Source organism: Phaseolus vulgaris, chromosome 11, assembly GCF_000499845.2.
Source record: "Phaseolus vulgaris cultivar G19833 chromosome 11, P. vulgaris v2.0, whole genome shotgun sequence".
NCBI lineage: Eukaryota > Viridiplantae > Streptophyta > Magnoliopsida > Fabales > Fabaceae > Phaseolus > Phaseolus vulgaris.
Window position 1 is genome coordinate 40,912,314 of NC_023749.2, and position 72,089 is coordinate 40,984,402.

At 41.4% G+C, this 72,089-nt stretch overlaps 3 protein-coding genes, 1 long non-coding RNA gene and 1 other non-coding gene across 5 annotated transcripts; 2 read left to right on the forward strand and 3 right to left on the reverse strand.

Moving 5' to 3' along the window:
• Positions 1 to 2,499: 2,499 nt before the first annotated feature.
• Positions 2,500 to 8,399, forward strand: LOC137828953 (DEAD-box ATP-dependent RNA helicase 39-like). Its single transcript, XM_068635734.1, has 5 exons — positions 2,500 to 3,146; positions 7,226 to 7,315; positions 7,423 to 7,599; positions 7,719 to 7,859; positions 7,972 to 8,399. Exons 1-5 carry the CDS (start codon positions 2,607 to 2,609, stop codon positions 8,143 to 8,145), a joined length of 1,122 nt encoding a protein of 373 aa, XP_068491835.1. The 5' UTR covers positions 2,500 to 2,606; the 3' UTR covers positions 8,146 to 8,399.
• Positions 8,400 to 27,802: 19,403 nt separating this feature from the next.
• Positions 27,803 to 28,423, reverse strand: LOC137807599 (cilia- and flagella-associated protein 58-like). Its single transcript, XM_068608320.1, has one exon. The coding sequence runs from the start codon at positions 28,421 to 28,423 to the stop codon at positions 27,803 to 27,805; it is 621 nt and encodes a 206-aa protein (XP_068464421.1).
• Positions 28,424 to 31,733: 3,310 nt separating this feature from the next.
• Positions 31,734 to 32,587, reverse strand: LOC137823870 (uncharacterized). Its single transcript, XR_011083174.1, has 2 exons — positions 32,412 to 32,587; positions 31,734 to 31,982 (listed from the first exon to the last, which is right to left on the reverse strand). It is a non-coding gene; the product is annotated as an uncharacterized lncRNA (long non-coding RNA).
• A 16,836-nt stretch (positions 32,588 to 49,423) lies between these two features.
• On the reverse strand, positions 49,424 to 49,497 carry TRNAI-AAU (transfer RNA isoleucine (anticodon AAU)). Its single transcript has one exon. It is a non-coding gene; the product is annotated as a tRNA-Ile (tRNA).
• Positions 49,498 to 50,805: 1,308 nt separating this feature from the next.
• On the forward strand, positions 50,806 to 52,857 carry LOC137832986 (pentatricopeptide repeat-containing protein At5g59600-like). The gene has a single exon (XM_068641392.1). The coding sequence runs from the start codon at positions 50,943 to 50,945 to the stop codon at positions 52,608 to 52,610; it is 1,668 nt and encodes a 555-aa protein (XP_068497493.1). The 5' UTR covers positions 50,806 to 50,942; the 3' UTR covers positions 52,611 to 52,857.
• The last annotated feature ends 19,232 nt before the right edge of the window (positions 52,858 to 72,089 follow it).

The following is a 72,089-nucleotide window of genomic DNA, read 5'->3' on the forward strand; positions in this document are numbered from 1 at the left end:
AAGCCTAAAGAAAGGAAAAAGTGTGACATTGGGCGAAAACCAAAAGAGAAAGATTGTAGGTATTGGGAAGATAGGTCTAAAATTTACTTTAATGTACATAACTAATTATGTGATAATTAATATACTTTTTAATTTAATAAAGACGTGTGTAGTCAAAGATGATCAACCTACTAGTTTTATCTCAAGATACAAGGTAATTTGTACAAAATAGATCTTTGTGAGCTATCAAATTATAATCTTAGTATCATTCTAGGAAAAACCTTTTACAGAAAAAGAATTGAGGTATGATGTAGGACATGTGGTCATGCATGCTTGAGGTTAATCTCAAAGCATCCTTGAGACAACCTCATTATCACATGTTGATGTACAATCGACCAAGATTGTACTTACAATCTAGACCATCCAAATGGTTGCGAAAGACTTTTAATTGAAAATGTATACCAATTGCTTCCTCACAACAAATCATTTGAATTTTATTAATCATAAATATTTTATCAATACAATGACAATAACACAACCAAACCCTTCCAAAACCCTAACAACAAAATTGAAGCAATCATTCACTTTGAAACATACGTGCAACAAGCTTCAATCTTCAATATACAAAAAATTTTGACATCACCTTCAACTCTTTAATGCAACAAATTTTGTCTTGAACCAAAATTTACATTATATGATACTTGACATAATGTGGCATGCACACCAAGTTACTAAAACAACAAAGAGTAACAAAATTAGAATATAAGTGACCCATTAATCTTGTTCATGGTTGACTTACGCATACGTTTGTTGAAATAAAAGCACTCTTTGATGTTTAAAAGATGATCCACTATTTGGTTTAAGGAAAAATAACTTTGACATGTTCTTTTTGATAAAATATAAAGGATATTTGTGAACTTGCGGCCAACCAATATAAGAAAATTAAAATTTCATAATAAAAATATTAATGCATTTGTGGATGAGAACCAAAAGTTGGAGGGAACAATGTTGAATTTTTTATTAGGATGATTCTTCCTGCATTCCATCAATTTTTTTCATGCACCTCATTAGTTTTAGAATTTAATTTGCATAACATAAAAGTTAATTATAGAAATAAAAATTTATAAGATAAAAAAAATTAAATAACATTTCTAGAACAATTATTTTATCTTTTAAAATCTAAAACAATTATTTTAAATTTTGAAATTCGATTTATGAAATTGATGAGTTGCAGAATAAAATCCGAGATCTTACAGAAAAAAGTACTCTTATTATTATGCGAGCTAGCAGAATCACTTGTCTGGTGACTATACCTAGTCCTTGCGAATTAGAGAACAAATCTAAACCAAAATAGTGAGGCTAACCTATGAGGCTTTGACACTTCTCTTAAATGGCGTATCTGTGTCGGACACACGTATCAGTGTCAACACTCGTAGGACACTTATCGATGAAGTGTTCAATTCAAAAAATATTTGTTGGTTTTTTAAAAATTCTAGTACAGTTCTAACACAATTTTAAAAGGTATAAATACAATAATTTTCTAAAAACTCAAATTTATTGTATAAATTTTTATTATGTTTATAAAAATACGGAACAAATTCTTTTGAACCAATCATGAAAAATATCTTCTTGCTCCCAAAAGAATCGGAAACATACTTTTACACATAAATATTTAATTTTAATTTATATAATTCAAAATTATATAATATATAGATCTATGTCTCTGTATCCTACATTTTAAAGATTATACGTATTTCTGTAACCGTATTCGTATCCGTGTCGTGTCAGTATCCATATCCGTATAGGTATTTATGTTTACCAATTTCTTCGTAACAAACTACGGGCCTTCCCATACTATATGCTACGCAGCCAGCCAAATCTCTTATTTCTTAATAAATGGTAATTGTCTTTTGTAAATAATGTTTATTTTTTAATATTGATCTAACTAACAAACTTCATTATATTAGATTTTTTTTAATAAACATTTCAAATATAATTAATTTTTTTAGATCCAAATACCCTCAATTAACCTTTAAAATTACAGTTATTTTGAATAAAATTCTTAATAATTTTGTTCAATAACTAATTGTATATATATATCATTTCAGATATTATATAATTAAGCTAATAAATTAATTTAATTATATATTCACTTCAAATATAATTTAATTTTACTACACAAAAATTTCACAATGATATAATAATTAAAATTATATTTTTAATATAAATTTAGATTTAATATTTATATTTAATCCTTTATTATTTTAATGATTATAAAATAATTTTTAAACATGTCATTAGATCAAATTAAAATTATTACAATAAATTTTCAATTTTTCTTATCAATGTAATTCATCATATTTCAATACCTAAATAAATTATTTATAATTAAAAAAGACATATCCTAAATAAATTTATTAAATGCAAGTTACAATTATTATCAAAATTTATATTTAACACTTATTTTTAGAAGAAGAAAATTTGGCCATAATTAAATTATTGAAAATTCAAATTCCCACTAATTCACTCAAAGGTTCCAGCATTGTATTGTACCCTAGGCAGCATAAAAATTCCCAAACTCCTTTCTATTATTTGAAGAAGAAAGAAGAAGGGAAAAGAGAGAAACCATGAGAAGAAGAGCCAGAGTGCTTCTTAGTCTCTCTACTTCTCTGCTCTCACCGGTAAAGCACAACCCTTTAGCGAAATCAACACCACCCACTTCTTTATTTCGAAGTAGCATCACATTCTCAACTTCCTCCTCCATAAACCCTCCTATTGAAGAAGCAAAGACTTCATCGTCCACGTCCCGAAGGGATTCATTGATTTTAGAACAGTTCAAGCAGAGAAAACTCAAAGGGTCCCCTAAAGACTCAAAGGGTACCCCTCAAGTGGGTTCAACTTCAGTTCCATTAAGTTCAGATGCTTATACTGAGAAGGTGGTCCAAAAGGGTGTGCAGAATGAGGATGAACCCACCATTGTGGTTAGAAGTTTCAAGGAGTTGGGTGTTAATGAGGAGCTTGTCGAGGTAATGGAGGAGATTGGGGAGTTTATTCCCAGTGAGATACAGTGTGTGGTTATTCCTGCTATCTTGGAAGGGAAGAGTGTGTTGCTGAGTTCACCATCTGAACCTGACAGAACTTTGGCCTTCTTGTTGCCCCTTATTCAGGTTAGTTTAATTCTGTTTATTTTCTTTCCTAGGTTTTGACTTTTGAGCCTTAGCAACAACTTTCTTCGGTTGGGTGGATACAAGATACTGGAATTTGGGAATGCATTCACGTTGCAAGCTGGCTTGAACTTTTGTAGTTTGTTTATTTTTTATTTATCTGGTATTTCACCTATTGGATACGGCTATTGTTGTTGCCTTATTTATTTAGTACTGGTACGGGTTTCAGTTAGAAAATACCGTAATTTTGTTAATTGGAAGGGGAGGTGGTTCCCACCTAACCATATTCTTTTCTATGAACCGACAACTTCTCCTTACTTGCCTATTAGTTCATGTTCCTTCCAAGATATTCTTCTTCGCTATGTGTTCATGGTCTTCTTCGGTACTGAGTAGGGGTGTATACTTGTAAAAGGTGTCGGACCACTTGAATAGTTGAGTGAGAAATGCTATTAAAAAAATTAGTTGTCGACCTATTTATAAGTTATGTTGGGCCTCCTCTCCAATGGACTTGGATTAGTAAGAATGGATGATTAACCTTTAGTCTCACATCATGTATGTTTTAATTAGAGATTAATCTCGTTCTTAATCAATTATTGTATCGGTTCACGAGATATGTTTGGCAGCATTTCTGAGATCGTTATGAAATCTTTTCGGTTGTCAAGATGATCTTGGTCGTGGATCTAGTCCCCCAGGCTCAAAAAGCCTTTTTTAAGTCCTTTTTACAAGAAAAATTCTCTACATGTTCCATGGTGTGTGTTAAGATGGTCTCAACTAGGTCTCGTATATCTCCTGAGCTCCCCAAGCTTGAGGGGTATTCCTCTTAGAGTTTGAAAGGTTTGGGTGTGGACATGAAGCGACATCCCTTGTGATCCGTGTTCAAAACGGTTGTATCCGTTGGATGTGGATAGATTTGATGGTTGGGAAATGATGTGTCTTTTGGGTTACCTTGCTTTCCATATTCTAAAAATAAGGGTGGATTTGTGTTGGGACCACCCATGCTTTACCATTCATTCGAGTAGTGACTTTGTGCAAAGAGTTTGTTTTTTCCCAGGTTAGTGATGTATTCTTCTTCGAATGCGTCGACCTCTTCGAGTGGGTACTCGTCAGAGGATTTTGATGAGCTTTCTGTTTCTATAGTGAGTGTCAGTTTTGCTTATGGATCTGAGATATGTCAGGTTGATGTTCCTGGTGGAGCAACAAATCTGGTTGTGGAGCATGCGAGAGTGATCTTCTACTTCCTTTGGGTTATGACTGGGTAGATATACTTGTGATCGATAACTTTTCTAAGTATTGATGGTCGTCTATGATAAGGTCTTTTGCAAATGCTTAAGAAGGATGTTGAGGTGGGCATAATTTTGTTGGAGCGGTACAGTGTAGTTGACAATGCATGTCATTGTCGAAAAGAGATTGTGTACGAGTTCTTTTATATGTACACATGTCTCTTCACAGATCTTCACGTTCGTTTTCCTTTTGATGAGTTCACAATGGCCTCCTCTGGGTCTTAAATGTTACCTAGTTACATTCGAATTCATGGGCTTCACTACAAGTTTTTCGCTTGTTGTGTGAGTTATTTAAACTAAAGCCTTTATCCCAGGTTTGTCTTCATTATTATAGTGTCTGGCCAACTGATTCCGGTCGATTAGTTCTCACTTGTTGGCCAACCAGGAAACGTGTCTTCTAGCATCCTATACGTCCTCGTATAAAATATTCAAGGGGAGATTTTTTATAGACCTAGTGGAGTCTCTAGGTAGTCACTTTTTTATGATGGGACAAAATTGATGTTCCCATTTTATTAGATCCAGAATCCCATCTGGTATCATAGTTGGCTGAGGTCGATGATGGCCTCCGTAGACATTGAGGTTTTCAAGGTTTGAAACCTATTGTCGAGGAGGTTACCCACCTGACAAATCCTCGCCATTTATCTTTCTCCCAACAATGGTTGGATTTTACTAGTATGTATAGTCTTTACTTGATTTATTTGGTTACAGTTGGTGTTAACTTTGCCAAATGTTTGTGTTTCCTAGGTATTATGGCTCACATCGCTCCTGATTTCAAGCAAGTCCTAAAACAACTTCGACAACAATGTGGAAAAGTCGGTGACAAGGCTTCAAAGGAGGAGGGTCTTGCCTCCTTGGTTGCGGTTGTCATTCCTTCAACGGGTCTGGTTGTCGACCTGTTGCCCCCTTCTGCCAACAAGAAGAAACATTAGAGGAGGGACAAGCCCTCTAAATCGTCGTAGAAGCGATCTCGACCATCGTCCTCTGATGTTGGGACAAGTGTTGCCCCCTTGCTTCTTAAGGGAAACGTTTAATTTTTTAAGGGTGTTAATATTACCTGACCATTGGCGAGAAGGAAGTCACCTTGGTTGTCGGTTTAGACCTCGTTGAAACATCCTTGGCCGAAATGCTTATGGTAATTGAAATAATTTTATTAAGTGTCTTGTTAAAACTTTCTCGGCAAAAAACTTTCCTTAGGGAAAAAAGGTTGAGTGAGGAAAGAGTGCATGTAGAACATCATTTAGAAGCTAAGTTTAACTAAGTTAACTGAAATAAAACTTCAAGTGTGTTGCGTTCCAAGTTCTTGGGACAGGGTCGCCCTAGAGGTACTTGAGTCGATAGGCTTTGTTTTTTTGCTTTGCCCTGGATTTAGAATGGTCCTTACTAGTTTGCTAATAACTTACCTTTGGTCTTCCTTGTTTTATTCCTCATTCTCCAAATGAGATCTACTTGGTAAAACTTTCTTGGTTTTACTTTGGAGTTGTATCTTTTGGAGGCTCCAATCTTGTAGACCTCGTCTCTTATATGAGATTTGTCTTTGAATTTGTTAGCCAATCCAAGTTCATGGTGAGACTTTCATTGTTCATGTTTAAGTCGAATAGTTGTTTTCTTAGTGAGGGCTCACCGATTTCAATTGGAATCATTGCATCAATGCCATAAATGAGGTTGTATGGAGTCTTGAGCCTTGTCGACAAGGGTGTGCATTTGTATGCCCATAAGACCTCTAGCAGTTCTTTGGTCCACTTTTCCTTGGCCACTCCTAAATGTGTTTATGAGTTCATTTATAATGACTTTGTTAACAATTTTGGCCAGCTCATTTGTCTGAGGATGTTCAATTGAGCTAGCTACATGTTTTATGTTGAGTCCCCATAAAAACTGATGAGTCCTCGGCATGTGAACTGTCGTCCATAATCAGTGATGATCGTGTTGGGGATACCATATTGGCATATGATGCTTTTCCATATGAAATTCTTGACATATTTGGCCGACATGGTAGCTAAGGGCTCAAATTCAATCCATTTTTTAAGTAGAAAATAACCAACAGAAATTTGCCCTGTCCTTTTTCAGGCAAGAAAGGTCCTATGTGGGGCATGCCAAATGGCTAGGATGAGGAAATGTGATGTAACTCCTCAGACTTGGAATATAGTATATTCCCTTGTTCTTGGCATTTGGTGGAGTTCTTTACATAAGCTGTATAATCACTTTGCTTTGTATTGTCGGTCAATAATACTCGATTCGACGAGGACTCGTGTTGCTGGATTGTTAACTTGAGAATTCCACTAAGAGAAAACAAATTTCCTAAATCAACTTATTATGATCGAATTAGTGATTATCTTAGAATTATTGTATTGAATTAAATTATTAAACATCTCGATTTCGATTGTTTTCTTATGTCAACTTTACGAATGGGTGGCACTTTTGGAAGCCTAAAAAACATGAATATGATATTAGCATGATTGTTTGTTTTATTTACTTGTATGTCATTGGTAAACAAATGGAGCACAAGTTTGAGAGCAAAGAAGATTAGCAGTAAAACATCACATTGTGTAGGAAGGTAAGGACTAAGAAGATTGTGGAAGGAGTTCAAATCTAAAAGACACCCTGATTGCCTTAATATCGTTTTCTATAAAACAAAGTTATTTGAGAATAAAATAAAATTGAAAAATAGAAAATAGGCTTAATTTAATTCATTTTCATCACATCAACACAAACGATGATAACTGTTATCTACTTTTACTGTTCTGTTCCTCCCATGTTTATTATTTCCTTTAGAAAAAAGTGGATTAAATATGTCAACTTGTACAGTTGCTAAGACGGGATAGAGAGTTGCTTGGTTCAAATTCAAAACATCCGCAAGCCATTGTGCTTTGTGCTACGGAGGAGAAAGCTGAAAAGGTGACCCAATTTCTACCATGTACTATCACCATCTCTTCTATTTAGTTCTGCAGAGTACCTACCTTCCTGACCGATCATGTTCCTTTCAAACTTTATTGGCATTCCAGTGCTTCAATGCTGCTAAATATATCATCCATAACACAAAATTGAAGTCTGCAAAGGATTGTGCTTCACCAGATGATGGGCAGTCGCAAGCCTCAATTGGCCTAGTGATAGGAACTCCTTGTGAGATTCTTCAATATATTGAAGAGCAGAGCATTGTTCCTTCTGAAATAAGATACTTGGTTAGTAATTAGTATCACTTAAAATATCTGTGTAAGAATATATATAGAGGCTCTCAAGTTACAGTTATTGGGAGCTCCTATCATTGATCACACTACTATTTTTCATGCTTATTGAGTAGGTGTTGGAAGAGGCAGATTGCATGCTTGGTAGTGGCCTTGGTCCTGAAATCCATAAAATTCTCATACCATTACAAGATCATGAATCAAAATCTGCTGTCAAAAGATTACAAACTATTTTGGCCATTTCAACCATGGCTGAGGTATGATGATCAATTATGTTGTTTTAGTATTTGAACTCTTGCTGAAGATAATATGCTTAAACCTCCATCATAATACTGGTTATTTTTATGATTTATCTTTTTCATATTGCAGGTTTTGGGTGAACAATCCCCTGTTGTAAAGTATCTCGAGTGCCATCATGCAGGGAATATTTCTGCAATGTCTTTAGAAATGGAACAAAGTGAAGTCTTTCATTTCACAGAGTCTCTTCATGCTCTTAAGAAAAAAATAGCAGAGGCCATGGATTCCCTTTTGCAACAAGAATAACACATCTTGATCTACACTTTTTGACACAGAACAAAAGAAAAGTCAATATGGGTTATATGATCTTTCTTATATCAACTAACTGTTAAGTTGGTTTTGCCCTATGTTTTTATCATGTTCTTCTAACAATGAAACACAAAATAGCAGGCTTTACGAGGGAATTAACTGGAGTGGTGTTTCAAAAGGCAAAGAATTTCACATTCTTAAGTTTAATTTCTTTTATGTTTATATACCAACTTGTTTTAAATGTTTCTGAAGTGATAAGTAAGATGTGAGTTTTGTGTACGAGTTTTTTAAAGTTAATTTATCATTTTCTTTCAAGACAATCACATTAATTTACTAAGATCATCTAACCAAGACATCATTCTGTTTCTACCTATATTAAACTAGAACTATGGTCCAAGGTATACTTTGAGTTATTAAAACTAGAATTTATTAAGAATGTTACTTTATAAAAAAAATTAAACTTAACATGAAAAACATATTTCTCTACTTCAAATTTTCGAGAAACTACAAATTTTCATTCAATCAAATTTCTATAATATGTTTATCGTTTTAGTCTTACCTTTAAAAGATCTCCCACATGACAAATTTATTTTATTTTAGTATTTGAGTTTAACTACTTACTATCATTGTAATTATCGAATTTCCAAAATTTTAATTAAGTCTCACTAAAATAGTGACATGTGACCATGTTTATATATATTAAAATGATAGTAAATAGTTAAATTTGAAAACTAAATATGACAAGAAGTCTAAACCTATAACCCGAATGATACATGTATCCTTTGAGATGCCATATTTTATTAACATTTTTTAATATCAATAAAGTAGAAAATAAATCATATTAAAATCTCCTAATTTACACAAACATGTTCCCAATGGCGTCAAATTCCCTATGATTGTTTCAAACGCCAGAAAATTTCTGTAATGTTGTTTTGGTTTTATTCATCTATTTTAGTGCTATCCTCTAGGATTCCATTTTGTGTGCTACCTTTTCTTGTGAACTTAATTTTTTGCTTGTTAATTTCTTGACCACTCTTTCAAGTCATGTCAATTACCAATTCCATTTGAAGTAGTCCTTAATTTTAAATTTGAGTTTTGTTGCTTTGAAATTGTTTGACCTCTTTTGGTGGAAGTGACCCATTGTGCTTTGGTGAGTTGTGTTGCTGAAATTTTTTTGTGTAAGCTACATCACTAAAGATGTAAAAACCAAATATCTAAGGTTGAATATCCTAAGGAGGCAAAGCAAGGGACAACAACAAACTCACACAAAAATATACACAAATACCAAAAGGAGCTACAAGTGAAGGAGTGCATAGAATAAAGCTTTAATTTTTTAGCATAAAAATTGTTGACCTAATTTTTCTTTGTATTTCTTTGAGTTGTAATTTTCAAGAGTTTGATTAATTAGTGTATTAAATTCATCTTAGTCGGTGAGTGTGTCTTCAAGGTTCAAAGCGCCAAGAAGTCTCACCTTAGGAAACACCTAGTTTAAAAGCTTTCTAGTTAGCAATTTCTTTCAAGTGTTTTATTGCGTTGCATTTTTCTTGCATAAAATTTTGTTTTCATCTTTGATTGTGCTCTAAGTAAATTACTTAGAGAAAGGTTTGTAAAAGTGTTGTGGGATAGTATCTGACAAGGAAAGGCTTGGTACTTAAGAGATCCTGGTGATCCACTGATGTGAGTTGATTTTAAGATTGCACATTTTATGGGTTTCACTTTTGTTTAGGCTTTTTTTTTAGATTACAATTATGGTGAGAACCCTAAGAATATTCTCATTGGACACAAACTTAACCAAGTGGTTAAGTAAGTGTGAAGGTTCACTTCAGAAGGGCAAAGAGAAAAAGACAATTATATGGTTAGGGGATGCTCTATCTCTTAGGTCTTCATCATCCACCTCATTTCCTAGGAAATTACCTACTTCACTCCACCTATCTTTCTTTTTGGAAATTACTTTTATCACATAACTCTAAACATGTCTACTCATTCTTCAAGTCATAGTGAAAGTGATAGAAAATCCACAAAATCTCTTTTGAAACAATTGGCTAGAGATTTTCAATTACTATCACTTAGACAATTGCAACATGAGGCTCAAATTTTGGAAGATAAAAAAGAAATAGATGTCCATCTTGCAATATTGGAAGAAGAGTTTAAAATTGTTAGAGAAAAAGATAAATACATAAGAAAATTAAAAAAATCTTTGCATGCATCTAGTTCTAGGTCAAGTGACTCACATGCTGAGGGGAGTCTTAGAGTTAATGAATATTATCAACCTCCACCTAGAAGAACTAGAAGAGAAAGCCAAAAAGAGACTAGGGTAGACTTACCTCATTTTGATGGAAAAAAAATGTTGAGGCTTACTTAGATTGAGAAATGAAAGTAGAACAACTTTTTTGCTTGCCATCATGTTAGTGAGGAGAGGAAGGTACCCTTAGCCACTTTAAGCTTTCGAGCAAATGTTATGTATTGATGGACAACCCTTATTTTGGGCTTGTATTTGGGCCACGTTTTGGGCCAATTTTTATAGGTCATGTTGGGCCAATTAGAATAGAGTGTAAATAGAAAAAGAAATAGTCTAGCAAGAGTTACAATTGGAACTCCTTGGACCCAATGCAACTTTAGACCATCTAGGATGCACAGATAAATTACTAGAGTGCAAATAGAAAGCATGGATTAGCAAGGAAGATATTGTACCGTCCCGGGGTGATCAACCAAAAGTCAAAGTCAAAAGTCAACACATAAAGAGACATCGCCTAAGCAAGACGTCGCCCAAGTAAGACATCGCCCGAAGAGTCAACCCGCGTGACAGAAGCATTTCGCAGAGAAGAGGGCCCACACGATGGAATAACCCTAAGTTAGGTGGCGGCGCTGTAGGACCCTCCGCACAGAATAAACAGTCAAGTCAAAGGGGCACGTGACAATGCCCACGTGCTCATTAAAGATATCCAAGGAAGGCTGCATGCATGATGCATGACTAATTAGGGCACCCACGGAGAATGATGGCGCGAGAGATACAGCGCTCAAGTTAGAGCCCAAGTGGCCACAAGGTTATTGATTGCACTCCAGATAAGGGAAGCCCATGTGCCAGATACGCTCAGATCCTAGGAATAGCGGCGCAAGGACCTTCCCCAAGGAACCCTAGATAATAGCAAGCAACGCAAAGGTAAACCTTAGCTTTCACCTATATAAAGGGCACGAAGAACCCTAGTAAGGTACTGATGGAAACCAAGTAGAGGATTCTCAAGCCCATGAAGCCCAAGCCCAACGAGGGGCCCAAACCCAACGAATCACTAGGAGCATGGCAAGAGCTTTGGGACAAGAGTATCAAAAGATGGCTCTTCTTATTTCTTTTGTAGAGTAGGGGTGCGGATGTAATAAATAGGTGTGTAAGTAGTAAGGGATGCTAGGGGGAGTGTAGATAGGAGTTAGGAGGTGCCAAACTAGGAAGGAAAGTCACACTTCCTCCATGCACTAGTTGGCGCCGAATTTGAGTCTCATTTGAGGCACATTTGGCTTTGCATTTCAGCACCTTATAGGCTATAAATAAAGGTGCTGCCCTTGTACAAATGGGATTTTGGAATTTAGAGTAGAGAGACTATACTCAAATTTAGAGAGAAATTGTGAGTCTTGTGTCTTCTTCTTCCTTTGCCTTATCTTGTGTGCCAATGGTGAGCTTCAAGTGGCGGCATTCCTTCACTTATCTTGGAACAAGGCTCCAAGTGGCGTGACTGCATCTTCCAAGTCTCAAATCCAGTAAGCTTCACTCCATAAGTGTTCTTTCTTCATTCCTTGTCATTTTCATTCGGTAGATGCTTAATGCTTGGTGTTTCCTTTCATTTTCACCGATTAAAGTTGTGTTTTCTAGCGTAGTTTCCATTTCTGTTCGGTGCAGTATCATTCCTTTTCATTTATGTTCGGTTGTTTTAATTTTGTTCTTCATTCTTTGTTGTTGATTCCATTTGACAATATATGGACTTCCATATGAGCTTTGGTTTGGTGCAAAGTCTTGGTGAGTTCTTGAATTAGAACATGGATCCAATTCTAAGTAAAGTGCCATTTCATGACCAACTCAAGTTGCTCCTAAGAATGTCAAAGAATCATGTATTCTTGTTATTGCATTCATATCGTGTGGTATCATGAGTCTTAGGTTTGTTCTTGTTTAATTTTGAGTTGTGTTGCACTTTTAATTCAAGAGCTCTATCTTCTTGTTGTTTCTTTTCTGTTTTTAGGATTATAATTGAGTATTCTTGCTGTTTTCTTAATTGTGCATACCAAGTGTTTGTGATTTTTCCTTTTTGAATCCATACAAGTTTTGTCATAGTCATGTTTTTTCAAGAATGTCATCACTTCTTGTAGTACTTTTATTACATTTTTTGTTTCTTGCTTTGGTGTAATACAGTTTTCTGCATTTGTATCTTGATCCTTTGTGCATTTTCTGTTTTAGAATTGAGTTCATACTTGTATTTTAGACCTATACAAGTTCCTATACATCATTTTCCATTATGTCTTTGCTAGTTCTTAATTCTGTTTTTCATTCATGTTAGGATTCCTCTGTTTTCTGAAAACGTGCTTACTGTTTTTTCCTTATTGCAATTGATTTACTCACTGGAAAATTATGAAATTCTGGATTTGTGTTCTTCAAAGTGTTATAAAAGCATAGAAAAAAGAAGTACTCAAAAGTGTACAATTCTGCCGAAAAAAATCATATCTCATTTTATTTGTCTAACAAGTTTCTTTCACTGTTTGTTTCTGTTTTTTGTATTTTTTTATCATGGCTCATTTTTCTAGTGGAGAATCCTCCAAACCTTGCTCCCCACAAAAGGCAGCCCTTTTTGAAGACTTAAAAAATGCCAAGCAATCCAATGCTCATTATCTTGATGTGATTCGACAAATGGAGGCAAGGCTCCAAAGTTTGGAGTTAAGCCGTGAAGAAATCCATCAAAATAGGGAGAGAAGACCTCATCCTTCTCTTCGGCATTCTTCAAGACATTCTCATTCTTTTCATGGTTTTTATGAAGACAATGCACGACCAAGGCATCATCACCATGAAGAGAGGCGCCAACATGTGGTTGACCCTTGTTCTCCTAATGTAGAACTTCCTAGTTTTAGTGGTGAAAGTGATCCCAATGTATACTTAGGATGGGAGGCTAAGGTTGACCAAATCTTTGATGTAAATGGGGTTAGAGATGAGCATAGGGTTAGATTAGCTTCTTTAGAATTTTTGGACTATGCCATGCAATGGTGGCATCAATATCTCATGGACATTGACCTACACAAGAGGCCGCCCGTGGTCTCTTGGAACGATTTGAAAGCATGTTTACGCGCTAGATTCGTACCCCCACACTTTAGGAAAGACCTAATGTTGAAACTCCAAAGGTTTCATCAAGGCACGCTAAGTGTGGATGATTACTTTAAACAACTAGACACGCTTTTAATTCGAATTAATATGGATGAGAGTGAGGAAGCTAAGATAGCTAGGTTTGTGAGTGGCCTTCGAAGGGACATTCAAGACGTGGTAGAGTTACAAGAATATTCTTCTTTGGAAAATGTGGTGCACCTTGCTAGTAAAATTGAAAATCAACTTGCAAGGAAAAATGCTTTAAAAAATTCTTCTAAGGATAACTACTACCACTCTTCTTGGAAAAATAAAAATAACTCTTTTTCAAATATTCCTTCTAAGGACTCTACTTTCAAACCTAGAGAGTCTAAGCCTTCCACTTCTAGGCCTAAATCACCACCTAAATCGTCTAGTAAGAAGTGTTTTAAATGCTTAAGCTATGGACATATTGCTTCTAATTGCCCTACTAAACGAACTATGTATATGCATGATGGGGTAGGTGGTAGTGAGCATGAGTCCGAATCTTCTAGACATTCCTCACCTTCTAGATCCCCAAGTGAGAGTGAGAGTGAAAGCCCACATGAGGGTGACCTATTAGTAATAAGACGCATGCTTGGCCAAGTTTTAAAACCTTTTGATGAAACTCAAAGAGAAAATATTTTTCATTCAAGGTGTCTTATTAATGATAGGGTATGCTCTTTAATTGTGGATGGGGGGAGTTGTGCTAATGTGGCAAGCACAAGAGTGGTAGACAAACTTGGATTGCCTACCATCTCTCATGCCAAGCCCTACAAGTTACAATGGTTGAGTGAGGTGGGTGAGTTAGTGGTGAACAAGCAAGTCCTCATTACATTTTCCATTGGCAAATATAAAGATGAGGTCTTGTGTGATGTTGTTCCAATGGAAGCTACTCATATACTTTTAGGTAGGCCATGGCAATTTGATAGAAAAAAATTTCATGATGGCTTTACCAACAAAATTTCTTTTAACTTCCATGGGCACAAAGTCATTCTTAAGTCTCTCTCTCCAAAGGAAGTGCATGAGGACCAAGTCAAAATGAGAGAAAAGAGAGAGAAAGAAAATGATAAACAAAGTTCCAAGAGAAGCCTTCTCATATCTACCCAACAAGTCAAAAAGGTAATAGTTACTCACAAGCCTATTTTTTTAGCTATTCCTAGACCTATTGACTGTGAGTCGGCTAAGGATAGTCCTACATGTTTGGACCATTTGGTAAAGGAATATGAAGATGTGTTTCAAGATCCTCCTAAAGGTTTACCACCTCTAAGAGGGATTGAACACCAAATAGACTTCATGCCCGGGGTTTCTTTACCAAATCGCCCTGCATATAGGACCAATCCCCAAGAGACCAAAGAAATTCAAACACAAGTTGAGGATTTATTAGCTAAGGGGTGGTTACAAGATAGCATGAGCCCATGTGCTATGCCTGTCATACTTGTTCCAAAAAAAGATGGGACATGGAGGATGTGTACGGATTGTCGCGCTATAAATAACATTACCATCAAATATAGGCATCCCATTCCTAGGTTAGATGACTTGTTGGATGAATTACATGGGTCTAAAATATTTTCCAAAATTGATCTTAAGAGTGGTTACAATCAAATTCGAATTAAACATGGTGATGAATGGAAAACCGCTTTTAAGACCAAATTTGGTTTATATGAGTGGTTGGTCATGCCTTTTGGCTTGACTAATGCTCCTAGTACCTTCATGCGACTCATGCATCATGTATTAAGAGCATTTCTTGGCAAGTTTGTTGTGGTTTACTTTGATGATATTCTTATATATAGTTTGTCCTTAGAAGATCCTGAGTCACATGTTAGACAAGTATTAGAAACCCTTAGGAAGGAGAAATTGTATGCTAATCATGCTAAATGTTTCTTTGCATTAGATCATATAGACTTCCTAGGGTTTGTGGTAAGTCATAAAGGGGTGCATGTAGATCAAACAAAAGTTGCAGCAATTCAACATTGGCCTACACCCACCAATGTCAATGAAGTACGAAGTTTTCATGGACTTGCTAGTTTTTATAGGCGGTTTGTGAAAGACTTTAGTACAATTGCCGCACCTTTAAATGCCATAGTAAAGAAGGATGTGGTTTTTAAGTGGGGACAAGAACAAGAAAACGCTTTTCAAACTTTGAAGGATAAATTAACTAAAGCCCCCATTTTAGCCCTTCCTAACTTTGCTAAGACATTTGAAATAGAGTGTGATGCCTCTAATATAGGCATTGGGGTCGTTCTCCTTCAAGAAGGACACCCCATAGCTTATTTTAGTGAGAAACTCAAAGGGAGTCATCTCAATTACTCCACTTATGATAAAGAACTTTATGCTCTTGTTAGAGCTTTGCAAAATTGGCAACACTATCTTTTTCCAAAGGAATTTGTGATCTATAGTGATCATGAGTCCCTTAAATATTTGAAAAGCCAAAGCAAGCTTAATAAGAGACATGCTAAGTGGGTGGAGTTTATTGAGCAATTTCCTTATGTGATCAAACATAAACAAGGTAAAATTAATGTGGTTGCCGATGCTCTTTCAAGAAGATATACCTTGTTAAATGTTTTGAATGTTCAATATTTAGGATTTGATCACATAAAGGAACTTTATCATGATGACTTAGATTTCTCTCTAATCTATCAAGAGTGTTCCAAGGGAGGTCACAAAGACTTTTTCTTACATAATGGTTTTCTTTTTAAAGGAAAAAGACTTTGTGTTCCCCAAGGATCCATAAGACAATCTCTTGTTAGAGAGGCTCATGAGGGTGGGCTTATGGGACATTTTGGGGTAGCTAAGACTTTATAAACTTTGCATGAACATTTCTTTTGGCCTCACATGCGCAAATCCGTACATACCTTCTGTGATAAATGTATAGCATGTAGGAAGGCTAAATCTAAGGTCCAACCCCATGGTTTATATACCCCTCTTTCTATCCCTACAATGCCTTGGGTTGATATTTCTATGGATTTTATCTTAGGACTACCCAAGACATTGAAGGGTAAGGATTCCATCTTTGTGGTAGTGGACCGTTTTTCTAAAAATGGCTCATTTTATTCCATGCCACAAAGTGGATGATGCATGCCATATTGCAAATCTCTTCTTCAAGGAAGTTGTTCGTTTACATGGACTTCCTAGAAGTATAGTATCCGATAGGGATTCTAAGTTCTTAAGTCACTTTTGGAGGACCTTATGGGGGAAACTTGGCACAAATCTTCTGTTTTCTACTACTTGCCACCCTCAAACTGATGGTCAAACTGAAGTGGTTAATAGAAATTTGGGTCAATTATTGCGATGCTTTATTTCCGGGAATCCAAGGGCTTGGGAGGATTTACTACCTCATGTTGAGTTTGCTTATAATAGGGTAGTAAATTCCACCACTAACCATTCTCCTTTTGAGGTTGTTTATGGGTTTAATCCCCTCACACCTCTAGATCTTCTTCCCATTCCTGTACTTGATGAGGTTCTATGCAAGGACGGTTTTGAAAAGGCTTCTTTTATTAAGGATTTGCATAACCGCATCAAGTTACAAATTGAGAAGAAAGTTGGTAAGTATGCTGACACTGCCAACCAAAGGAGAAAGGCATTAATCTTTGAGCCCGACGATTGGGTTTGGCTTCATTTGAAAAAGGATAGATTTCCTTCTCTAAGAAAGTCCAAACTTATGCCTCGTGGTGATGGCCCTTTCCAAGTTATCAAGAGGATTAATGATAATGCCTATGAGTTAGATATGCCTATTACTTATCTTGGAAGTAATTCTTTCAATATTACTGATCTCACTCCTTTTGCTGCAGGTTTCCCAAATTCGTGGACGAATTCTCTCCAACCCGGGGAGTATGATGGAAACCAAGTAGAGGATGCTCAAGCCCATGAAGCCCAAGCCCAACAAGGGGCCCAAGCCCAACGAATCACTAGGAGCATGGCAAGAGCTTTGGGACAAGAGTATCAAAAGATGGCTCTTCTTATTTCTTTTGTAGAGTAGGGGTGCGGATGTAATAAATAGGTGTGTAAGTAGTAAGGGATGCTAGGGGGAGTGTAGATAGGAGTTAGGAGGTGCCAAACTAGGAAGGAAAGTCACACTTCCTCCATGCACTAGTTGGCGCCGAATTTGAGTCTCATTTGAGGCACATTTGGCTTTGCATTTCAGCACCTTATAGGCTATAAATAAAGGTGCTACCCTTGTACAAATGGGATTTTGGAATTTAGAGTAGAGAGACTATACTCAAATTTAGAGAGAAATTGTGAGTCTTGTGTCTTCTTCTTCCTTTGCCTTATCTTGTGTGCCAATGGTGAGCTTCAAGTGGCGGCATTCCTTCACTTATCTTGGAACAAGGCTCCAAGTGGCGTGACTGCATCTTCCAAGTCTCAAATCCAGTAAGCTTCACTCCATAAGTGTTCTTTCTTCATTCCTTGTCATTTTCATTCGGTAGATGCTTAATGCTTGGTGTTTCCTTTCATTTTCACCGATTAAAGTTGTGTTTTCTAGCGTAGTTTCCATTTCTGTTCGGTGCAGTATCATTCCTTTTCATTTATGTTCGGTTGTTTTAATTTTGTTCTTCATTCTTTGTTGTTGATTCCATTTGACAATATATGGACTTCCATATGAGCTTTGGTTTGGTGCAAAGTCTTGGTGAGTTCTTGAATTAGAACATGGATCCAATTCTAAGTAAAGTGCCATTTCATGACCAACTCAAGTTGCTCCTAAGAATGTCAAAGAATCATGTATTCTTGTTATTGCATTCACATCAGGTACGCTTTCACAGTTACACAGAGCACTAAACCCTAGTTGTTCTTGACGGCGCACCCACTGTGAGCACAAGGCAATTAGGGCAACACAGTTTCAGTCATTGAGATTATCATACGGTTTCCAGTCACTTTGGTGTTTCTCGCTAGCTGACTTGATCGTCGGAGTGCAAACGGCCGCGAGGACGCCCCTTTGTTCTTCTTTTTCAGGTACTCATAGACGAGGCAGAACGAAGGTGCCCTAGCTCGTGAGGACAAGCCACGCATAAAGACGATCCAGGTCAACCGGCGGGAACAATATGAAGGTCCACATGTCATCCCCTTAATTGAGAGGATTATCACCAATGTCAAAAGGCCATTTGTCTTCATGGGAATGGAGAGCGTTCTCTTCAATTAGAGGAGAACACTTGTCAACCTCTAATTTGAGAGGATTTGTTCCTATAAGAGGCAATCACTTTTCCTTCTATGAGTGGAGAGTTTTTAGGGGTTAAAACTTGCACTTTAGCGCCCATAACACTATAAATACAAGTACTAGTCATTTGTAAAGGAGCTTAGAATTGATTAAAGAATTGTTGTCCAAATTTGTGCAGATCTTGTCTTCTTTTGCTCACTCTTTGCTAGCACTAGTTTTGTGTCTAGCTTAAAACTTCTTAAGAATTGACATCACCTTTCTTAAGTTTTATTATCATTCTCCATACACCTTCATGATTTCTTTCACTTATTTTAGTCACTCAATTTCATCAAATTTTGTACCCAAAAATACAAAACAAAAGACTCATATCAATGCAAGTTAGAATTGCTTTAAGATAATCTCTACAAAAGTACCTATATCTATAACTTTTGTTTGTCTATCTATTTCTATATGGTAGACAGTTATATTTCGGTGTTATCCCTTACAATTTAAAATATTATTTCTAAAAAGTGTTTGTTTTTTGGCTAACACATATTTTGTTTTGTTGGCACATGATGCACAATCGAGCAAATTCTTTGACGTCATAGTATAAGTTGGACCAAAATGAGGTCACACGATGTGCAACAGTGGCATTAATACCAGAACTGGTGTTTGTCAAGGTGTGGGAGCTTGATCAAGAGGGTGAGGCAAGCGTTATAAAATTCAAGTATGAAAATGAGATTTTTGTAAAAGAAAAGTCCTTATTGCAATTAGAAATGTTTATTGTTGGTATTGTCAAAAGGTGTATTCTCTTACTACTTTAAACCCTTTGTGGTGTGGTGGAAAACTTGCAAAGTTTCATAAATAGTTATAAAATTGGAAAAAAGATGGATGTTAAGATTGACTCAATGGACTTGCTCAATGAACCTCTCATAGAGTGCATCCACCACGGGATTGTTCTTATTAGCTCTTTACAATTAGTTTAATAACTTTTATAGTCCATTTATTATGATTACTTTTTCTATTTTGTTCCATTATTTTTAATATTTTATTTGATCAGGTTTTTAAAATAATTAAGTCAATGAGATTTTTTCTATTAAATTAATGGTGACAATGTTACTAAAGTAAATGTTTCACTTCCATAATAAGTCAACTTTGATTGAAGACATATCATTTGTTATTTATGTGTTTTTGTTATAACGTTATTGCCATCAATTTGACAGAAGATATTATATTGAGTTGTTTTTAAAAAAAATTAGTACTAAATTGAGAACGTTTAAAATAGTGAGACAAAATTAAGAAAATAATCATAAAAGTAAAAAAGAAGAAGTTATTAAACCTTTAAAATATTTAGAATTAGAAACCTTTTTATTGTTTAAGGATTTGGACTACTTAAGTGAGAAGGGAACTAAGAAATAGATTTTGCCAAAATTTACCTTTATATGTTTAATGACATCAATTATTGTACCGGTACCGGGCGAGACTGGGACCCATCTGGCTGTCCGATGCCCAGTCAATCTGCCCGAGTGACCGAAGGTCAAGACCCCTTGAGGACTTGGCCGAGAGACCGAAGGTCAAGACCCATTGAGGACTTGGCCGAGAGACCGAAGGTCAAGACCCCTTGAGAAGTTGGCCGAGAGACCGAAGGTCAAGACCCCTTGGAGACTTGGCCGAGGGACCGAGACCGTTGAAGACTCAACCAAGACGGCCGAAGGCCACGGATATTTGGCCGGTGGCCGATCCTCACTCTGAGAATTTGGCCGATGGCCGAGCCCCATTACAATTAACGCTCAAACCAAGATCAGTGAAGCTAATCAATCACCAAGAATTAGGTAATGCAACCCTAAGTGGTATCCACCTCGATAAACGGGCCCAACAAGGTAGGCCCACTAGAATAATATAAATAGCACGCATTTCAAGGAGTAAGGTATGTCATTATTACTGTTCACCTACCTGAGAGATAACCACCCGCTTTACTGACTTGAGCGTCGGAGTGCCTTCGCAGGTACCCCCACCATCCGGTGTTCACCCGACGACCGAGTCCCGAGTGCCGAAGGATAAGCAGAACGAAGAGAAGGATCCCAGTCCATCACCCAGCCACCTGCCCGACTGAAGGAAGGAGAAGAAGACTTCAACAGTTCTCTAGGTCCCATCTCCCTAGCAGGAACAATTGGCGCCCACCGTGGGGCCGAGGGAAACTAGCTGAAGGAAAAAAGTAGATGGTTTCGACAAGAAGCATGGAAAGAATGACTGAAGCCGACCAGACAATGCTGCTGCTGTCTCTCCAGAGGGAGATGGCCGAGATGCGAAGAAAGGCCGAGGAGGCCGCTCAGAAAAATGAGCAAGAGCTGCAGGTTCTCCGCAGGGAGAACGAAGATATGAGAAAGAAGCTGGGGGAGGGAGGACCCTCTGTCATACCGCCGAACATGGTCAGCAAGTCCTACACCTCTCCCCCCAACCCGGATGTGGCCGAGGGGACAAGAGGCCGACCCCCTCCCCGCGAGACTGAAACGGGCGACGAGTCGTGCCTAATCAGATCCACCCGGACGATCCTGACGGCCGACCCGAACCGCCGTCACCCCTTTACAAACAACATCATCGAAGTCCCACTTCCTGAGAAGTGGAAGGGTTTCAACCGAGACCGATACGACGGGTCGACCGACCCGGACGAGCACATGGACGCCTACACCACCCATATGAGTCTCTACACCTCGGACGACGCCATCTTGTGCCGAGTGTTCCCCACATCCTTGAAGGGTGCAGCCCTTAGTTGGTTCACCAAGCTCTCACCCAACTCCATAGATAGCTTTGCCACGCTCATCGCAAAGTTCGAAACACAGTTTGCGACCAGCCGGCCGCACCACCTGACCTCAATCGCCCTGGTAGGCATCCGCCAGGAGAAGGGAGAGTCGCTGAGAACCTTCGTAGATAGGTTCAGTAAAGTGGCAATGAGCATCCGAAATCTGAGTCCAGATGTCGCCATGCACCACATGCTGACGGCCCTGCGCCCGGGGCCCTTTGCCGACAACCTATGCATGCAGCCGGCCGACAGCCTGGACGAACTGAGAAAGAGAGCCGCTAAGTACATGCAGCTGGAGGAGCTAAGAGAGTTCTGCAACCAGGCCCGTGCCGAGGCCGGTGGAGAGAGGAAGGAAGAAAAAGACCGACAGGCTCGGCCGATACAGAGAACGGACCGGCGCCGGGAAAACCGAGACCGACCGATCCGTTTCACGAGGTATACACCCCTAACGGCCGAGCGGGGAAGGATTCTGGACGAAGCCCTTAACGCCGAGCTGATCCCTCCCCCAAGGAAGGTGGCCAACCCAAATAACGCCGACCGGAGGAAGCAGTGTCGGTACCACCAGAACACCGGACACTCAACCGACGAGTGTCAGGCCCTTAAGGACAAGATAGAGGAACTTATCCAGGCCGGGCATCTCCGCCGGTTCGTCAGGAATGGCCGAGACCCACCAGGCCGGGCGGATCCTCCGAGGCGGACGAGGTCACCTCAGCGCGGCCGAGGAAACCAAAACAACAGAGGCGACCGACAACCCGCAAGGGCCGATCCTCCTCGAAGAGACGACCCCCCCAGGGAGGCCGATAGGAGAGGTAACCGAGAGGTTATCAACACTATAGCCGGCGGCTTCGCCGGGGGAGGAAGCACGAACAACGCCCGAAAGAAGCACCTCCGGGCAGTACATCAGGTAAACGCTGTGGCGTTCCGACCGAGAATGCCACCCATCACATTCACGGACGATGACTTCAAGGGCGTAGACTACCGCCAGCAGGACGACCCGATGGTGATAGCGGTCGACATAGATCGATTCACCATAAGGAAGACCCTCGTAGACCAAGGAAGTTCGGTAGATATCCTCTACTGGAAAACTTTCAAAGCCATGAGAATGACCGAGGCCGAGATGATGCCATACGACGACCACGTGGTAGGATTCTCGGGCGAAAGGGTGGGTACCAAGGGGTATATCGACTTGTACATCACCTTCGGAGAGGGGAAGAACACCAGGACCATCAAAATTCGGTACCTGGTCATCGACGCCAACACCTCCTACAACATCCTCCTCGGCCGACCATCCATCAACCGGCTGATGGCCATAGTATCAACCCCTCATCTCGCAATGAAATTCCCTTCGAAGACAGGAGACATTCTCACGGTCCACGTGGACCAAAAAGAAGCACGGGAGTGCTACGCCGAGAGCCTCCGGGTGGAGCCTCTAAGGGCAGACACCTCTCCCCTTCGGGCGAGAAAGTCCTCCCGAAAGGACCGCTCCCCCAGGAAGGACCGGCCTAGGGAGACCCAGCCAACCGTGGCACTAGTAGACCTTCATCCCCGGGCAACCGAGGACAGGCTAGAGGCAAGAGAGGAGCTGAGGAGAGTCCCCCTCCTCGACGAAGAGCACAGCACGGCTGTAGGGACAGCCTTGGCGGCGGCCGAGGCCGAGGTCATGCACGCCGCGCTAAAAAAGAATGTCGACATGTTCGCATGGACGCCGGCCGACATGCCGGGAGTAAGTCCGAATGTCATCACCCATCGACTGTCCATATTTAAGGAAGCCCGTCCGATCTCCCAAAAGAAGAGGGACGTGGGCGACGAAAAACGACTCGCAGCGAAGGAGGAGGCCGGCAAGCTCCTGTCAGCCGGATTCATAAGGGAGGCCCGATACACGACATGGCTGGCCAACGTCGTCATGGTTACCAAGCCTAACGGTAACTGGAGGATGTGCGTCGACTACAGAAACATCAACAGCACATGCCCGAAGGACACCTACCCCCTCCCGAACATTGACCGACTGGTGGATGGGGCGGCCGGCCACAAAATTATGAGCTTCCTGGACGCTTACTCTGGCTATAACCAGATAAGCATGCACCCGTGGGACAAGGAGAAGACGGCCTTCATGACGGCCGATGCCAACTACTACTACGAGGTCATGCCGTTCGGCCTCAAGAACGCCGGGGCGACCTACCAGCGTCTCATGGACAAAATTTTCAAGGGTCTGATAGGCCGGGCGGTAAAAGTCTATGTGGACGACATAGTCGTGAAGTCCGACTCCTTCGAGCAACATCTGAAGGATCTGGACGAGGTCTTCAAGGCTCTAAGGGGAGTCAACATGAAACTCAACCCCGAAAAATGTACTTTCGGGGTAGAGGGAGGAAAGTTCCTAGGTTTCATGCTCACCCACCGAGGGATAGAGGCAAACCCCGACAAATGTCAGGCCATACTCAGCATGAGAAGCCCGAACACCGTGAAGGAGGTACAACAACTCCTTGGGCGGCTGACCGCCCTCTCTCGATTTGTCCCCCGTCTGGCCGAGAGGACGAGGCCGATCGTTCGGTTGCTCCGAAAAGGCAAAAAATTCATCTGGGACGACCAATGCGAGGAAATCTTCAAAAAATTTAAGGAGTTCCTCACATCCCCGGCCGTCATCCAGAAGCCGAGACCCGACATCCTAATCCTGGTATATCTAGCAGTCTCGGAAGAAGCAGTCAGCGCTGCCTTAGTGCAGGAAGCCGAGGGCGAGGAGCGACCCATATACTTTGTGAGCCGAACCCTCCACTCGGCCGAGACCCGATATCAGATGATAGAGAAGGTGGCTCTCGCACTCGTCCTCACGGCAAGACGGATGCGCCCCTACTTCCAAAATCACTCCATAACTGTAAGAACCGACTACCCTATTTTTAAAATTTTATCTAAACCGGACCTTGCAGGGAGGATGATAGGATGGTCGGTCGAACTCTCCGAGTTCGACATACGTTATGAGCCGAGGGGTGCCATCAAATCTCAATGCTTGGCCGACTTCTCGGCCGAGCTGACACCACTGCCCACCCTCTCGGTCGGTTGGACCCTCTACGTGGACGGCTCCTCAAACAAAACAGCGTGTGGAGCGGGAGTTGTCCTGGAGGGGCCGGACGACCTCCTCCTGGAACAAGCTCTCCAGTTCGGATTTCGGGCGACCAACAACCAGGCTGAGTACGAGGCCTTGCTGGCCGGGCTAAACCTAGCCTACGACATGGGAGCGCGCGAGGTTACATGCAAAAGCGACTCCCAGGTAATGGTCGGCCAAGTCAATGGAGACTTCGAGGTTAAAGAACCTTTGCTGCAGCGATACTACCACGCGGCCAAAAACAGTATCGCCCGCTTTAGCAAAGCACCCTTGCAACACATACCGAGAGAGGACAACAAGAGGGCCGACATCCTGTCCAAACTCTCGGTCATCAAAAAGAAGAGCCATCAGAGGTCGGTCATACAAATATGGCTAAGACACCCAAGTGTGACGGAGGCCGAGGCCGAGTGTCTAGCTGTAGAAGAAGAAGAGGCTGAGGCCGACAGTTGGATGACACCCGTCATCCGATACCTGACGGACGGCACGTGCTCGGCCGACCAAGAGAAGGCGATGAAGCAACAATGCGCCCGGTACACCTTGATCAACGAAGATCTGTATCGGAGAGGCTACTCAACCCCCCTGCTAAAATGCATAACCAGCAAAAGGGCCGAGTACATCCTGGCCGAAATCCATGAAGGAGTCTGCGGAAATCACACCGGGGCGAGGACTATGGCCGCCAAGGTCTTGAGAGCCGGCTACTACTGGCCGACCGTACAGGGCGACTGTGCCGAATACGTAAAGAAATGTGCCAAGTGCCAAGAATTCGGCCCCCTCCTCCACACCAGGCCGGAAGAACTGCACAACATCATCTCCCCATGGCCGTTCGCCATGTGGGGGATGGACATTATCGGTCCATTCTCTCCAGGGAAAGGGCAGACCAAATTCCTCCTGGTGGGAGTCGACTACTTCACAAAATGGATCGAGGCCGAGCCTCTCGCCTCCATCTCAGCGAAGAATGTACAAAACTTCGTATGGAGGAGCATTGTCTGCCGATTCGGCGTCCCACACACAATAGTGACTGACAATGGCCGACAGTTCATCGACCGAGGCCTACAGTCCTTCTATGACGACCTGGGCATCAAGTCCATCACGGCCTCGGTAGAACACCCACAAACAAATGGGCAGGCCGAGGCCGCCAACAAGGTCATACTCAACGAGCTGAAGAAGCGGCTGGGCAAGGCAAAAGGACGATGGACCGAGGAACTAATCGAGGTACTTTGGGCGTACAGGTGCACTCCCCAAACTACCACACAAGAAACGCCCTACAGCCTGACATACGGAACCGAGGCCATGATCCCGGTAGAGGTGGCCGAGCCCACCATACGACGGCAGATGTTCAATCTCACCCTAAACGAGGAAAGCCTAGCGGTCAACCTCGACCTGGTAAGTGAGCTTCGTGACAAAAGCAAGATTCGGGAGGCTGCCTGCAAAGCCCGGGCGTCCAGACGGTACAACACCAAAGTCCGGCCTAGAGGTTTCCAGAAGGGCGATCTTGTCTGGAGAATGCGCAGCGATGCAAGAAAAAACGAAGGGAAGTTCTCATCCAACTGGGAGGGGCCTTTCCGAGTCCGAGAAGTCGCACAAGGAGGGGCCTATCATCTAGAATGGCTTTCAGGAAAAATTGTACCGAGGACGTGGAATGCCACGCACCTCAAATTCTATTACAGCTAAAATCAATAAAATCACGCACTCTTTCCTCACCCAATCAGGGAGGTTTTAACGAGGCGTTTTCATCAAAAGTGTTGGAAATATTCTACCGAGAGTACCGGCCGACTGCCCACTTGCTCGATTAACATCGCAAGTGTCGGCCTGCCGAACGCCCACTCGCTCGATTAACATCGCAAGTGTCGGCCTGCCGAACGCCCTCTCGCTCGATTAACATCGCGAGTGCCGGCCCACCGAACGCCCACTTGCTCGATTAACATCGCGAGTGCCGGCCTGCCGAACGCCCACTCGCTCGATTAACATCGCAAGTGCCGGCCTGCCGAACGCCCTCTCGCTCGATTAACATCGCGAGTGCCGGCCCACCGAACGCCCACTTGCTCGATTAACATCGCAAGTGCCGGCCCACCGAACGCCCACTTGCTCGATTAACATCGCAAGTGCCGGCCTGCCGAACGCCCACTCGCTCGATTAACATCGCTAGTGCCGGCCCACCGAACGCCCTCTCGCTCGATTAACATCGCGAGTGCCGGCCCACCGAACGGCCACTTGCTCGATTAACATCGCAAGTGCCGGCCCACCGAACGCCCACTTGCTCGATTAACATCGCAAGTGACGTCCCACCGAACGCCCACTTGCTCGAATAACATCGCAAGTGTCGGCCTGCCGATCGCCCACATTTCACGCGCTCGAATCCAACATTTGATAATAGTGGCCGATCGCCCACCCTTCACGCGCTCGAATCCAACATTCGTTAATAGTGGCCGATCGCCCACCCTTCACGCGCTCGAATCCAACATTCGATAATAGTGGCCGATCGCCTACACTTCACGCGCTCGAATCCAACATTCGATAATAGTGGCCGATCGCCTACACTTCACGCGCTCGAGTCCAACATTCGCAAGTTTATGGCCGATCGCCCTTATCTTAATTGCTCGAATTTAACATTCGCAATTTTATGGCCGATCGCCCTTATTTTACTTGCTCGAATTTAACATTCGCAATTTTATGGCCGATCGCCCTTATCTTAATTGCTCGAATTTAACATTCGCAATTTTATGGCCGATCGCCCTTATCTTAATTGCTCGAATTTCAACATTCGCAATTTTATGGCCGATCGCCCTTATCTTAATTGCTCGAATTTTAACATTCGCAATTTTATGGCCGATCGCCCTTATCTTAATTGCTCGAATTTTAACATTCGCAATTTTATGGCCGATCGCCCTTATTTTACTTGCTCGAATTTTAACATTCGCAATTTTATGGCCGATCGCCCTTATCTTAATTGCTCGAATTTTAACATTCGCAATTTCACAGCCGATGGCCCTTATCTTAATTGCTCGAATTTAACATTCGCAATTTTATGGCCGATCGCCCACATTTTACTTGCTAGAATTTAACAAAAATTTATGGCTGGCGCCCGAACGAATGGCTGGCCGACTGTTAAAACTTCTCAAATTTCATGTCAAACTCTGATAAAAGAAAAGATGGACGATGTGTTGATAAAAATGAAAAAAGCACCGGGCGATACATCAAAAACAAAATAAGAAGGCCACGCCCCAGCCTCGGAAGATGCTAAAAAAGGAAAAGGCCACAACCCGGCCAAAGGCAAACCTAATCCTGAATATTAATGCATCCATCCTCCTCAGCCTCGACCTCCTTACCCCGAACCTCGGCCTCCCCCTCCTCGGTCGCGGCCGGTTCAGTTTCTTGAGCAGTTAAGGCGGCCACTTCAGCACTTGGCATCAATCGACCCTGGTAGACCTCACAGTCAAGGTCAAACTCACCAGTGGCCTGCGGTTCGCCATAAAGCACATGCGCTTGACGCACGGCCCTTTCAAAGCACTGTCTCAGCAATTCCTCGGCCTCTTCATAGTTTTCATCAAGCTCGGCCTCGGCTTGCTCCTTGGCATGTTGAAGGGCGGCCATCTCAGTGGCCGAGGCAGAGAGCTGCTTATCCCTCTCCTCGACCAGCTCCTTCAATTTGGCAATTTCAGCAGCCGCCCTCAACCTCTCGGCCTCCAGCTGCCGCTTCGCCTCGGCCGCCTCCTTATGCGCCAACTCCTTCTCGGCCGCCTCCGTAGCAATCAGGGCCGATAGGTTGGTGTTGGCAGCCAAAGATTGCTCCAAGTCATGGTTGGCCTCGGACAGCTTGTGCTCCAATGCCGACACCTCCTCGGCCTGACGCTCTCGGCCAACAAGCCCACTCTGAAAGAGGACGACCGAGCGGCACATCAATTCAAAGCCACTCTTTAGGAGGTCCGAGGGGGAGACGTCTTGAAGGGAGTCTCGGGCCTCATCTGGAAGAGCGACGCGAACTCTTCGAGAAAATCGGTACCCACCCCCAAGAGGTCGAAAGGGGTGGGCGCCGCCCGAGCGTCGACTTCCGATGGCCCGGCTGCCCCGCGCACCAAAGGACCGGGCGAGCTTGTCACTGCCTCGGCTGTCACTCGTCGAGAGGGAGGGGGCGTCGGCATTAACCCGGGAGATCGAGTGGTGGTGGCAATGTTGCTAACGTCCCTCGGACGTTTCTTGGACCTGTGGGTGGGGCCAGCCGGCCCCTTGGACTTGTGAGAGGAACCAGCCGCCCCTGTATCGCTTGGCGGAGGGATCACCTCTAAACTCCGACGGCCCTTGCGTTCGGCCGCTTTTTGGCGGTGTTTGTCAAGTACACTAACGGCCGCCGGTCGTTCGTTAACCATGATTTCTGCAAAACAAAATTAATAAACAAGTTAGACCACACGCAAGTCAAAAGAGACCGACTGCCCTATACAAGCCTAAACACATACCCCTCACGGCCGCCCATCGCGCAGACTTGGTATACGCGCCGATCAGCCCCCGGCATGGAAGCTTCCTCGGTAAGGCGTCAAAAAGGGCAAGAACCCCCAACTCGTCCTCACCCTCGGTCGACCTCGGCCACTCCTTCAAATCACAGGGATTCCGAGTCCAGTACAGGGGGAACCTCGACCGACCGTCTGAGTCAAAAAAGAAGGGGGTCGCCTCGGGACGAATGACGACCTTCAAAAACCTCCCTTTGAAACGTTTATACGAGAGGGCGAAGGAGTCAAACAACACCAAACCCGGCCGCCCGGCCAAAGAATGCCAAGCAGCCTTTTGGGCGGGGTGAGACTTATAATAAGAAAGGAAACAAGAGGGGGAGGGATGAAGTCGCATAACATCACACAACAGGCGGAAGGCCTGAAGGGACGCCCAGGTATTCGGGTGAACCTGGGTAGGAGCCACGTTAAGCGTCCGAAGGACGCCCATCGTAAACTCATCGAAAGGGAGAGAAACATAAAGGTCTTTGAAAAAACAAGCATACATATAAAAAAATGGGGGACCAACACCTGGCCGCCCCATACACACGCTTTCGGCCACCCCACAAGGCAAGACGTCGAAGTAACTCGAGTACTCTTCCACCTTTAAGACCGGATGACGGGCCAAGAACTTGGCCACAGACAACTCGGTCCCGTAGAGGGACGAGATCTCGACTACTCGAGGATCCACCCAGCTAAGGTCCTCCAAAGGAATAGCCGCCAGGGGAGAGCCCGACCAACCAACAACATCAGCCGAGATATCCATCAGAAGAGAATCTGATCGATCAATAGCGTTGGCCGAGACATCCCCCCTTACAACCTCTACCCGGGGCGACACCTCGGCCACCCCAACCGAGGTAGGCTCGGCAGAGGAGGTGGAATAAGAAGAAAAAGAGGAAGAGGAAGATGACGACGACTTTTCAAAACGGGGAGGGCGACCGAGAGAAGGAGAAGAATGACCGGACGAAGAAGACGTTGGCCGAGACACGGTCGACATCACTAACCTTGTAAATAAATGGACGAGACCGAACCTTGTAAGAATGGGCGAGAAGTCGCTCGGATCTCAGCAGTGGGCGAAGGATCACTCGGCTGCCAAGAAAAAACTCACGAATGCAAATGAGGGACCTCGACGCTGGTAGATCCCTATTTATAGGGCCCATGGGCCTCGGAATGCGAAACGTCAAACAGATCTCAACCGTTAGATCTTGTAAATCTAACGGTCCATGAACTCCCCCGCCCAAAAAACCCCTCATCAATGCACGTCACGTCGCGCCGTCTGAAGTCACGTCACGCCGCCTAGTCAAGTCGTACCTCGAGAAATGAAACGCCCGCGCGACCAAGGGAGACCGACCGACTCCCATTATCAAAGACTCATCGGACATATCTGACACATCTGCCCTTGAGCCTGGGGGGCAAGTGTACCGGTACCGGGCGAGACTGGGACCCATCTGGCTGCCCGATGCCCAGTCAATCTGCCCGAGTGACCGAAGGTCAAGACCCCTTGAGGACTTGGCCGAGAGACTATCCGCCCGAGTGACCGAAGGTCAAGACCCCTTGAGGACTTGGCCGAGAGACCGAAGGTCAAGACCCCTTGAGAAGTTGGCCGAGAGACCGAAGGTCAAGACCCCTTGGAGACTTGGCCGAGGGACCGAGACCGTTGAAGACTCAACCAAGACGGCCGAAGGCCACGGATATTTGGCCGGTGGCCGATCCTCACTCTGAGAATTTGGCCGATGGCCGAGCCCCATTACAATTAACGCTCAAACCAAGATCAGTGAAGCTAATCCATCACCAAGAATTAGGTAATGCAACCCTAAGCGGTATCCACCTCGATAAATGGGCCCAACAAGGTAGGCCCACTAGAATAATATAAATAGCACGCAAGGAGTAAGGTATGTCATTATTACTGTTCACCTACCTGAGAGCTAACCACCCGCTTTACTGACTTGAGCGTCGGAGTGCCTTCGCAGGTACCCCCACCATCCGGTGTTCACCCGACGACCGAGTCCCGAGTGCCGAAGGATAAGCAGAACGAAGAGAAGGATCCCAGTCCATCACCCAGCCACCTGCCCGACTGAAGGAAGGAGAAGAAGACTTCAACAGTTCTCTAGGTCCCATCTCCCTAGCAGGAACAATTATACAAACTGTTCACTAGCATTTAATATATACTCTCTTTTTTTATCGTAATTTACTCATAACATATCCTTAATGATATCTTATTCTTTACTCTTTTTTCCTATTTATATTTTTCTTGTTTTTATAACTTATAACATCTTTCTCGTTGTAAATTAGACTGTCCTTTCCATTTTATATAATTTTACTAACAATTTTATATAAAATTACCCGAAAATAAATATTACAATAAATTATCAGTAAAATCCTAAGTCCTAATAAGATAAAAAAAAGGCAAGAATAAAAGATGGAAATAAACAAAATTAAAATATCACTCAAATATTTCCCATTTTTCAAAATTGATTCATTAAAATGGGTATTTTAGAGGTCAAATCCTAAGTCCTAATAAGATAAAAAAAAAGAGGCAAGAATAAAAGATGGAAATAAACCAAATTAAAATATCACTCAAATATTTCCCATTTTTCAAAATTGATTCATTAAAATGGGTATTTTAGAGGTCAAATCCTATTACTCCCTTCCATCAAAGTATTTTTGGAAGGGAAAATTGGAAAAATAATTGATAGCTGCAGCTGCAGATGAGGAAGAAAAAGAGATACTGTGCCAATAGCCACAAACATGCTAGAGAAAAGTGCTGAAATAATAGTATTAATTGGCAGGTACTCACTAATTATTAAGAGACATGTAAATCTCAAAATTGATTTGACTTAAACCAGATAAGTCTCTAAACTTATTTCATCATCTCAAACTCATCTATTTCCACGGCAGGGCAAGATATCCACATGCCTGATCCCTCTGTAGCATTGAATGCCCACCAACCTTACCACATCTCCCTCAACACACTTTTTCTGAAACACACACATAACAAAACAAACAAGCCTATTTAGATAAAAAAAAATCTCTTTAAACACATACAAGTAGAAAATAAGAAGGTAAAAATAAATTAAACATATTTTATAAGTTAAAATCAAATTATACACTACACATTTTATAGAAGCTCTGACTTCACTGAAAACCAATACACATAGGGTGATTTCAAACCAATACCAGCATAAATGATTAGAAATTTTCAAATAGAAAAAGCACATTACCTAGCCAATGAACCAAGACAAGAAACACATCAAAATGTAGAATAAGACCATTAAAGCTCTTGCAAAGAAAAGATAAACCCGCCAAAGGCATATTGAACATGTAAATCTCAACATTGATTTCACTTAAACCAGCTAAGTTTCTAAACTTATTTCATCATCTCAAACTCATCTGTTCTCAAGCAGTACCTATCTTGATCCAGAGAAAGTTTTCCGGCTCCAACTGGTGCGTGCATTCGTATGAGTCCTCTGTCCACGGCAGGGCAAGTTATCCACATGCCTGATCCCTCTGTAGCACTGAATGCCCACCAATCTTATCACATCTCTCTCAACACACTTTTTCTGAAACACACACATAACAAAACAAACAGGCCTATTCAGATAAAAATTCTCCTTAAACACATATAAGTAGAAAATAAGAAGGTAAAAATAAATTAAACCTAATTTATAAGTTAAAATCAAATTATACACTACACAATTATGGGACAAAGAATAATTTAATATTGTAATATTTTGTATATTAAAATCAATATATATATAATTTTTTTTAGAAACAAAATTAAACAATCAATCACATCTTATAATTTTGTTTTTAATATTTATGAAATAATTTTATATTACACGAGAATCGCACAGCTAAATCAACCAGTCAAAATAAAAATTAATTTAAGTTAATGATTTTTAATTACGTGTTTCTTTGCATAAGTATATTATATTTATTCTTCAGTAGTTGAAACCAGACAAGTCCAAGATACACCGAGTTCGTCTACTTTATTGGCTTACTTTTTATACTTTATTTTTTATGAGATTTGGGAATTTTCATACTTATTTTATGACTCTTTAATATGAACATTTTTTTTTATCTCACAATAATAATATTATTAATAGAAACCACAATAATATTATGAGGTATATGTATGCTTTGAAAATGTTTACACTTATTTTATGATTCTTTAATAAGATAATTTATCCTTTTCACAATAATAATATATTTTAAAAGAAATGCTAATAAATAATATTGTGATATTTAAAGTTTTGTTTCATATTAATTTGGTTATCTTTGTTTGGTAAACTTCATTATATATTTCTATAAAAAAAATCCAATCATTAAAAAACGTACTTTTAAAAATAAAATAAAAAAAATCCTAGTTGTAAAAAACTACTAAATAAAAAATGTTATTCATTCTTGTTTTATATAAGAGTTGATAAATAATTTATAATTATCAAATATTTAAATTAATATAAAATAAAGACTTAATAGTAAATGTAATAATTTATAATAACTTATAAAATAAGAAGAACATTAAAAATGAGACATTCCTTAAAACAAAGTGCAAAGTGATACTCAAAAGTTTTACTTAGCAACATATTTCAAGTTGTATTAAATATTGATTCTAAACCAATGTTATTTATTATATCTCAAACTTCACTCTTTACTCTCTTAATAAAAAAAATTATTGTACAATTTATTATATAAATAACATATCTATTCTAAATAAATAATATTTAGGATATTATGTAGTCTAAATAAGTAATAAAAACTAAAATGGTCCTTTTTTACAACATTCATGCCTTATTTACATTTTTTCCTACAAACTATTTATTATCACAAGAATATTCCTAAATCATAAAATGAATATTTCAAAATAAAAAATCAATTAATCATTGTTTTAATAAATCAATCAAACACTAACAGTGTATTGGTTAGTGGAGAAACCCTAAACAATCGTGACATACTCAGTCAGAGTAACCGTAGATGTCAGTCAACAATGCGGGCGAGTACGGTTAGACAAAAAAAATTCTAAGTCATTTGGATCCCTGAAACAAGTAGGGATGTCCAAAACACGTTGATCGACTCATTTGTAGCTCGGTCCGTCCAAGCTAGAGTGGGTCAAGTGGTATGAGTTACTTGCGCTTCCCACACTATCAGATGCGGTGAGGGTAAGCTCAGACGACTCAACATTTACTATATTTTCAGAAGAGGAAAACATAACTAACCTTTAAGATTGGAAAGAGCAACACAACTAGTAAACTCGGATCACACTAGGTAAACAATCCCAATACTAAAGGTGTAAACCCTATTTATAGAAAACCGATGAGGAGAGAAAGTACGCTCGACAGCGTTAGATCAAATTTCATCCAATGGATCAGGTCATTGTTGCCAAAGCCTATAAACCAAGTCTATAAATAGAATCCTCTGTAGAGGAATAAAGTACGTTTTTCTCATTTTACCAGAACATAATCTTAAACTAGAGTACTTACTTGAGCATCAAAGTACCTTTTGTAGGTAACCCCCGATCGATCGAGCATCAGTATTTGAGGAAGGAAACTTGAAGCAATCAGGAGATCACGACTCATCACCAATTGTACGTCCAGTCACAGGTACTATCTAAACCCTTAAGCCTACACAAGTACAATCATTATATTAATTATAATAAAAAGAACTCATCTAATATTACTGTTCTCGTCGGTTGATTTTCTCGTCGGTTGACTCTGGTGAAAAGCTTCACTTCTAATTTGTATCTTCTAGAATCTGTTATGCGTCTTCTTATTGCACTGGAACATGGCTCTGTTGGAACAGATGAGGCTCTACCTGTTGATCACACTTCGACGATCAAGTCAGTGAGAGCATACAAAACAAGATAAGTATTCAGTCTAGTATTCAGAAACAACGTATCTTTACTAGGGGACTCTAGCCTTTTTTATAACTACTCTTGTAACAACTTTCTCTCACAAGAATCTTATCTCTACTGAAAGCATAAAATAACAACAACAAAAAACACCTGCTAACAGACACCACTTATCTTTAGGTGCTAACAACAGGAAAATATTTTGTTTACGTATGCACCATTATTCACGGTGCTTTCCACTTATTTAACAACTTTATCTTTTCAACCAACAATTTTATGCATACATTTACTTAACTAACCACCATATATATCAACACATACACTTGTATTTTAGGTTCAACAATATATTCTACTAACAACCTCATATTAATATATGACAAAACTTATTATTTTAATTATTCTCCATCAAGCTTACCAATATAACTGGGCCAAACTCATGACCCACTCTTTGAGTCCAACAACCGAGCTGACCTACCCACACTCCTGAACCAAGGTCCCGAGTACACAAGCACTTTATCCAATATACAAGCCCCTCAAGCTCGAGTTGAGCTTGGCTATGCGAAGAGGCTTACGAGTGCTTTGGCAGCTGACATGACGGTTTTTGAGTGGGTAGGTATGGCACGGCGCACGAAGCATTTCTAAGGTGACGTCTCACCACACTCAATCCCAAGCGTAGACGTGGCACCTCCATCAAAGGGGAAAGCATTGCCGCTTGACATTCCCCTTCAAAATTCTCACTCCTACTCCATTGTAACATCTCCCCAAAATCTCTAAAACCCTTTCCTTCTGACTTTTTCCTCGCGCGAACTTTCACTCTTCAGAAAAATCCTCGCACTCTCAAAACTTCTTCCCATAGCTTTCCTCTTCCTCTTGCGCCATCAAGATCTTCTACAACAAAGAAAACTTCTTTCTCCCACCCGTTCATTATAACAGGTACTTCCTCTTAACCATTCTCCATCATCGAACATTCAACTTGTTGATTATACTGCCTGAGCTCATAATCAAGCATTCATGTTAGTAATAACCTTACATGAGTTGGGATTCTTGTCTGGAGTAATTATTTTCTGCCGATGATTGCATTGTATGAACTTAGAAAGCTCCCTTATTTTATTCTTAACCTGCTCATACTGCTTAGTCTGAACGATGCTTGTATCTGTTTTGTGTTTGTGTTTTTGTGTTCTAGAGATAATCTGCAATGGATTACAAAACTTTATATTCCTAGGCACCCTCAAATCTTTTAGAAGAAACCTCTCATTATACCTCGCATGAACGCATCATAGCCCTAAGAAAGAGCGATTGTCATTTTGGTAAAGATGATGATAGATTGAAAAGGGAGGACGAGCCAGTATGTTGTGATGACTCCTCGAACCCAGAGGGTCCATTTTGTTTCTTTTATGCAACCATTTTCAAAAAGGTCTTTTTACGCCTCCCTCTAACCATTTTCAAAAAATAGTTGTTGACCAAGTTGAATATGGCTCCTGCCCAGCTACACCCAAATAGTTGGGCATTCATCCGTGCCTTCTCCATTCTTTCTTCCCAACTCAGCATTTCACCAACTTTGAAAGTTTTTCTCTACTTTTTTTAGGCCAAACGCTTGGGCCACCAATTGTGGGTGTCTTTTAATGGTGTATCTGGAAGAACTTTGCTCACCCTCTTCCAGTCTTCATATAAAAACTTTAAGGGTAAATTTCTAAAATTTTGATGTAACAAAAGGAATCTAGACAGGTTCCCTTTATACTAGACCAAAGAGCCACGATTCCAAGGTGCTCGGTGCCTAGAAGACCTGCCCCCCCTTAGATTAGGAGTTCTGCAAGTTTCTTACAAGCCTAAAGGTTATCTTTGACACTACCTTCCTCCTAAGCAAAAAGTTCTCTCCTAAAGTTGATGGAAGAGGCCCCAACACCCAAAAGAGTGTCTAGGACCAACCTTGCATGAAAGGCAACCAAGAGAGTGTCTAGGACCAACCTTGCATAGAGGGCACCCACAAGAAGCGTCTAGGCCACACAAGGAGCGTCTAAGAGAGTTGACATCCAAGAAGGGTGACGTCCAAGAAGGCCCAACAAAGTGTAGCTTAGTCTTATTTGTGGTGTAAATAACATAGCCTTATGAACCTTTGTTTAAATTCTACAAATTAGGATTAAGGAGGAGTTAACCTAGATTAGCTACAGTTTCTAGAAGCTCTCCACTAATCTAGGACGTCCATGTGCAAGTTAGGAGGCCATGTGCACCCATGTGCCATGTGCTCCATGTGCCTCCATGTGCTCCTTCATTTGCATGTCATTTAGATTACATTTCATTTGTATTTGGCTCTTCAAATTCCAGCCCTCTAAACACTATAAATTGAGGTGCTTGGCTCATGTATTTGCAAGATTGAATAGAGTATTGTTATGCTGCCAAATTTGTGCCATACACTACTCTTTGCCTAGCATCTAGGTTTTAATCTTCACTTCATCACCTTCAAAGGGGTTGGCCGAACCTCCCCAATTCCCCACTCTCATGCACCTTCAAGGCACCCATACTTCCTAGGAAGGCCTTGCTTCATCTCCTCCACAAGCTTCCACAAGTTCATCACCAAAACACAAAGAAGAGCTCATAGGAATGCCATCAAAAGTTCTAAAGGCTTACACCAATACTCCCCATTCCCAGCCCTTAGCGAGACGAACCTTTGCTTTTTGTACTAATAATTCACTTGTTTTCTTTGAAGGAAAGATGTTGTCCAAATTCAACAATAAAGTTTTAGAGGAGATGCCCAAGAGGATGAGGGTTGTTGCCAACGTGCCCAAGGGTTCCTTAACACGAAAGCTTAAAAACGCTACAACCATTAACAATTGTAGAACATTGGCTTTGATGTCTCCAAATCTATGTGGATTGCTTGAAGACTTTGATGATGGGTTTCTGGGTGTGTTTTGGGTAGTTTGAATTTGTAATCCACTCATAGAATTGTTCCAAGGTTATTTGATTTTAATCCTTTTGAAAAAGATGTGTCTTCAAAGAGAAGCAGAAAAACAACCTGATGATTTCTCATTTTAATCGGTTTTTTTTTCTCTCAGCTTGCTTGAAGGGTTTTCAAACTGGTTGACTTTGGTTGACTTTGCTGTCAAACCAATTCAGTCGGTTGTTTCGAAAAATCAACCGACTGGTTTTTTAAAAGCCTTAACAGAATTCAGTTTAACTAATTCAATCTATTTTGTTTGTTTTAAAACTGATTTGGCTTTTGCATTAAATGTTTTTAACAACTGATTGGAGTATAAATAAGTGGTTATACGCTCCTAGTTGTTATGGATTCAAATTAATACTTTCAAAATCAAGTTTTCCAAGATTGCTTAAGGCTTTGGATTTTTTTGCTAAGAGTGCAATAAGGTTGTTGTGTATTCTTTCAATCCAATTTGTGATTGTATCAGGTGTATTCTATTCCTTTCTCTCTTTGATTTGTATTTCTGTAAATAAATGGTGTTGCACAGAGTCAGAGTGTGTTCTGATCTGTGTTGTATTGTAGCAAAAGGAAGTGAGTGTTCTAGAGGGGTTCAAGACCACTTCTTTGGTGTGTGTGTGTGTATTTTGTAATCTATTGTTGGTTACATAGTGGAATACCCAGTGGTTTCTGGGGATTGGATGTAGCTCTTGGTGAAAAATGAACCAGTATAAACATTCTTTGTGAATCTCTCTATCCTTACACTCTTTAAACTGCTTTAACTTTTTTTTATAAAGTACTGATAAAAACAACCAACTGTTTCGTAAAAACAACCGGTTGATTTTCTGCATCAAGCTTAAAAACAGTTTTATATTTGGCTGGACAGATTTTCCATTGATTAATTCTTCATAGTCTTTTTCTCTAACTTCAATACTTGCAAAATTCTTTCATAAACAATTCACCCCCTCTTGTTTTAGCCCTATAATTCTAACAACAATACTCCGGCTGACGACGAGGAGACCACCTCGGGGCTGGTCTTCAGAAGAAAGAGGAAGGCAATCGCTACCCCTACCAAGCACTCTCACTCGAATGGGCGTGCCCCTTATCACCATGTTCCTCCCTCTAAAGGCCAAACTCTGCCCTGAGATATGATGGTTGTCCAAGAGGGGGAAGCAGAGAGCTCTAAAGGAAAAAATCTATGGGACCCCAGCCTTGAAGCTCCCAATTCCTTGCAGAAGTCTTGCTACCTATCGATGAGAAGGAAAGACTTATGGCCCATGATGAAAGCCTTGGGAGGCCATAAGACAATTTAGCAAAGCTTTTGCCACAAGTTGCTTGGTTGCTACCAAGATGAAAGAGCGAATGGTGGCAGAGGACTTAATGGCCCAGGAGATCTCCGAGCTCCACAAAGAGATGGAAAATGTGCAAAGTGAGCTCCAACATACCAAAGATTCACAACAAGAAGTTGAGTGACATTTGGTCGAGAAGATCAAGGAGGCTGCAAACCAAGCCCCAAGAGGTTGCGGCAGAAATAGGCAGGCTCTTGACTAAAGTTGAGAAACTCAAAGGAGAGTTGGCTCCAAAAGACGAAGAACTTGCCAAAGAAACTGAAGCATGCAAGCAAGACACCGCCCAGGCCTACCTTGTAAGGTTTGAAGAGGCCATCAGACAACCGTCAGGACTTTACCTTGACCTTGACTATTCCCAACTCGGCCTGGGTAAAGTCGTGGTCGATGGTGAACTAAGGGATGGATAGCTAGTAAATCTCTTAACATTTTGAACAATGCAACATTTTACATTTATCAACTTAATTACCTGTTATCCTTTAATTACCTAGTAATGTATAAATGCTTTGGAAACTTTGCGAATGCAGCCATAATAGACTTCGACTAGCTTAAGTACAACAACTTCCACTAATGTACACACGCTTAAGCATAACAACTACCGTAAACATTGATAACTTGTTACTTTAGCTAACTCATTTGTACATCTCGAGTGTAAAGTAACTAGGATAACAAGGAATTAATACACAAACTAAGCATGGGAAATCACGGGGTTCAAAAAGAACTAACCTTTTGATGAACTATACCCTATAGCCGCAACGAACCGATGCTCATTCTCGACGTACGTAGGTGTATTTCACATACTTGGGCAGGGGTCATATACATTGACCTCACCAAGCATTGCTTCAAATACTTAGATAGTTGCACCTTTCTGAGTTTGGTCATCTCATCCTGTGCTAAGAATGATTGATTTATCTCTTAGGGCATCTAACTCAGATGCTCATTTATGCACCGAGTTAACCCAATTTATCATAAACATAAGCGGACAATTTCACCGCACATTACTTAATCATTCAATAAAGTGCCTGAACTCGGGTGATCGTTCTCTCCGACTTACCATACACTTAGACAACTTAGTCACAATACTCATTTGTAGAGCGCCTAGCTCGGGTGATCGATCGCACACCAAGTTAGGTCGTCTTACCTTGCTTTGAGCCAAACAACTTAGTCATAGCAAACTAAATTGCAGAGCGCTTGAACTCGGGTGGTCATACTGACACCGAGCTAAGTCGTCTTACTTGCCAATAGATAACCAATTTACACACAGAGCGCCTACTCAGATGATATTACCGAGACAGGTCATCTTATCTGTCAATAGTTAATTAACTTACACACAGGGCGTCTGCTAAGATAATCTTACTGAGACAGATCGTCTTATCTGTCAATAGTTAATCAACTTACACATAGGGCGCCTGCTCGGATAATCTTATTGAGACAGGTCGTCTTATCTATCAATGGATAATCAACTTACACACAGGATGCCTGCTTGGATAATCTTATCGAGCCAGGTCATCTTATTGGTCAATGGATAATCAACTTACACACATGGTGCTTACTCGGATAATCTTACCGATACAGGTCGTTTTATCTGTCAATGGATAATCAACTTACTCACAGGGCTCCTTCTCAGATAATCCTACCGAGACAGGTCATCTTATCTGTCAATGGATAATCAACTTACACACAGGGCGCCTACTCGGATAATCTTACCGAGACAGATCGTCTTATCTTGTGCTAACTATAAACAGATAAACAAAACTAATGCATCATCTTTCAAGAACAAATTTTTCATTAGATGACCTCGTTAAAAAACCCTCTGAAGGGAAAAAGAGAATCACCTTAAACATCACATTATTTAGAAAGAAAGCATTAAAACAAAATATCTTAGCTGAAATAAAACTTGAGGCTCGCCCCATTCCACGTTCGAGGTATAGCTCCTCCCTCTAGGGTTTCTAGCTTGTACACTCCATTCCCGAGCACCTCGACTACACAAAATGGGCATGTCCATTCCGGAGATAACTTGTTCTCTAACTGGTAGGGGTGAGCCTTTGACATCACCAAGTCGACTACCTTGAACTGTCGAGGCTTCGTCTTGGTCTTTTGCCTCAGCTCCACCCTTTTCTTCAAAGCCTCAGAGTTAATTTTTGGCTTGTTCACGCATTTCATCTAGCATATCCAGGTTCATCTTCCTTGCTTCATTAGACTCTTCAATAACAAAGTTCTGAAACCGAGAAGAGCTTTCTTGGATCTCTACTAGTATAATGGCATCTGACCCATATACCAAACTGAAGGGTGTTTCCTTAGTTGTTTTCAGAGGAGTGGTATGATAAGCCCACAAAATTCGGGGAACTTCTTCTGACCAAGTTCCTTTTGTTGATCAAGAGTGATCAAGTGCTTTGAAGAATCCAAATCCAAAGTGTTTGATGAAAGGCTGGTGTTGTTGCTGTGTTTGGGAGGGATCTAGGTAGAATAGAATGTGATCCACTCCTTTGTTGAATCTAAAACTGATGTGATTTAAAACCTTTTTGAAATCAAGTGTTTTTCCAACTAAGTGAAAAACAACCTGTTGTTTCGTCGAATCAACCGGTTGTTTTACTCTTAGAAGTTTTGAAAATGTTGAAAACTATTTTAGTTTGGTTGACTTAACTGTCAAGCCAAACAATCAGTTGTTTCGTGGTTTCAACCGATTGTTTCTTTGAAAATCCTAACAGAATTCAGTTTTGGTTGTTGAATGTGCTTTAAATGTTTTTCAACTGAATACGCTCCTTCATTAATTGCTTTGACCAATCTTTGGAAAATATAAATGGTTTGTTTATGTTTTCAAACAAGCAAGAGAAACAAAATTGAGTTTTTCAGTTGTGACAAAGTTGATTCTAAGTTTTGAATATTCACATCAAGCTTTGGGTTTTCAAAGAGAGTGGAATAGGATTGCAATTGTATTGATTTCAGTTTGTACTGTGAACAAGTGTAATCCCTTCTCAACCTAATGTATTTCTGGTGTTGTGTTGCCAAGGAGTGTTGTGTGTTCTTGAAGTGGTCAAGATCAATACTCTTGGTGTGTTTTGCCAAAGGGAGTGTGTTTCTTGAAGGGTTCAAGGTCACTACTTTGGTGGTTTGTGTGTTGTAATCTGGATCGATTGCTTAGTTGATTACTTAGTGACTTTCTGGGACTGGATGTAGCTCTTGGCTTAAGAGTGAACCAGTATAAATTGTTAGTGTATCTCTTTCTTACTTTGAACTCATTTAATTTTGTTTTTAAGCTTTACTGGTATAAACAACCGATTGTTTTGAAGAAACAACCGATTGTTTTTCTGTTGCTTTGCTGTTTAATTGCTTATATTCTTGGCTAACTTGATTCTTGTTCTGGATTCACACAAAGAATTTTGTTAATCCTCGAAAAGTTTTCAAAAACCTCTCTTAAACACTTCACCCCCCCTCTCATTTAAGGCCATATATTCTACCACCTTTTGCCTTCTCTAGTCTCCTCTTCAACCCTTTCAGCATGACTTTATTGGCCGACTCAACCTGGCCATTCGTCTGAGGGTGTTCTATCGAGGCAAATATCTGCTTTATCCCGAACTCCAAGCATAGCTTGCACAACTATTAACTTGCAAATTGGGTTCTATTGTCGGACACCAAGTGTCTAGGAAACACAAAACAACATAGAATGATCTTCCACACAAAATGCTGCACCTTGTGAGCAGTCATTTGTGCGACAGGCTCAGCTTCGATCCACTTAGTAAAGTATTTAATGGCCACTGTGAGATACTTCATCTGACGTATCGCTAAAGGGAAAGGACCTAAGATGTCTATTCCCCGGGTATGGAAAGGCCATGGGCTATAAATTTACCGCAGCTCCTCGGCTGGTGCGTGATGCCAATCAGCATGCTTCTGACACTACTCGCATCGTTGTGTATACTTCATGCAAACCTCCTTCACAGTTGACCAATAATACCCAACTTGGATTACCTTCAACGAGAGAGCTCTTCCTCCGACATGGCTTCCACAAATACCCGTATCTTCCTCCGATACGGGTACATTGATCCCCACTTACACAAGTGATGATTGAGTGGGTATAACCGTGACAGAACAACTTGTCATCTATCAGTATACTTCCCCGCATTCCTCTTAACCGCCTTAGCCTCCGTAGGTTCTGCAGGAAGCAAACCATCAGCTAAGTAATGCTGGTATGGGGTTATCCAAGTCTCTATGGTGTCGACCTGCAGGACCTTAAAAGACTCCTCTCCCAACAACCCACAGGTGGTTTTCTTGGGAACTTTCAAGGTCTCTTGAGTCAACAACCGACGCTTTTTCCCCTTTTCTGAGCTTACTCCCAGGATCTCCACGCGGCTGACCTCGACTGGTTCAACTTTTGTGGTCCTAGGCGACTTCAAGATCTCTTGAATGACTGACCTCTGTCGACCTCCCTTTCTCGAGCTTGCTAGTTTGGACTGCAGGTCTGATTGGGAGTTCAATTCTCTAGGGACGTGAACAAGCTCAAACGTAGAGAAAGTTGCTTTCAAAAGCATGACATACCTGAGATATGAGGCTAATTGCAGATCTTTGGCCTGGTACTCACCCGTGACTTCCCTTGTAACCAGCAATGAGTCATTCTTCACTAGGAAACTACGAGCACCCAACTCCTTGGCTAACAACATCCCCACTATCAAGGCCTCATACTCAGCTTGATTGTTGCTGACTTTGAAAGCGAACCTCAAGGCTTGCTCGATTAACAACCCACTTGGCCCTTCTAAAATGACCCCATCTCCACTCCCCTGTTGGTTGGAGGATCCATCCACCGACAAGACCCACTAAAAGTCATTAGGATCAGGCTGAGGACCTTCAGATGAAAGCTCTACCATGAAATCAGCATACACTTGGCCCTTAATCGGCCCTCGGGGTTCATACTGCACATCAAAATTGGATAGCTTAACTATCCCAACGAACCATCTGACCTGCTATGTCGGGCTTTTGGAGGACCTTTGCGAATGGGTAGATCAGTCATCACAATCACAATGAAGCTCTGGAAATAGTGGCGGAGCCACCGAGTTGTGAATACCACCGCCAAAGCGGCCTTCTCAATGGATTGGTATCGCGTTTCTCGTCCCTGCAATACCTTACTCATAAAGTAGATCGACTTTTGGACCTTATCTTGATCTTGCACAATGACCGAGCTTATTGCCCGATTTGTGATCGCAAAATAAAGACGAATGGGGGTACCCAGAAGCAGCTTACTAAGAACAGAGGGACTGGCCAAGTACACTTTCAACTTGGTGAAGGCTTCTTCAAACTCACCAGTCCACACAAACCGGTTGTTCTTCTTTAGGCATTGGAAATATGGATACCCCTTATCACCACTAGCTGACAAGAAACAAGATAGGGCAGTCATACGTTTAGTTAACTGTTGGACCTCCTTCACGCTGGCTGGGTTTCTCATCCCTATAATTGCAACACAATTTTTGGGGTTCGCCTTTATACCCCTTTCAGTCAACAAAAACCCAAGGAACTTCTCACCCCAAACACATTTCACTGGATTCAGCTTAAAATTATACTCAGCTATTGTCGTGAATAGCTCCTATAAGTCAACAATGTGCTAATCTTTCTCCTCTGATGCGATGACCATGTCGTCTACATATGCTTGTACGTGTAGCCCAAGCCTTGGGGTGAGAATCCTGTCCATCAACCTCTGGTAAGTGGCGCTAGCATTCTTGAGGCCAAATGGCATGACCTTGTAACAGTAGCTGGCGAACTCGGCCATAAAGGCAATCTTGCTCTCGTCTCTCGGGTGCATACATATTTGGTTGTACCCTAAGAACGCCTCCAGGAAGCTCAATAGCCAACAACCCGAGACACTGTCCACCAAGGAGTCTATACTTGGAAGCGGGTAAGAATCCTTGGGACATGCTTTGTTCAAGTCGGTAAAGTCAACGAACATCCTCCACTTCCCGTTGGCCTTCTTTACCAACACAACATTTGCCAACCACTTAGGGTATTAGATTTTCCTTATGTGTTCAACAATCAAAAGCTTCTGAGTCTCTTCTCTGATGATCAGGCGCTTATCCTCGTTAAACTTTCTCTTCCTCTGGACCACTGGTCTGACCTTCTCAACCATAGTAAGCCTATGGCATAAAAAATCTGGGTCAATCTCGGGCATGTTCGTGGATGTCCATGCGAAAGCATCCATGTGCTTTGATATCACTTCAGCTATCTTATCCTACAACTCTTTGCATATAAAGGTGTCGAGCTTGAACTTCTTCCCTTCTATTTCTCTCTCATGGACTTTACCAGCAGGTCTAGCTCGTCTCTCATTGGTGACTCCAACCTCCACGATCCTGCTGGTTCTCCCACCTGAACAGTGATTAAGTATGTTCCCATTTTGCTCTTCAAGCTACTCTCGTAGCATTTCCGTGCCATCTTCTGATCAGACCTAATGATAATAACTCCTCCCTCAAGAGAAGGCAACTTCATCTTCATGTGTGTTGTTCAGGCTAACGCACCCAACCTATTCAAAGAAGGTCTCCCCAAAAGAAAATTATAGGCTGAAGAAGCATTAACTACAATGTACCTTACAGTAATTGTCTTAGCTAAGGTGCCATCAGAAAAAGTCGTCCTTAGATCGATGTACCTCCGTACGTCCACCTGATCTCCCGCGAAGCCAGCCAAGCACTCATCGTACGACCTCAACCTGTAGGGAGATAACTGCAAACTGTTGAATGTTGACCACAACATCACATCAGCCGAGCTCCCCTGGTCAATGAGAACTTTGTGTACCTTCCTTCCCACGGTGACAAGAAATATCACCACTGGATCATCCTCGTGAGGAAACACTTCCTCCAAGAGGTCGTGAAGCAGAGAGTGGGCTCTGGTGGATGGTTGGGTCTCCTTGCCTATATGGATATCACTGCTCGTGTGTATCGCTTACGTTTGGAAGCAGAGCTCCCTCCTCCAGAAAATCTTCCCGAGATGGTGTTCAACTCTTCATAGACTAGTTTCTCATGCACTTGGTCCCTAAGAAAAACTTCTCCCTTTGGCTCTTCCTGATCATCCTCGATGTACTCCTTCAAGAACCCTTCCTTCAGCAAGCTCACCAGTTAGTAACCCAGAGTTATACACCGCTCAACGTCGTGCCCAAATCCCTTGTGGAACTCACACCAAACCTCCTTTTGTGGCCCCAGATTCCTATCAGTCTTTTGAGGAAACTTCAGCTTGTCCATGACCCCTAGCATGCCCAACAATTCCTTGTAGGATTCTCGAAACATGGGTCGAAATGTCAACTCCCCTTTGGCCTTCGTTTTGGGCTCATTTCTCTTGGCTAGGTATGGTACATACCTCGAGTCCATTCTCTTCCCAGCTAAGGTTTTGTTAACCCTCAAAGGTCGAGCTCGGATGCTATCCTTAGGCTTAGGATGCCTTGAAAGCGAGCTGCATGCTTTGTGGCCACAACCTCCTCCGCATTGATGTGGGCAACAAGCCATTGACATATCTCAGAGAACGTCTCCGTCGAATTTCTGATCAATGAATCGCTGAAAGGTCCTGCCGCGGTCCCTTGTTCAAAAGCGTTGATCATCACATCTTCATCATGGGTCTGGATTCTTACGGTGAGTGCCCAGAGTCTATTCAAGTAATCCTTCAACGACTCTTCCTCCCTCTATCTCATGTTGAAGAGGTCATACAACACCGGAGGCTTGACCTGGTTGACAAAGAACTGTTCTCTAAACAGTCTGGAGAACTGCGCAAAAGAGGTGATGTGGCCATCAGGAAGCCCACTAAACCATTGTAATGTGCTCATAAACATCTTGCACTGAATAGCATTCGTTCCTCCTGAAATAATCATTTGGGCATTGAACGCCGTGAGATGAGTTCAGGGTCTTCTACCCCTGTGAAAACAATTTTGGGCATGATGTAGTGCGGGGGCACAAACTCATCCATGATTGCTTGCGAAAATGGCTTAGGACGATCTCTCAGGGGTAGACTTAAACCTCGCTCCCTTGTAGAACGTCGGTCACACTGTTGTAGATTCTTGCGCAAGTCCTCGTCGGTCTTGCGCAATTCCTCATTGGCTGCCCGGGAAGCCTCTATCTCTGCCATCAGTTGATCCTGTAGAAGCACTTGCTTAGCTCGGGCTTCTGCTTGTAGTGTCTCTTGCTCAAATTTAGCTTCTTGCTGAATCTGTTGCTGCTCCTACTTGTACTACTCATTGGCTTCCTCGAGAGCCCTCATGGTCTCCATGAGTTGCTGGAAAGTGTGGGCATCACTTCTCTAAGATCCCAGTGGTGCTTGACTAGGGTTCCCCATCACGTTGGAAGGCTTTAAACACGAATGTGGATGGGTCAGATTTTATCAGGCACTACGGTGGGTGCCAAATGTTCTCGTTGCTTGACTTTCTCGCCGCTTGACTTTGGTGAAAAGCTTCACTTCTAATTTGTATCCTCTAGAATCTGTTTTGCGTCTTCTTATTGCACTGCAACGTGGCATTGTTGTAACAGAGGGGACTCTATTTGTTGATCACATTCCGACGATCAAGTTAGTGAGAGCATACAAAACAAGTTAAGTATTCAGTTTCAATCTAGTATTCAGAAACATCGTACCTTTATCGAGGGACTCAAACCCCTTTTATAACTACTCTTGTAACAACTTTCTGTCACGAGAATCTTATCTCTACTGAAAGCATAAAATAACAACAGAAGAACCACCTACTTACGGGCACCACTTATCTTTAAGTGTTAACGATAGAAAAATATTGTCTTTACATGTGCACAATTACTCACAGTGCTTTCCACTTATTTAACAACTTTATATTTTCAACCAACAACTTTATGCATATATTTACTTAACTAACGACCATATATATCAACACATACACTTATCTTTTAGGTTCAAAAATATGTTCTACTAATAACATCATATTAATATATGACAAAATTTATTATTTTAATTATTCTTCATCGAGCTTGCCAATATTATTGGGTCAAACTCATGACGCACCCTTTGAACTTAACAACCGAGTTGACCTAGCCACATCCGTGAACCGAGGTGCCAAGCACTCGAACACAAAGTTATGTAATAATGTAATAATACCATATTAATTATTATTTTCTTTAAAAATATGTATTAGAATGATGATAATAATATTTTTATTTGTAAATAAATAATAAAAAGAAATTATGATTATATATATATATATATATATATTCCAAATTTTAACAATTTCTTAATAAAGATAATTTAGAGTATTAAAAAATTAAATTTAAAGGTCCCCTATTTAAATTACTATTTAGGAAAATACAGATAATCATGTAGGATATTAAAGATAGATACATTAATAGACATAATTCATAGTGCATCGTTTCTATATTTTTTTTTATAGTATATGTTTAAGGTTTTTTCATCTACGATAAATATTATTTTTTAATATAATTTGAATTTAATTAATTATATTTTTTTAGTTGGTTTATTTTGATATATTTATGTATTACTATATTTTTCTATCTATTATTATAGCTAATTTTTTCTCTCTATTAATGTGTAATTTAATTAATGTGAAAAGAAAAAATTGTTAATAATGTAATAACACATAAATATATATTGAAATACAAAAATCTGAAAAAGTATATATTAAAGTAGAAATTTAAGACTTTTTTTTTTTTTTTAATAAAAACAACTAAGAATATTAATTATTTTTAAAAAGACTCCTTCATTAGATAAATGTTTTGGGGGATATTGATATAAAAAAAAGTTATAAAATAAAGGTAATATAATACATAGGAAATTAAATTAAACAGAATCTCCATGATGGGCTTTGAAGTAACCATCCTCATATTCGAAAAATTAATCCAATGCAAGCTCTGGATCAGATTCCCACCAAATAGGTTTTGATCTATTAAGTAATGTAATTAAGTTAAATAATATGTAATTATTATACTCCATTTATTCCTTTCTAATCATTTATAAAGTTGAAGATTGTATTAATTATTTTTTTATCAACCGATTATTCTTTTATTTTTAAAAATATGAAAAATAATTAAATTAGTTTTTTTATAAAACTATAAGTGAAGTATTGTTTCTATCTACCAATAAAATAATATCAAATGATAAAAATGTTATTGAAAAAACTTAAAAAATATAATACAAAATTATACAGGTTAATTTTTTTTATTAATTTTTGTAATGAAACATTAAACAACATTTACATAGAAACAGAGAGTACTAAGTTACAAAAAATAACTACAAATTATTGTAAATTAGATTGCGGAAATTGTTTGTTTTTTTATATTATTATGAAATATTTTAAAATGCTTCTTAGATGAGGGAAAAAAGTGGCCCATGCAGGTCTCGAACCTGCGACCTTCGCGTTATTAGCACGACGCTCTAACCAGCTGAGCTAATAGGCCAGATGTTTATTACTTTTAACATATTTGTATACTACAATGATGTTTCCTATCTTTAGAACTTCAATTGTTCTTTGTAGTGTATATAAGTGCTTTTGAGAAATAAGTGGTTATGGTAATGAGCAAGCTTGGTGGATAATTTCATTTTGAAGGTGTAAATGAATTAATTTTTTTTATGTTCACTTAGACATAGACATTGGTGACTAGTGAAAACTTTACAAACATGCTTATTTCCAATGTTTAATTGATTTTCTCATATAGTCACTAAATAATTAAAAAAAAATATTTATACAAATTTTCTAACAATCTAAGAGTAAGGTGTTTCTTTACTAAAATCTTTAATTCATTGCTTTATTAAATATGATAAGAGTAACATAATATTTTTTTCAATAAAATTTTATTTTAACTAAAGAAAGTTAGATCCCCACCTCTTATATTTTTTTTTATATATAGAAATTGGACTAAAAGTAATCTCCAGAAAATATTATTTATTAAGAATGTTACTTTTTTTAAAAAAATGTAAACTAAACATGAAAAACACATTTCTCTATTTCAAATTTTGGAGAAACTACAAATTTTCATTCAATCAAATTTCTATAATATGTTTATCGTTTTAGTCTTACCTTTAAAAGATCTCCCACATGACAAATTTATTTTATTTTAGTATCTGAGTTTAACTACTTACTATCATTTTAATTCTCGAATTTAACACCTTATTTTCATTTTAATAACCTGAGTTAATCAATTACTCTCATTTTAGTTCTTAAATGCATTTCCAAAATTTTAATTAAGTCTCACTAAAATAGTGACATGTGACCATGTTTATATACTAAAATGATAATAAATAGTTTAATTTGAAAACTAAATATGACAAAAAGTCTAAACCTATAACCCGAATGATACATGTATCCTTTGAGATGCCATGTTTTATTAACATTTTTTAATATCAATAAAGTAGAAAAGAAATCATATTAAAATCTCCTAATATTTTCTTATATGACATTTATATCTTTGTTTTATTCGTTATTACAATTATCTCCTTAAAGAAGAGTCTAAGTTATATTTTATTGACAACTTTTAATGTAAGATAAAGTAAATTAAACAGATTTTTTCAGATAAATTGCGTTTACACTCTTTATCATTATATTATTGTGTAAAACTTAAAAGCATACCATAAGCTTAAACCTAGTAAAAAAATTAGGTATCGGAAGAATATTAGTAAAAAATTATCTTAAACCTAATTTAATCTTCAAAAAATGGATTTATAAACTGAGATTTATCTGCAACACTGGTGTATCCTGAGATGTTTTAATAAGATGAAATTTGTTTCCACCAAATTGTATACTTATGAGATGTTCTTACACTGGGGGATGTGGGATCTAGCTTACTATTTTCATGTTAAAAAGCTGTGGAATTAGCATGAAACATATGAGTAACATCATAGAAGAATGAAAGGCATGCCATTTTCTTCACAATTGAGATGGTCACCACATGAATTTTCCTTGTGCCTTAAAAAATGCCTCAAAGCAAAGACCTTGAGACCAGGCATGCAGGTCCATGCCACCGTAATCACTAGTGGAACAAACATGAACATTTTGTCTCTTCATTCAAAGCTTGTTGGAATGTACGCTAGTTGTGCTGACCTGAAATCAGCTAGGCTTTTGTTTGAAAAGATTGAACACCCCAATGTTTTTGCATTCAATTGGATGATTTTGGGGTTGGCTTTCAATGGTCACCTTGATGATGCATTGTTGTACTTTCGTTGGATGCGTGAGGTTGGCCACATGGGCAACAATTTCACCTTTTCCGTTGTTCTTAAGGCCTGTGTTGGCTTGATGGATGTGAACAAGGGGAGACAGGTTCATGCCATGGTTTGTGAAATGGGTTTTCAAAGTGATGTGTCCGTTGCCAACGCTCTCATAGATATGTATGGCAAATGTGGGGGTATTTCTTATGCTCACAGCGTGTTTGATGGAATGCATGAGAGGGATGTTGCCTCGTGGACGTCAATGATTTGTGGGTTTTGTAATGTGGGGGAAATTGAGCAAGCATTGATGTTGTTTGAGAGGATGAGATTGGAAGGATTGGAGCCAAATGATTTCACATGGAATGTGATTATTGCAGCGTATGCTCGGTCAAGTGATAGCAGCAAAGCTCTTGCTTTCTTTGAGAGAATGAAATGGGAAGGTGTTGTTCCTGATGTGGTTGCATGGAATGCATTGATTTCTGGGCTTGTACAAAGTCATCAAGTCAGGGAAGCGTTCAAGATGTTTAGGGAGATGATACTTTCAGGGATTCAGCCAAATCAAGTGACTGTCGTTGCACTGCTTCCTGCATGTGGATCAGAAGGTTGTATTAAATGGGGAAGAGAGATTCATGGATTTGTATGCCGGAAGGGGTTTGATGCGAATGTTTTCATTGCTAGCGCTCTTATTGACATGTATTCAAAGTGTGGGAGTTTGAAAGATGCTCAAAATGTATTTGACAAGATGCCATTTAAGAATGTTGCGTCATGGAATGCAATGATTGGTTGTTATGGAAAGTATGGCATGGTTGATTCCTCCTTGGAGCTGTTTAAAAGAATGCAGGAAGAAGGACTGCAGCCAAATGAAGTTACTTTTACATGTATTCTTTCAGCATGCAGCCATAGTGGCTTAGTGCAGAAAGGTTTAGAGATTTTCTCATCAATGAATGAATGTTATGGGATTGAGGTAAGCATGAAGCATTATGCTTGTGTGGTTGATCTCTTGTGCCGCTCCGGAAGAACAGTAGAAGCATATGATTTTTTCAAAGCCTTGTCAATACAAGTCACAGAGTCAATGGCTGGAGCTTTTCTGCATGGGTGCAAAGTCCATGGAAGAAGAGATCTGGCTAAAATGATGGCAGAGGAAATAAAGAGAATGAAGTTAAAGGGACCTGGTAGCTTTGTTACACTGTCAAATATATATGCTGCGGAAGGTGACTGGGAAGAGGTTGGGAATCTAAGGAATGTGATGAAAGAAAGAAATGTCCATAAGCAGCCTGGTTTTAGTTGGCTTGAAAAGCCAGGTGAGGTACATGAAGGGAGGAAAGAGAAAGAAGGGAAGAATATGGCCAGTGGATTGGATGTGACATGATATTATTGGTGATTCTGTCCATCACATTTAGCTGTAAATACATCACAAAGAGTGACATGGATTTAGAATTTATCCTTCTACTGGAAGAGCTGCTCCACACTAATTTTTTTTAGCAAGAGCAACACAGATTTCAATATTTTTTTGTTTATGTCTATTTTCCAGTTTGTAATTTTTTATCTACTGCTTAAATCTAGACTCTGTTAATTTTATGGAACTTTAGAACAGAAATCAACTTTTAGGTTTTCTACATTTTGATAAGCTATCTCTAGTTTGTGTTTTAATCCGTCAAAAAATTGCAATTTCTACAAGACATTCAAATAGTCTAGTGTAAAATAGAGTAACACGCTAATGATATCTAGTTGGAGATTTGAAATTTGAAAATTTTGAATAATCTTTCCTATACAAAAGGATTTTTTTGCAAAAGAAATAGACTGTCTAATGTGCAATGGTTCAGACTCTGGATGATGAATGAGAAACCCATTTTAAAGTTAGTTTAGAAATAGTTGTTTTCTGACCATTCTTTATACCAAACAACTGGATATAAGATCATGACATCTCATTGTTCTGATTATGATAGGGTAGAGGTGAAAAGTGCATGAATATATTCCTGGTTGAGGCTTGGGAACATCGCAAGTCACTTTCCATTTAAAAGTTGTGGCAGGAGTACCACTAGCTGCTTCGTTTTGATTGAGTCAATCCAGAAATAAAATTCAACAATAACTCTATTATTGTTAAAGGGATGTCTTCAACTTCTTTTAACAACCTGAGGCCACTGTTAGAAAGTCTTTCATGGTGATACAGAAGCTTAACTTTGTCTGTCAGCATTATCCCTCAAATTAGAATGAGCATGCTTTTGACTTTTGAGATTCAATGGAGAAAAAATCATTTTTTCCTTCACAATTGAGGAAAGGTTTTGAGGTTTGAATATGTGAAATTGAGTTACAAATTTGCTATCCTTTTGATATGGGATGGGAGTGGTAGGAATCTCATTTTTACGAAAGTAGTTAATTGTTAATTGATTTAGACAATATCACAGATGTGTGTTAGTTTGTAATGACTTCCAATTCCCGGCATAGTTGTACAAATCATACTCCTTTATTTAAACTAATTTCTTTTTTGTATTAAAGATTCTGGCATAACTTGGGTTTTCATCGGTTGAATTTCTCGCTGGTTGACTTGAGCGGAAAGCTCCTCTTCTAACCTGTCTTTTCAAGATCATGTTTTGCGTCTTCTCATTGCATTGGAACGTGGTTCCATTGTGACAGAGGGAGCTCTACCTGTTGATCACACCCTGGCAATCCAGTCAGTGAGAGCATACGAAATAAGATAAGTATTCAATTTCAATCTAGTATTCAGAAACAACGTACCTTTACCTAGGGTTTCAACCCTCTTTTATAACTACTTTTGTAACAACTTTCACTCATAAGAATATAATCTCAGTTGAAAGCATACATACCTGAAATTATTTTTGTCCACATGCACCTTTACTCATGGTGCTAACAACAGAAAAGAATTTTGTGCACCTTTATTCACGGGTGCTCTCTACTCACTTAACTAAACCATATATATATATATGGTTTTTACATGAACGAGCTCAAACGTATAGAAAACTGTTTTTCAAAAGCATGACATACCTGAGATATGAGGCTAACTGCGGATCCTTGGCTTGGTACTCACCCGTGACTTGCCTGGTAACCAGCAACGAGTCACTCTTCACCAACAAACTCTAAGCACCCAACTCCTTGGCTAGCAACTTTCTCACTATCAAGGCCTCATACTCAACTTGATTGTTGTTGGCTTTGAAAGCGAACCTCAAGGCTTGCTCATTAACAACCCACTTGGCCCTCCTAAAATGACCCCAACTCCATTCCCCTATTGGTTGGAGGATCCATCCAGCGAAAGGGCCCACTTGAAGTCATTAGGATCAGGCTGGGGACGTTCAAATGAAAGCTCTACCATGAAATTAGCATACACCTGACCCTTAATCGACCCTTGGGATTCATACGGTTCATCAAACTTGGATAGCTCAATTGCCCAACGGACAATCTGACCTAATATGTCGGGCTTTTGAAAGACCTTGCGAATGGACAAATCAGTTATCACAATCACAAGGAAGCTCTGGAAATAGTGGCAGAGCTGCCGAGCTGTGAATACCACCACCAAAGCGGCCTCCTCAATGGCTTGGTACTGCGTTTCTGGTCCCTACAATACCTTACTCACAAAGTAGATTGACTTTTGGACCTTATCTTGATCTTGCACAATGATCGAGTTGATGACTCGATTGGGGATCACAAAATAAAGACGAATGGGGGGTACCCGGAAGCGGCTTACCAAGAATAGGGGGACAGGCCAAATATTCTTTCAACTTGGTAAAGTCTTCTTCACACTCACGAGTCCACATAAACCGATTTTTCTTCTTGAGGCACTGAAAATATGGATACCCCTTATCTCCACTAGCTCACAAGAAACGAGATACGACAGTCATGCGTCCAGTTAACTGCTAGACCTCCTTCAGGTTGCCAGGGCTTCTCATCCCTATGATCACAACACATTTGTCAAGGTTTGCCTTTATACCCTTTTCAGTCAGCAAAAATCCAAGGAACTTCCCTACTTCTACCTTGAACACATATTTCTCTAGATTTAGCTTCAAATTATACTGACACGGACACTAATACGAGACAGACACGGAGATACGTAAAATCTCTAAAATGTAGGACACGGGGACACAGATCTATATATTATATAATTATGAATTATATAAATTGACAATAAAGATTTATGTGCACAAGTATGTTCCAAATTATTTCTTGGAGCATAAAGATATTTTTTATGACTGGTTCACAAGGTTTTGTTTCTTATTTTTATAATCATAATAACAGTTTATACAATAAAGTTTGATTTTTTAGAAAATTAATGTATTTTTCCTTTTTAAAATTGTGTTAGAACTGTACTAAAATTGTCAGAAATCTTACAAATACTTTTTGAATTTGACATTTCACGGATACGTGTCCTACCGATGTCATCGGACACCAACACGCCATTTAAAATGAGTGTCCGAGCTTCATAGGTCGTTGACAAACTCGACCATAAAGCAGTCTTGCTCTCGTCCCTCATATGCATACGGATTTGGTTGTATCCCAAGAATGCGTTCAGAAAACATTATTGATTTTTTTTATTAAAATATAGTTTTTAATTATTATAGGCAGTTAATTAAGTTTAGAAAAAAACAGTTACAAAACTTAAATAGTAAAATAATAAGAATTTATATAAATGATAAAATAAAAGTACTTAAAAAGATAAGAGAAAGATTTATTCAAATTGAAAAAAACAAATAAACAGACCTACAGTTAACTGCAGTTAAACAAAATAAAATATAGTTTAAGAAAATAAAATATCTGACCTGAATGCAAGCGGTGGACATTGGAAACTACCAAACTTATTATATAATCTTGTTTAGTAGTGAACATTATTTTTCTTTTATCCAAAATATTAACTTCGTTATATATCGATCAATTAAATTATGCGTAATGAGAATACTAAAGTGATTTTTAATTATAATATATTGTCCTTCTTTTGAACAAATCTTTTACTTATAAAAGACAAGTTTTTTCTTATTGGAGAAGTGGAACATCCGTTTATTTTTATATGATAAAAACAAAAATTTTATTCTTTTATTAATTGTTAAAATAAAAAATATTATTGATTTTTTATTAAAATATAGTTTGTAATTATTATAGGCAGTTAACTAAGTTTAGAAAAGCAATTACAAAACTTAAATAGTAAAATAATAAGAATTTATATAAATGACAAAGATAAAAGTAGTTAAAAAGAGAATTTTTTTTATTAATATCGTAGATTATAGATAAATATATATAATTAAAAATTAAATATCATAATAATTATTAAAATATGAAAAAACATTAAAAAATTTATTAATTTTATAATGATATAATTATATAGTATTTGAATATAAGTATTACTTATTATAGATAATATTTATAAATAATAAGATTAATAAATTGAATACTGATGAGAATAAAATTAATAAAAAGTTATTAACACTAAAATCTGTTGCAAAGAAAAATCTTCTCATAAAGTAAGAAAATTTAGTTAGAAAAATCATATCCTAAATCAAAATGAAAAAACTTTGGGATCAAAGAACCTACAAAGTTAATTACAAAATGAGTTAATGTAGTGATGAGGTTTTTGCTTCAATAATTTAAAAAAAGAGAGGGTAGAATACCAACAAAAATCTAAAGTCTATATTTGGATAACTTAATAATGGTTGTAAAATAAAAAAACCACATAAAGTTTAATTAATTAATTAATTCAATCAATCAAGATATATAATCATGCTAATTACTTTAATGTAGATAATAATTAATTTATATAATCATGCTAATTACTTTAACGTAGCATAGAACAGTCAAATCATCAAATCGATTATATGCAATTTTAAATTTGAATTGTGATATTTTTACAGCTTTTTTTGAGAGAAAGAAAAAAAAACATAATAAGAAAATAAAAGGAATATAAATTTTGTAAAACATGGAAAACATAATACAATCGATTGTGTTTTTAATGAATTTCTAAAATCATTTTAAAAAATATAATGTAGGTTTACAAAATTATTTCAATGACTAATTTGAAAAAAAAGTCATTATACAATAATATATAAATTTCTTATTTCTAAAAAATATAAAAATATATTAAATCTTAATATATATAATTAAAATGTGTCATTATTAATCAATGTTTTAATGGTCGAATATGAAAGTATATATATATATATATATATATATATATATATATATATATAAAATCTTATTTTACTTATTAGAAGCAAATGTAAAGAATCGTAAATTAAGTGACATGTTATATATACATGTGTAGAATTACATAACATCTTTTATGAATTTTGTTAACCCTTTTACTATAGACAATAGAGACATGGTATTTTATGAGTCATTATAGAAATAAATTGACACGAAAAAGTTCTTACAAGTAGATTTAAGTATTTTCATGTAGAGATTAACATAGTAATATAGTTATATATAGTGAGACTTCAGGGAGTACTTTATAATATCTAACGATATCTTAAGTTCACTTCTAAGTTTTGGTAGATACTACAAAAGGCCATGAGTAGATACTAAGATTCAATTTAACTTACCATCACTAGTGAAAAAGAAGAAAAGGATACGCTTTATTTAGTGCGGCTTTTGCGCTACCCGCTTTCGTAAAAAATGAGGTGGCATTTTTGAAATTATTTTGATTTACGAATGCGGTTATTTGAATAGCCGCATTCGTAAATCAAAGCGCTTGATTTACGAATGCGGTTATTTGTATAACCGCACTTTTAAATCAAAGCGCTAGATTTACGAATGCGGCTATTTGTATAGCCGCATTCATAAATCAAAGCGCTTGATTTACGAATGCGGTTATTTGAATAGCCGCATTCGTAAATCAAAGCGCTTGATTTACGAATGCAGTTATTTGAATAACCGCATTCGTAAATCAAAATTCTTTGATTTACGAATGCGGTTTTACCTTTAACCGCATTCGTAAATCCTTTTTTACCCTAAATTTTGAAGTGCGCCACACACAATTTCAAACTTTATTTCTCGTCTTTGCCTTCGTTTCGCGTTCGCACTCTGAGTTCGTCTCCTTCTGCTGCATCTGCATTCCATTTGTGCAATGTAAGTTTCTTGAACTCTCTTTCTTCCTCTTCATCTTCACAAATATATGCATAAATGTTTTTTGTTTTTCTTATATATGTTTTTTTCCTTGCATTGGTGGTCTCGAAGCACTGTTTCGTTGGCTGACATTCGTTTTTCTTACATTGTTTGGTTTCTCGCATTGCTCAGTACTTTTTCATTGTCTTCGTGGTTTCTTGTGGATTTTTTGGTTTGCTCCGTTGCTGCTTCCCTGTCCGCCGTCACTTCTGCTGCCGCCACCGTTGTTGGCGCTCCCGTGACTCTTCATCAACGTTGGCTTCACACAAGATTGACGATGTTTTAAAATTTTTAATTTTTTTTAATGATTTGGCATATACAAGTGCGGTTAAAGCAAATAACCGCACTTGTAAATGGTATTTATATATGCGACTATATAGCCGCATTTATATTTCTTGATTTACAAGTGCGTGTTGATCAAATGCAGCTATAAAGCCGCATTTATAAATTCGAAATAGCCGCATTTGTTTTATGTTTCTGCACTAGTGCATCTTCAAACAAATGCATAGTCAGAAAGTATCATTCAATTTTTGGAAAATCTATTGAAGACTTGTGTGTTAAACCATTTAGGTAGTTGGGATGATATATTTTCTTTGGTAAAGTTTACATATGATAGAAATTATCAAACAAGAATAAAAATGACACCATACGAGACATTGTATGGAAGGAAATGCATGACAAATTTTTACTTATTTAAGGACGGTGAATATGTCTTAATAGGACTAGAGTATTGCAACATACTACTTAGGAGATCCAACAGATACAAAACCATATGAGGACTTCTGAAAGTAGACAAACATTATATGTAGATTAGAGAAAGAGACCCTTAAAGTTTGTCGTGGGTGATCACATGCTTTTTAGGGTTTTTTTCTATTACAAGTATTGGGCGAGCATTCAAATTAAAAAATATGACTGCGAAATCTATTGAAACATATTAAATTCTTTGAAATATAAGTTTAATTGTTTGTGAGATCACTTTACCGATCTTGAATTCAGTCGGTTCGAGCCGATGTCGAGTTGAGTTGGTCCGGGTCCATGTCGAGTCGAGTTGGTGTGATCCCTTTTCGAGTGAAGTTGGTTTGGGCCGATGTTTAGAGGAGTCAACCCGGGTCGGTTTCGAGGGAAGTTGACCTGAGCCGATATCGAGTTGAGCCGAGTCTGTTTTGTCTGATATTAGGCCGAGTGGGCTTGGGCCAATGTCGAGCCAATACGGCCTGGGCCGATGTCGAGTTGAGTCGGCTTGGGCTCATGTCGATTCGAATCGGTCCGGGCCCATATCGAGCCGAATCGGTGTGGCCCGATGTCGAGCCGAGCCGGTCCCGGTCCATGTCAAGCCGAATCGGTCTGAGCCGGTATCGAGCAAAGTCGGCCTGGGCCTATGTCAAGACGAGTCAATTAGGGCCCATGTCGAGTTGAATTGGTCTTAACTGATGTCGAGCTAAGTGTGTTCGGGTCCATGTCGAGCCAAATAGGTTTGGGCCGATGTCGAGCTAAGTCGGCCTGGGCCGATGTAGAGCCGAGTCGGTCGGGGCCAATATCGAGCCGAGTCGACCCGGATCGATGTCGACCTGAGTCTATTCGGCGCGATGTCGAGCCGATTCGGTCAGGGTCGATGTCGAGCGGAGTTGCCCCGGGTCGATGTCGAACAAAGTCGCCCCGAGCCGATATCAAGTGGAGTCAGCCCAGACGAATGTGGAACTGAGTCAGTCAGGGCCCATGTTGAGTCGAGTCGGCCCGAGCCCATGTCGAGCTGAGTTGGCCCATACCCATATTGAGCTGAGTCGACTCGGGCCCATGTCGAGCCGAGTTGGTCCAAGTCCAAGTTGAGTCATTTTAGGCCCAATTCGAGTCAAGTTATCCCATGTCCAGATCAAAATGAAGTTAATCTAATTGACAAAGTGAATTTAATCAAATTAACAAAATGAATTTAATCTAGATTTAAACCACTTTAAATGGATTTAAAAATTTCTATTTGGATTGAATCTAGGATTTTGAAAAATTCAATAACGCTATATAGTGATTATTACAATACACTTAATTGTTATTTATGTGTAAGACTTGTCTCAATTTTCCTTTAATATTGCTTTTATACTTACCTCATGTACCGACCAGGTCATCGGGTGTGATGACGCGTCTAGCACAATGATTACGTGAGGCGTGTTTAGCAGAGCGCGTGGCCAGAGAAGGGCAAGTGGTTCAGAAGCTAGTGTAGTCGCCGCTTGTGGAAGCGGCGTGCTACAACGTACATGATCGGTTGTCGCCGAGATTGTATAATGTTGACGTGTTAGACGATTGGCGACCGAGTGGCCTGACATCGCCGCAAGAAGCACGTCGCCGGATTTCCCAACAGACTCAGTTAAGGCTGCTGGGAACTCAGAAGAGTAAGTCCAACGCTATGATTGTTGCGCTAGCATGGGGCATGGAGGTCGAGTAAGTGGAAGGGAACAACTTGTCCATCAGCGACAGGATTCCTAGAGTGGACATTCGCTGGTGGCAAGGTTCCCCCAGCTAGAACATGCATGGTGTAGCAATAAGGAAGGTACCACTAACGACAAGCGATGTCATAGAGATCGTGCATTTTGCTGCACCCGATACTCGCCTGGTCAGGTGGTGTTCTAGGGCATATTGCGTGCTAGCTTGCTCCTTGAGTAGAGGACTTAGTTGCACGGCTGGTTACTACACAGAAATAACGTTCAAGTTGCCCCAACCCAGATGACGACACGTGTAGGGTTGGATGCTACCGGTTACTCCAACCCAGATGATGACATGTGTAGGGTTGGATGCAATAGAGAAATGACACTCGAGTTATCCTAGCTCAGATGATGACACGTGTAGGGCTGGGCGCTACCTGCTATCCCAGCCCAGATGGCGACACGTGCAGGGCTGGATGCGAGCCACGCGTCCAAAAACATAACGGTCTGGAGAGAGAAGAAACCTAGCTATAAAGGTAAACTTAACAGAATTTGCAGAGGTACGTTTTTCATTACGGCTCATTGCTAGGGTTGTGTGCCTTGAGTACGGTTCTACAGAGCATATTTTCTCTCAGTTTTTTGGGTGTTCTTGTTACTGACTTGAGCGTCGGAGTGCCTCCGGCCGCAGAGGCGCCACCTTGTGTTTTCAGGTTCTCAGAGAGGCTTTCTGTGGTGTGGACTTGAAGGGCACGTGGAGTCAAGCTGGTGAGGAGTTTCATGATGAGGCAACGCTCTAGCGCTAAGTCAACCGGCAGGATCATCTGGCGCCCACCGTGGGGCCGTACAAAAGGTGATTCCCAATCACAGTTCGTGTTTGTTGAGGTTTTGGTGCTTTCTGTTTTGGAGTTTTCACCGTTTGTTTGGAGTTATTTGAGTTGCTGAGTTTGCTGAGAAAGGATGAGGACAACGCGGTCTAGTTCAGTCACGCCGTCAACAGATGAGGACTCTGTGTCTATGACGCAGGTCATGGACATGATGAGGGCGCTGCAGGAGAACGTGGCCGCATCACGTTCTGAACAGGAAAGGATGCACGAGGCACTGGTGGCCTCGCAAGCTAGGAAAGAGGAGCTCAACAGGGTCAACGAAGAGTTGCGTAAAGCTCTTCAAGAGCGGGAGGAGCGTGCGGTCGGGGACTGATCTGTACCCCCATCCCCACCGCGCAGCTTTCCCATGCCATTTTCTCAAGAGATCATGGACTCGGTGGTCCCGGCCAATACTGTGGTGGTGAAGGCGTCTTTCACCGGGGTGGAGGACCCTGAGGCCCATCTCACGGCGTTTCATACTCAGATGATGCTCTCGGGGGGGTTGGACGCGGTTTACTGTAAGGTGTTCATGAGCACTCTTAGTGGAACAGCGTTGGACTGGTTCGTCAGTATACCTACTGGCCACATTACCACATTTCAATAGTTTTCCAAGATGTTTGTTGAGCAGTATATAGTGAACAAGGCACCACCATTGGTGTCTTACGACCTGTTTGACATAAGGCAGTACCAAGGGGAGTCCTTGAAGGATTTCCTGAACAGATTCGGAGCTCAGATAGTCCGCTTGCCAGGTAAAGACGAAGAAATGTTTGTACACGCCTTCAAAAAGGGTGTGTTACCTGGGCCCTTTAGTGAGTCGCTTATCAGGAGTCACCTCGCTACGTTTGCTGAAATCCGGCGACGTGCTGTGGCTCACATCGCCGCCGAGAGCGAAGTCTCCGAGAAAAGGGGAAACGTGGCCCCAGCTAAACCGCGCGCTCAAGCAAGGGTCCAGCCGCAGAGAGTAATGGAGGCGGTGACGGGGAAGAGGGACCAAAGGATGCGCCATCCTTATGACCTTAAGAAGAATAAGAACAAGGGGCCGGGGCGGCCCAGAGAGACTAATCGCCCTCCGAGGTACGCGTTTGTGATGGGGTTGGCCGATCTGATCGCCATCTCGAACATTGCTGCCAGGCTCAAGGTGCCTGAGAAGACGACGGAAAAGGTTTTGGGACCAAAACAGACGCGTGGTGCGAGTTCCACAAAAGCTTTGGGCACTCTATCAACTCGTGTTTGGCTTTGGGACACCAACTCGCCGAGTTGGTCAAGTGCGGCTTTTTGAAAGATTACTTGCTGGAGAAGCAAGCAGGCCAAGCGTCAGGATCCCAACCGGTGGGCAACGAAGAACAGCAGCACGAGGTGCCCATTCACGGTGAGATCCACACCATAGCTGGTGGATTCTCCGGCGGGGGGTGCACTGCATCGCAACGCAAGAAGTACGCAAGGTCAGTGATGTCAGTGGAAGTCTTTGAGGATCACTCACCCGACGTGGATATCACGTTCACCAAAGGGGACCTTAGGGACGTTGTGCCTCACGATAACGACCCTATTGTGATCTCGCTTGTCACGGCGGGAAGGACCGTCCACCGGGTGCTGGTCGACCAAGGAAGTTCGGCAGATGTAATGTTTTGGCCGACTTTTGAGAAGCTACAACTGTCCCCTGACCAGCTAAGGCCCTATGGGGGTTGCTTGTACGGTTTTGCCGGCGACCAAGTGGAGGTCAGGGGGTATATTGAGTTAAGGACGACGTTCACAGATGGTTTGGCCTCACGAATAGAGAAGATCAGGTATCTTGTAGTAAACGCTCCATCAGCATACAACATACTGTTGGGAAGGCCAACGCTCAACAGAACGGGAGCTGTGCCTTCAACACGGCACATGAAGGTCAAACTACCATCCATGGAAGGTTTGATCATCACCATCTGTTCCGACCAAAAGGAGGCGAAGAAGTGCTACGAAAACAGCCTCAAGAGCAAGAGATCCATATGTCACGTAACCACAACGCCGCCCCCTGGCGTGGAGCCTGCGCGGGAAGACCGGCGAGTTTCAGATACGGCGTTGGAGGTGGCCGCCGAGGGCGATGTGCCAATGGAAGATATCGAGGTGAGGTCCGAAAATGCTGCCCGGATGGAGGGAGAGAGAAACTGCTCGGAGACCGCCAGGGAAACAGGTATCGCAAGGGCGCTGATTGCCAGCGAAAAGAAGCCTCAGCCAGTGGAGGAATGGCTCGAGAAGAAGATCAACGGGAAGACGTTTAAGCTGGGGAGAACCTTGGACAACGAGACGCAAGACCAAATCGCCAAGGTGATAAGTAGACACTTGGATGCATTTGCGTGGTCTGCTTCAGACATGCCGGGAATCGACCCCGATTTCTTGTGCCATCGCTTAGCAATGGATCCCCAAGTCAGGCCCATCCGCCAAAGAAGGAGAAAGTTCAACGAGGAAAAAAGGCAGGCGATCAAAGACGAACACAAAAACTCCTTGCAACAGGCCACATCAGGGAGATCCAATATCTAGAATGGCTCGCCAATGTCGTTCTGGTCAAGAAGAGTAGCGGAAAATGGCGGATGTGTGTTGACTTCACAAACCTGAATAAGGCCTGTCCAAAGGATTCTTATCCTTTGCCGAGTATAGACGCCCTGGTAGACAGTGCATCAGGGTGCAAGCTACTCAGTTTTCTGGATGCCTTCTCAGGGTACAACCAAATCAAAATGCACCCCATGGATGAAGAGAAGACTCCCTTCATGACGGAAAGGTCATGCTACTGCTACAAGGTGATGCCCTTCGGGCTGAAGAATGCGGGAGCCACGTACCAAAGGCTAATGGACAAGGTGCTCGCACCTATGCTCGGAAGGAATGTGCAGGCATACGTTGACGACATGGTCGTGACGTCCTTGGAAAAAAGCAAGCACGTCGCCGATTTGGAAGAATTGTTCATCACCATAGCCAGGTACAAGCTGAAACTGAATCCTGAGAAGTGTGTTTTTGGTGTGGAGGCAGGGAAATTTCTGGGATTTCTCATGTCGGAGAGGGGAATCGAGGCTAACCCCGAGAAATGTGCCGCCATTTTGGCGATGAGGAGCCCCGCCACTGTGAAGGAGGTGCAGCAGCTCACGGGACGGATGGCCGCCTTGTCCCGATTCGTATAGGCCAGTGGAGAGAAAGGCCACCCATACTTCCAGTGCTTGAAGAGGAACAACAAGTTTGTCTGGACGAAAGAGTGTGAGGAGACCTTCATAAAGCTCAAAGAATATTTGGCGAGCCCACCAGTTCTATGCAAACCCCAAGCAGCAACGCCACTCAAACTATATTTTGCCATAACTGAGAGGGCAATAAGCGTAGTGCTCGTCCAAGATCAAGATCAGGTCCAAAAACCCATCTATTTTGTTAGCAAGGTGCTGCAAGGCCCCGAAGTGAGGTATCAGGCCTTGGAAAAGGCGGCGTTAGCGGTTGTATTTTCGGCGAGGAGGCTGCACCATTACTTCCAGAGCTTTACGGTGTTGGTAATGACCGACTTGCCCATCCAGAAGGTTTTGAAGAAACCGGATGTAGCTGGAAGAATGGTGAAGTGGGCGGTGGAGCTGTCGGAATTCGACATCAAGTACGAGCCTAGGGGAACGATCAAGGGGCAAATCTTCGCTGATTTCGTGGTCGAGCTGTCTTCCCAAACAGCGCAAAACGCCAAGGATGACTTTCGTTGGGTACTCTTGGTGGATGGGTCGTCTAACCAGTTGGGCAGCGAGGCTGGGGTTATTTTGGAGGGACCCAACGGTGTGTTGATAGAGCAATCACTGAGGTTTGCTTTCAAAGCAAGCAACAATCAAGCAGAGTATGAGGCCTTGATCGCCGGTATCCTGTTGGCAAAGGAGATGGGGGCGAAGGTGCTAATGGCTAAGAGCGACTCGCTGTTGGTCACTGGACAGGTAATTGGCGAGTTCCAAGCCAAAGATCCGTAGATGGCCGCCTACCTGGAGTACGTGCAAGAGCTAAGGAGATCTTTCGTTTTGTTTGAAGTGGTGCACGTGCCAAGAGAATAGAATGCCCGAGCTAACTTGCTAGCCAAGCTCGCCAGTTCGGGCAAGGGGGGCAGACAGAGGACTGTCATTCAAGAAACCTTGAAAGCGCCTCGAGCATTCGTGGCAGACAACCAGGTTCTTCACGTTTGCTGGTCGACGGAAAGAACGGCGAGGAGCCATAGGTCCCTAACGTAGGAAACTTTGAGGACGCCGAGGGTCAGAGCGCGCCCAGCGCAAGAAGTGAAAACGATGCGAGTTTGCGCTATCCACGAACCAGATACGTGGATAACGCCATACCAATGCTATTTGGCGGATGGCGTGCTTCCAATGGACTCAACAGAGGCCAGAAAGATAAAGAAGAGCTCCATCAAGTTTACCCTTATCGACGACGAGCTGTACAGGTTCAGATTTACACACCCTCTTCTTGTATGCATACATGGAGAGAAGTGCACGAGGATTATGGCTGAGCTCCATGAGGGGATTTGTGGGAGCCACATTGGAGGTCGATCTCTGGCGACAAGGACTGTCTGTGCAGGTTATTACTGGCCCACAATGAGGGAAGATTGCAAGAGATATGCCCAGCGTTGCAAGCAATGCCAGCAGCACGCCGACTGGCACAAGGCGCCCCCAGAAGAGTTAAAGTCAATCTACAGCCCCTGGCCGTTCCACACGTGGGGAATCGACATCCTGGGGCCCTTTCCGTTGGCGATCAGGCAAATGAAGTATTTGGTTGTGGCGATCGAATACTTCACGAAATGGATTGAGGCAGAACCAGTAGCCCAGATCACCGCGCACAAAATTCAGAGCTTTGTGTGGAAAAATATTGTGTGTCGTTTTGGCGTGCCCAAGCGTCTAGTATCGGACAATGAGACTCAGTTCGCGAGCCACCTGTTGAAAACGCTGTGCGAGGACATCGGGACACAACAGGTGTTTGCTTCTGTGGAGCACCCGCAAACGAATGGGCAAGTGGAGTCCGCTAATCGGGTTCTGCTGAGAGGCTTGAAGAGGAGGTTGGAAAAGGCTAAGGGATCTTGGGCTAAAGAAGTTCCCCGCATAGTGTGGGCATATCATACCATTAAGCAATCGGGAACCCACGAAACCCCGTTTAGCTTAGTGTATGGGTGCGATGCGATGATTCCCGTCGAAATCCAGGAAAGCTCGCCGAGATTCCAGAAATTTGTGGCGGAAGACTCGAACGAAGAAAGGAGAATGAACTTGGATTTACTGGACGAGGTTAGGGAGGAAGCACGGGTGAAGGCCGAGGCAGTAAAGAGAACAGTTGAATGTAAGTACAACTCAAAGATAAAGCCGAGGCAGTTCAGAGATGGCGACCTGGTGATGAGGAAGGCCCACCAGTACGAGATGGAAAACAAATTGTCACCCAAGTGGACAGGATCGTTCAGAATAACCGAAGCACTCGGAACGGCGCCTACCGCTTGGAGACGCTGGAGGGAGGGGCGATTCCTCGCACTTGGAACGCCACCCATCTCAAGTTTTACTACAGTTAAGGCATTGTAAGTAGCAATTAACTCCAACAGTTTAAGATGTATCAGTTTAAACAATTTTTCAAGGGGGCACTCTTTTTCCCTAAGGAGGGTTTTAATGAGGCCACCCAGTAAAGAAGGTTTCGAAGTTTATCAAAGTTTCCCAGTTATTAAGTTTGCATGCTGTCTGTTTGCCAAGTTTGGGGGGAGAGACTTTATTGCCCTTGTGTAGTTTTTAAAATGGTAAATCCAAACCGCATGCATTCAGTACAAAATTTTCGAAACGTGAAGTTTTAAACCCTCGTCGCCACCTGGCGATTGGAGGCGCAAGTTTAAGTTTTAAGTCCTCATCTCCATATGGCGATCGGAGACACAAGAATAAAGTTTTTTAAGTCCTCACCGCCTCCCGGCGATCGGAGGCACAAGTATTAAATTTTCTAACCGCCACCAGGTGAGAAAAAGAGATAAAAGACCTCCTCGCCTTGAGCGAGCGCAAGCGAGAAAGAGATTTAAAAGACCTCATCGCCTTGAGCGAGCGTAGGCGAGAAAGAGATTTAAAAGACCTCCTCGCCTTGAGCGAGCGTAGGCGAGAAAGAGATTTAAAGGACCTTCTCGCCTCGAGCGAGCGTAGGCGAGAAAAGATTAAAGTCCTCTTCTCCCTGAGCGAGCACAGGCAAGAACAGATCACAAGACCTCTTTGCGTGAGCGAATTGAGGCAAGTTGAAAGTCCTCAGTGCATCCGGGGAAGGAGGAGATGTAACCCCTGGGCAAGTTGAGGCATCAGGAAAAGTCCTTCTCACCCTTGAGTGAGTTTAGGCAAGATGAAACTGAAAAGTCAGGGGTGTTAACAATCTTAAGTATGGAAAATGAGGGTTAGAGGAGAACTCTTTTCCCCTTGAGTGAGACACCAATATTGACCTAGTAAGACCAGTTAAATTAGAAGTTAAAGGGTGTTTGGGGAGGTTCGCAGAGGGCACCCCACCACCCAGGTCATTGTTCTAAAACTCAGGGAGGTAGAGAAGGATCCGAAAGGCGGCTCTACCCCCAGATGAGGGAACAATGATGTGGTTTATCTCAGGGTAAAGACTCGGGGAAGGTAGAGAGAGATCCGAAAGACAACTCTCCTCCCAGTTGAGCAGAGATGAAATCAGGAGGTGGTCCCGCAGGGGACGCGTTCAGTTAAAAGGAAGATGACGTCACCAGAAGCCCATGGTTTGAGATTGAAATATAAATAGAATCGCATGGCGAGAGCCGCATCAGCGAAATTCTGGGCGACGATATAGAAGTGCCTTTGGCCCTTGGCAGATCGGGCGAGAGAGGTTTCAAATACTAAGATTGACCTAAGCCTTTATTGCCGAGTAAGTGATTTCGTATTAAACGTTATTGTTTCGAATTAACCGTTTGTTTAAGCTAAGGTGGTTTACAGAAAGTTAAGTACCAATTTATGCAAAGTACATTGAAGTTGAGAAAAAACCAGCCAGTTAAACCAGTTGATGGAGCAACAGATAAGTTAGAAGACCATATATATATATATATGCACATGAGTATCGAACAGTTCGAGCGGAATGAAGAGTATTACATGCATGTCAAATTTAAATACAAGAGTTTCAAGGCGGTAAAGTAGAAAGTGGCAGGTGGCAGCAACAATTATGTTGAAGGCATGATCTTGCCATCTACCACCTCGTTGTATACCGAGAACTCGGAGAGATCAAGGTCGGGATATTTGCAAGCAAACTGCTCCAAAGCAGCACCAAAGCCGGAAGTGAGAACTTGGGCAGCCTCAAGCTGAAGCTCGTCGATCTTCGTCTTGAACCCATTGTTCTCTTCACGAACTTGGGTGACTTGAAGCTCGAGCTCGTCGGCCTTCTTCTTGAGCCCGCTGCTTTCTTCGCGAACTCAGGCAAGCTCTGCAGCAGTTTCACTTAGTTCTTGGGAGGCCTTATCCCGATCTTGCTCAACCTTTCCCAGAAGAGTCTCTCTCTCGATTGACCTCTTCTCCAGGTTGGCCATCCTTTGGGCGTCAATTTTCTTTGCCTCCTCTAGCGTGGCGATTTTCTCCCTCAGAGGGATGATCCTGCTCTCCAGCTCGATGGCGTCCTGAAGCTTGTCGTGAAGTTTCTTGCGCAGTTCTTTATTGTCCTTGCACACGCTTTGAAGCTCGTCCTTGAGGGCGTTTTCGACCTGCGAAAACTCCAAGCCTTGCATCATCATATCGCACTTGGTCTTCTTGGCTTCGGCTTTCGCGGTGCTCGTCACCTCCTGATTGATCTGATTATCGAGTTCGTACTTCTCCAAGGAGTCCCTTAGCCCTTCGCCGATGATTTGGGGAAGACAATCGTCAACCATGGCACTTAGGCGCACAGTGAAGGACTTCAAGGCTTCCTGAAGAGGGGCTGGAAGGCTTGAGGTTGCTGGAGGAGGCGGAGGTTGGTGCTCACCACCACCCTCACAAGGTTGGATGGAGGAGGGAGCTTGGAGGCGTGGTGGTGAGGCAAGAAGTTCTTCGGCGGCTTGGAAAGAGGCTCGCGTATCGGCAAGTTGCTCAGGAACAGCTTCAGCAACTGAGGCGTTTGAAGCGAGAACATCCCCAGCGGACTCGGATGGCGTGGAGGCGCTAGGGGGGTTCTCGACGTAGTTTGGGGCGGCACTCTCAATTGCTGGGGGCTCGATCACAACCCTCCTCTTCCTCTTGCAGATTAGCTAGTCCTCGGTGCTTTCGTCCGCCTCTTCGTCTGACACTACCCTGGGGGCTTTCCTTTTAGCCTTCTTCAGGGGTAGTTTCTTGCGCTGGGGGGTTGGAAGAGCAGCAGCTGCGGGTGGACCGGCTGGCGGAGATTGGCCTTGGGCAACGGCGATCTCTGCGACAGAGTTTGCGACCGTTTGGGAGCCCACCGCAAGCTTGTGGGACTTGGCTATGGCGCGTAGCTCAACCATCCTATCCTTCCCCAGCATCATATCTGCATTAGCGGCCCACAGTTACCAATCAACACAAAATTTCGACAGTTAACAATGCACAAAAAGATAAGCAATATAAGACAATGCATGGGGAAAGTTAAAACCGCACACAAGTCAGAACAACAACATCAAAGCAAAGACAGGGCGATGCAAGTATAAGCTAAGGGAACTCAAAGACTTAAGGACAAACCTATGTGAACGTCCAGTTGGCCTTCGAGAAACTCGTAGGCGATGATGGAGGAAATGGGCAGAACCACGTTGGAGGAGGCGACTCTTTTCCGGAAACCGCACAAGTCCTTGTCGAGCTCTCCCATTTTTTCTGGCCCCCTGGCCTTCCTGAAGCTCGACTCCTTCTTTCCCTTGTTCACCCAATACAAGGGGAACCCGTCGAGAAGGGAAGGGTCTTGGTCGCTGCAGCATACACGCACGAATTTCCCCTTCCAATCCTTATAGGATTGCTGGAAGATGGAGAGAATGGACCTCCCAGCGACCCCATTGAGGCTAACCCATAGACGATCGCCTGGGTTCTTCGCCTCGAACAAGTAGAGGAACACATCCACCGAGGTCGGATGTCCCAAGTGTGCGCAGATAATTTGGTAAGCCCGGACGAACGCCCAACTGTTGGGATGGAGCTGGGCGGGGGCTATGTCGAGCTCGGTCAGGAGCTCCCTCTCAAAGCGTGTGAAGGGAAACTGAAGCTTGACCTTCTTGAACATAGTGATGTAAACGAAGCAGAAAGGGGCGTCGTCGCTCCCCTGATCGTCGGTGCAGATGGGCTCATCGGGAGGACAAGGGCGCACAGATACTTTGTCATTGTGCTCTTTGCTGAAAGAGAGGTGATCTTGATCACCTTTCTTGAGACGAAGGATATCGCGATTAGAGTTGATGGATGAAGTCTCACCTAGCAGGGTTGCGGAGGCCCACGGATATAGTCGTTTATAGTCTGGAAGAGGCTTCACCATCGCGCTGGTTTGTGGTGGGTTTGGTTGTGGTTGGCTAGGTCAAGAGGACGCGGGTCTCGCGACTCGGTCGAAAGGGACGTTAGGACCCCTTGGGGGGTCGCGGGAAGAGGAGGGGTTCACCCTACGGGTTTTCGTCGGAGGGTTGCGAGGAGATGGAGAAGGGTTTGGTGTGATTTTTGAACGAGCCATCGAGCAAGCTGCAAGAAGACGAAAAGGGAAGATATGAGAGTTCGTATACAGAGAGACTCGACAGAAGAGAAGGAGGTGGAAGAACAAGGGGGGCTCGCAGAGAAAGGGTTCAAAAACCCTAAGTGCAGAAAAGAGAAAACAAAGCAGAGAAAACATCCCACAACGTATGCTCCAGACAGTTACCGATTAAAATGCAGCAAATATCAGTAGAAGTGGTAAAAAAGTTACCTTTAGATGATTAGAAGAGCATTCAGAAAGATGGTGGTTGGGGGAATCGGAGAGTTCGCTGGAGCGTTTCGGGAGTTCGAAGAGAGGTAGAAGATAATGAAACAGTGAAATGGCGCGAAGTGTTTAAGAGTTTCGAACGTTGCGAGAAGCGCAAATGACAATGAATAATGGTCGTTGATGAGTCCACGTGTCGAATGATCGAAGAAGTTGGTGAAGCGTCAAGTCAGTGAACAATACGAGCGCCAACGCGCAAAGCCACGTAGGCCGCCGGATTTAAACCCTTTTAGTCTTCTCGCTGAACAAGTCGCAGCTCGAGACTGGGGGGCTTGTGTACCGACCAGGTCATCGGGTGTGATGACGCGTCTAGCACAATGACTACGTGAGGCGTGTTTAGCAGAGCGGGTGGCCAGAGAAGGGCAAGTGGTTCAGAAGCTAGTGTAGTCGCCGCTCGTGGAAGCGGCGTGCTACAACGTACATGATCAGTTGTCGCCGAGATTGTATAATGTTGACGTGTTAGACGATTGGCGACCGAGTGGCCTGACATCGCCGCAAGAAGCACGTCGCCGGATTTCCCAACAGACTCAGTTAAGGCTGCTGGGAACTCAGAAGAGTAAGTCCAACGCTATGATTGTTAAGCTAGCA

Coding starts and splice junctions, on each gene's coding strand:
- LOC137807599 (XM_068608320.1), bottom strand. CDS start 28,423: ATGTGCCGCTCGGTCGTCCTCTTTCAGAGTGGGCTTGTTGGCCGAGAG.
- LOC137832986 (XM_068641392.1), top strand. CDS start 50,943: ATGAAAGGCATGCCATTTTCTTCACAATTGAGATGGTCACCACATGAA.
- LOC137828953 (XM_068635734.1), top strand. CDS start 2,607: ATGAGAAGAAGAGCCAGAGTGCTTCTTAGTCTCTCTACTTCTCTGCTC. Junction 3,147..7,225: donor TCTTGTTGCCCCTTATTCAG/GTTAGTTTAATT, acceptor CAACTTGTACAG/TTGCTAAGACGGGATAGAGA. Junction 7,600..7,718: donor CTTCTGAAATAAGATACTTG/GTTAGTAATTAG, acceptor CTTATTGAGTAG/GTGTTGGAAGAGGCAGATTG.